At 43.4% G+C, this 72,089-nt stretch overlaps 1 protein-coding gene across 2 annotated transcripts; it reads left to right on the forward strand.

Moving 5' to 3' along the window:
- The first annotated feature begins 8,413 nt into the window (after positions 1-8,413).
- On the forward strand, positions 8,414-40,550 carry LOC149317887 (neuromedin-U receptor 1-like). 2 transcript variants are annotated; one of them, XM_089507472.1, is made up of 3 exons: positions 8,414-9,430; positions 32,890-33,789; positions 39,863-40,104. In XM_089507472.1, exons 1-3 carry the CDS (start codon positions 9,317-9,319, stop codon positions 40,004-40,006), a joined length of 1,158 nt encoding a protein of 385 aa, XP_089363598.1. In that variant the 5' UTR covers positions 8,414-9,316; the 3' UTR covers positions 40,007-40,104. The 2 variants fall into 2 exon arrangements, with proteins under 2 accessions (XP_089363598.1, XP_089363591.1); XM_089507465.1 differs by having other exon boundaries at positions 8,424-9,430; positions 32,890-33,805; positions 39,863-40,550.
- Positions 40,551-72,089: the final 31,539 nt, after the last annotated feature.

Consider the following 72,089-nt stretch of genomic DNA (forward strand, 5'->3'; position numbering starts at 1 on the left):
AATCCGTGTATAAGAAGGGCCGACTGTACTGTCAAGCTAACTTCGACTTAAAGTGAGCCTGTACATACACACAGATGAGAGACCTTCAAGATCCCTGTTCTGCTCAGGTTTTGCAAATTCAGGCTGTGGCTTTTTTGACTGAATCAACCGACCTACAACAGTCTTCCTCTTTTCCTACTGCCTTCCACTTTGCTGAGCATCTTTTCCAATGACTCACATTGTCCCTAGTGAAAGATTAGGATTGATCTGCACTAAAATTAGGGCTGCAATATTCAGATCTTCCCAAACCCTGAGATTTCTGGGCCAGAGCTTGAGGCATAGGAACAGCCCCTGGCAAAGTCATGGAGGCAGGGCCTTGTGATGTCAGTAAGCCTTATGCATTAAACATAATTATTTAGCTTGGGTCAAATAGAGATTGTAGTCAAGAATTCAAAAGATGTATGCCGACCATGAAAGCCTTCGACTTCACAATGTACAAACTACATTTGCATAATGCAAATGCAGCATCTGTGGCTGGCATCTTCAGTTTGTACATTGTTCCTTGCAGGAAAGTACAGCTATAGCACTTCAGAAAGATATCCATCTATCCTCTCTTTAAGCATTTCCAAGAATTCAAAAGATGACTAGGGCGGGTTACAGACCGCCCGTTTGGGGCGGGCTGTACCCGCCCCTTTTCCCGGGGTATCGGGGCCTCAGCTGCCAGACCGGCAGCCACTGAGGCCCCGATCCGCCCCTTTTCAGGCTTCCTCGCAGCTTCCCCGCAGCTTGGAAAGGGGTGTCCTTGGGGCTTCAAGCCCCAAGGACACCCCGCGGCGGTGGGGAGGAGGGGCCACTTGGCCCCTTTCTCCTTTGGTCCGCTGGGCGCAGCCGTCTGAAGGCTGCGCCCAGTGGACCAAACCAGGAAGGAGCTCCGAAACGGAGCTCCTTCCTGCTCCGTGCAAAGGACGCACTAAGCGCCCTGGTGCGGAGTGAGGACATCATGTCCGCGCCGCCCCGTATAGAGGCGGCACGGTTGTGACGTTGTCATGGTAGCGGCCGTGTGGAACGGCCACCGCCATTTTGTGCGCGCAGAGCGCGCACTAGGGTTAGGGGGGTGCAGAAGCACCGCCCCTTTCTAACCCTAGTACGCGCTCCGTGCATACTTTCTGGCCCATTTGTAACGAGCCCATGAGCAATATCATGCTACACTCTTATAGCACTATTATTCCACGTTAACTACTTGGCTGCCTCCAGTGGAATCCTGGACTTTGTATTTTAGGGAGGCACTAGATCTCTCTGGCTGATCATTCCAGTTGACTCTCCCTGAACTGCAAATCCCAGAATTTCACTGGAGGCAGCCACAGCAGTAAAAGTTGAATAACAGTGTTATAAAAGTGTTGTGTGATACTGAAATAAGACTTGGAAAGTTAGCCATTAAGAAGTAACAGCAAGGGCTCTTGTAGCACCTTTGAGTCTAGCTGTGCAAAAGAAGTTGTAGCATAAGCTTTCATAGACTTGCATCTGAGGAAGGAGATCATATTTACAAAAGATCATGCTGCAACCTCTTTCATAGTTTCAATGGTGCTACAGGACCCCTCTGCATACTGATATTTCAGACTAACATGGCTATGTCCCTGAATAAAGCAACTAGATTTAGAACCTGTAGTGTTTAAACCTATTGCTGAATACCAAAAGCATCCAGGCCATAGTATTTCCGATTTCTATATAAGGGTGTGAAAGCTAAATGGTGAAGGAAGATGACTGGAAGACAATCAAATCATTTGAAATGTGGTGCTGGAGAAGACTCCTACAGATACCATGGATGGTTAAAAAGACAAATGAATGGGTCTCCAGACAACACAAGGCAGTTTCTGGTGTTCCTGCTTTGACTACTTTGCCATTCTGAGCACAACTGATCTTGTCTGTTGTTTGATGCTAAGCAGGGTCATATCTGGTTAATCTTTGGATGACTGAAAACTTAGCGACCCACAGCTAGATATGAGGCTAGGGCCATAAGTAGTTGGACTCGGCACAAGCCAGCTTCCAAGGTTGCTACACTCATGCTAGAAGTTAAGGAAGTTTTTATAAAATTAATTATTTACTCCATTGGTTAATTAATTAATTAAGTCATTACATTAAAACAAAAACTTCAAATGACAAAAGTGCCCAGTATCAACTTGCATCAGGAGAATGGTTAATCAATATACAAAAAATAACACCAGCAACAGTTAACACTTATTAGCAATGACTTTTTAAACTTGTTGAAAATCTGAACAAGTTGAATTTATTTTTAATGAATAATTTCTAAGCTTCACTGGCAGTGATAGAATTGCCTCCGTGTTGCGACTGCTCACTAAGCCCAATCGTGGCTCTTCATTTCTCCCAAGGAATATGCATCAGTCAAGGCTGGGAATGGTGTGACCCTCAAGAAGATGTTGTTAAACTGCAGCTCCTAGCATTTCTCACTATTACATGTGCTGGCTAAGGCTCATGGGAGCTGCAGTTCCAGAACATTTAGACCTCCAAGTTATCCTATCTTCAACAAACTGGATCAGGTCTTGCAGATGCAGAGCCGCAGCTTCTTTGCTTAGAATCATGGAATAATAGAGTTGGAAGAGACCGCAAGGGCCATCCAGTCCAAGCCCCTGCCATGCAGGAAATCCAAATCAAAGCATCCCCGACAGATGGCCATCCAGCCTCTGTTTAAAGACCTCCAAGGAAGGAGACTCCACTACACTCTGAGGAAGGAGTGTCTTCCAGTGTTGAACAGCCCTTACTGTCAGGACGTTCCTCCTAATGTTGAGGTGGAATCTCTTTTCCTGGAACTTGCATCCATTGCTCCATGTTCTAATCTCTGGAGCAAGCTTGCTCCCTCCTGAATATGACATCCCTTCAAATATTTAAACAGGGCTATCATATCACATCTTAACCTTTTCTTCTCCCGGCTAAACATCCCCAGATCCCTAAGTCATTCCTCATAGGGCATGGTTTCCAGACCCTTCACCATTTTAGTCGTCCTCCTTTGGACACGGTCCAGTTTCTCAATGTCCTTTTAGAATTGTGGCGCCCAGAACTGGACACAATATTCCAGGTGGGGCCTGACCAAAGCAGTATATAGTGGGACTATTGCTTCCCTTGATCTAGACACTATACTTCTATTGATGCAGCCTAGAATCATATTGGCCTTGTTAGCTGCCGCATTGCACTGTTGACTCATGTTCAGCTTGTGGTCTACTTGGACTCCAAGATCCCTTTAACATGTAGTTTCATTCAGCCAGGGGTCCTCCATCCTATATCTGTGCATTTTATTTTTCCGCCCTAAGTGCAGTACCTTACATTTCTCCCTGTTGAAGTTTATTTTGTTAGCTGTGGCCCAGCTTTCTAGTCTATTCAGGTCATTTAGAATTTTGATCCTATCCTCAGGTGTATTAGCTACTCCTCCTAATTTGGTGTCATCTGCAAATTTGATAAGTATGCCCCCAATTCTGTCATCCAGGTCATTGATAAAGATGTTGAATAGCACTGGGCCCAGGACCAGGATGAAGAGGAGCCATTGTTGAGCACCCTTTGGGTTCGGCTGGTCAACCAGTTACAAATCCATGTAACAGTTACTTTGTCTGGCCCACATTTTGCAAGCTTGTTTGCAAGAATGTCATGGGAAACCTTGTCAAAGGCCTTACTGAAATCAAGATATACTATATCCACAGCATTCCCTTCATCTATCAAGCTGGTCACTTTATCAAAGAAAGAGATCAGGTTTGTCTGGCATAACTTCTTTCTCTGAAACCCATGTTGACTCTTTGTGATTATGGAATTGCCTTCTAAATGTTCACAGACTCTGTTTAATGATCTGCTCCAGAATCTTTCCTGGTATAGATGTCAGACTAACTGGACGATAATTGTTGGGATCCTCTTTTCCCCCTTTTTGAAGATGGGGACAATGTTTGCCCTCCTCCAATCTGCTGGGACTTCTCCTGTTCTCCAGGAGTTTTCAAAGATTATTGCCAATGGCTCCGCTATTACATTTGCCAATTCTGGAATGTGTTCTTCTGCTTTTCCAATTGCCTTCTACTTTCCCAGGCTTTAATGTCTTTTCTAGTGAATCCAGTCTTCTCATGGTATGGTCCAAATACAACAGACTCAGTTTAGTCATCTTGGCTTCTAGAGAGTTTGGGCTTGACTTGCTCTAGGGCCCATTTATTTGTGTTTTCAGCAGTCCACAGTATCTGCATAACTCTTCTCCATGCTACATCTTAAGTGAGTTGATTCTCCTCCTATCAACTTTCTTCACTGTCCAGCTTTCAATATATGATAACAACAGCAAGGATATTGTTTGCTCAAACTTGGAAATGGACCAACGCACCAAGGATGGAAGAATGGATTGTTGAGGTTGCTGAGTTAGCCCAAATGACTAAGTTAATATGGGTTCTAAAGGATAAGCCAATTAAAGACTTTTTGAAAGACTGGAAATGGCTTACGGACTCTTTGAGCAATAAGAAATCTAAGATGTGATATGGTGTAGTGGTTTGAACAGTGGTTTCCATATCCAGTTCATGGTGTTTCTGATGTTTGGATGAAAAATCTGCTTCATCTCTCCTGGGCAGTAGTTGGGCTAGAAATCTCAGCTTTACCCTTCTGGGTAAAGTCAGAGGCCAAAACCGATTATCACATAAACCTTTGTATGTGGAATTAAACAATGTTGGTGTCATGCAACCCTTGGGCTGAATGGCTTGTTGTTGTTAGCTGCCCTTGAGTCAACCTCGACTCATGGCAACTGTGGATGAGACATCTCCAAGCCCCCCTGTCCTCCACTCCTCTGCTCAGGTCCTGAAAATTCAGGCCTGTGACCTCTCTGATTCAGGGCATCCATCTGGTGTGTGGTCTTCTCCTCTTTCTACCGCCTTCCACCTTTCTCAGCATCATTGTCTTTTCTAATGAGTTGCGCCTTCTCATGATGTGGCCAAAGTACGTCAGATGCAATTTAATCATCTTGGCTTGCAGAGAGAGTGCAAGCTTGATCTGCTATAGGACTCATTTGTTTTTTTGGCCATCCATGGTACTGTATCCTCAGCACTGTTCTTCAGCACCACATCTCAAATGAGTTAATTGTCTTTTTATCCATTTTCTTCATTGACCAGCTCTCACATCCATATGTAGTGATGGAGAATACAATGGCTTGGCTGATTTTAACTTTAGTGCTCTGTTGTATATCTTTACTCTTTAGGATCCTGTCTAGTTCTTTCATCACTGCCCTTCCCATTCCTAGCCTTCTCATTATTTCTTGACTGCAGTCTCCATTCTGATCAATGTTTGATCCAAAGTGCGGGAACTCTTTACCAATATCGATTTCCTCATTGTCTAGGCTGAATTTATGCAGGTCCTCTGTGGTCATTATTTTTGTTTGTTTCATGTTCAACAGTAATGCTGCCTTTGAACTTTCTTCCTTGACTTTCTTTAATAATTGTTCCAAGTCTCTAGTGTTTTCCACTAGTAATATGGGGCCATCTGCATACTTAGATCGTTAATGTTTCTTCCTCCTATCCTCTCCTTTTCCCCCCCAAGTCTAAAACTGCTCTTTGTACATTTTCTGCATACAAGTTGAATAAGTAAGGTGATAAATGCAGCCTCACCTGACTCACTTGCCATTTGGGAACTCTGCTGAATGGCAGCATTGTGCAAATGAACCAAGGCACCAAATGAGGAACAACCAAAATGTATGCCTTCATATATATCTATGTTCAGTGCATATCTGTGTGAAATGTACACATGTATTCTTGCTTTCACAACCTTGAATTGAATGCTGACATTCTGTACTGGAGAAAAATGTCCAGCCACTTCTATAGGGGAACTTGCACACAGGTAAGACACCAACAGGACTCTCTCCAAAGCATCCTCTTCTCTGTCATTTGGCAATGGCCTCCAGTCCAGCTGCCTGGGTCAAGCTGACTCACAGGCAGAGTGTGGAAATGGAGACCTAATTGCTCCGAATTGCTCCAAACCATTGTTGTTGAATTGCTCTTGCATAGCTCCTGCCAACCCAGCCATTGCTGCAAAGGCAGGTTCAGGGAGAACGGCCACATTTGAGTCCAGTTGTTTATCAGTTTGTTGATGTGTTTGTCCAGTTGGGATTTTACAGCCCAATTCATCTCAGGCATTTAGGACAGGCAACAATTGTTTAAATGTACCCAACCCTCTAATAACCAAAAAAAGAATCTAACCAGACGTGGATTATTTGGCAACTGCCGGTTGGTACACGCAGCCCCTGCCATTTGGAGAGGATTTAAAAGCCATTTTTGGCCTTGGTGCGGCCCATGGTAGTTGCTGGAATGAAAACTGGAGCCTCGCTCCTGCCAAAATTGCTCGCCCATGGCTTCACTCACACAAACACACATATTTACTCAAACATGAAGACCACTGTCCTCACTCCTTCCTCCAACCCAATCCCCAGATTCTTCCCTCCCCATCTTCCAGGCCAGAGTAGTGGCTGTTAGTGTTAGTGAGATGGTGATTCCACTCCGGGTTTGAGTATATCCATGGTATCAGGTTCAGCTCCCTGGACAGTTCCTTTACAATGTGAAGTTGAAGACTTTCATGGCAGGCATCCATAGTTTTTTGTGGGTTTTTCGGGCTATGTGGCCATGTTCTAAAGGAGGTTTTTCCTGACATTTCGCCAGCATCTGTGGCTGGCATCTAGATGCCAGCCACAGATGCTGGCGAAACATCAGGAAGACACTCTTCTAGAACATGGCCACATAAAACTATAGTTCATCTACAGTTTGAATCCCAGGGTTGGGTCACTGTGCCATTGACATGCAATCCAATAGTTGCCACCAGAGGAGAGTGGTTTTCTGTGTCTGTGACCACTGGCCTTTCTCCCCACCTCCTTCTCCTTTTACTATATAACCAGAGCAATAACATTCCCTCTCCAACTGTCTTGATCCAGGAAGGATAGTCCTGATTAATTCTCTGTTGTCTCTGAGGGGTTGCATGGTATTTTTAGCTTGAGAAGGAGAAGGTTAAGAGGTAACATGATAGCCATGCTTAAATATTTGAAAGGATGTCATATTGAAGATGACGGTTGCTCCAGAGAATAGGACCAGAATCAACGGATTAAAACTACAGGAAAAGTGGTTTCACCTCCACATTAGGAATGATAGTAGGAGCTGTTTGACAGTGGAAGACGCTGCCTTGGATTGTGGTAGACTCTCCTCCTTTGGAGATTTTTAAACAGAGGCTGGATGTGTTGTCCTGCATGGCAGAAGTGGGTTGAATTGGATAGCCCTTGGGGTCTCTTCCAAATCTATAATTCGATGATTCCCACTTTTTCTCTACTGCTATAAGTGGAGTTCAGAGTGCCAGAGTAGTTTGCACTGAATTAACTCAGCAGCACAGAGAAGAGAGGAGTGGATGGAACCCTGCCCTTCCCAGTAGCCTCAAGCAAAAGCATACTGCTGCAGCCTCTCCTAGCTTGTGTGTTCTTCCCTGTTAATAACCTTTGCCATCTTGAGTATACTCTGATGTTGATGGCTGCACATGTCCTGGTTTTCATCTGCTAAATGTTGGAGGGTATGCAATAGTCAGATCTTGAGAGTCAGCACCAGCACTTTGAGTTCATTGGGGCTTACTCTCAGGTAAGCAGTTCTAGGACTGCATCCTTGGCAGAACTTGGGAAAGTAAGCTTTGGGGGCTACTGTTGCTGTCTTGGCTAGGTAATTCTGGGGGCTGTAATTCAAAAATTAAACTTCTTTACCAAGCTGTGATCCTGAGTCACGATTCCCTCCTTTCGTTGATTTCAGCTGGGCTTCAGCACAAGTAAAAGCAGCTGGATCAGGATCACCAAGGGGTCCTTCCAGAGAGGATTCATTTGCTGGTCAGAATTGTTTGACTATGGGAAGCCACTGAGTGACCTTGGGCAAGTCACACACTCTCAGCCTCAGAAAAGCCATGATCTTTAGGGTTGCCATAAGCTGGAAACAACTTGAAGGCACACAACAACAACACACCAGCAACTGGCATTGCTTTAAAATGAGAGCTGAGTTGCCCAGGAGTGAGAGATACACATGGTGAAATGGTGGCAGGACCTCAGCTAATTATTATTATTATTATTATTAAACTTTATTTCTAAAGTGCTGTAATTATACACAGTGCTGTACAAAGTCAGTAAACTTAAAGAGTATATAAAAGCCTGCCCAAGGTGTACACTCTAAGATGGTAACAATTAAAAAGAGGAACAGATAAAATTACCATATAGAAAAGAAAAAAAAGCTAACCACCAAATTGATTGTGGGCATGATATAATTGTCAGGACCACGGTAAACAGGTCTGATAAAATAACATGGATGTGGCCACTAGGTGGAGCTGTTGTGCAAATTATTTACAGCTCTAGTGGCAGTGATATGTGTCAGCATTTAAACAATGCATCATTGGAATGTTGATGCAACTGTCAACTGTCAGTTCTCAACTGTCACTGAGAGTGAGACAGTTGGTGCCTCAGAGTGGGTTGTTACTGGTGTCAGCTATGACAGTTGTTGTTATGTAACTGCCTATCTGTTTAGTTGTTATGGTTGTTTGGTTGACAAAGTAACTTATTTATTAAAGCCCTCGTGAAGAGTGAAGGCTTGTTAGTGTCATTATCAGTTGCAGGCATCTCTTCAAAATCCTTCTCCCTGGCATCCTGTCGACGTGGTTCAACTCTGAAGGTGGTAGTGGTGGACACAGCCCGTCATTCCACACGCCCCGACAATAATTAATCACTATCGGAATGATTTGTAGACAGAATAATTCCTATTGGCTTTTGGCCCGTATGGCTTTTGAAGATTGTCGGGTGAACTGAGATGCTGGGAGATTTTTAAATGCCTTACAGAAGTCTGGCTATTGGAGCAACAAAGACGGGGCTGAAGGAACACCTGTGAAGGCTTTGGAGCCCTGCAGATTTCCTGGAAAGGGAAGGTGGCAGCTGACTGAGTCGAGTGCAGAAGGATAATGCGGCCCGTATTGCCAGCGCTACAGAACTCCTTCTCTTGGTATGGCTGCCGGGCATTTAAGGTGGTTTTTAAAGGTTTGGACCATAGCTATGTCATCGTAGCTACATCTCCCATGCAACATTTCCCAGGCATGAGTTTCTTTCTCCCCTACATTAGCACTATCTACTCATGTAACAGCTGCTGCCAGCTACAAAGGCTGGGCAGTTCAAGATCTTTCATCATATCAGGCTCCAAGTAGCACAGCAAATATTGAATTCTTCCACACAAGGAGAGTCATTTCTTTTTTTAAATTATTATTATTCCTTTGCTGCAATGTACTTCTCGCTACCTGTACAGAGGCCAAAGAACCTGAGATGGGCTGCAAACTGTTCATGGTTACGGCAAGGTATGAAAAGATCCCCCAACATCCTGTCACCACTGAGTTGCTGGCAAATTCACAAGAGAAACCAGACATCTCTTCCAATGAGGTATGGAAACCTACTGAGAGATAATATTCCTCCCCGGCGTCCATTAATCTGCTCTCTGTCCAGAATTGGAGGATTAAAAGTTGGTAGGGCTGCCAGGTGTCTATTATTATAAGTAGGGTTGCCATAATTGTCCACTATTACCAGGGACAAAATGTAGGACAAATTCGAGACCAAGCTGTAGGACAACTGCAGGACAAAATTCAGCCCAAAATGTAGGACATTTAAGGTCCTCCATTTTTCTTAAATGTCCTACAGTTTGGTCTAGAATTTGTTCCACATTTTGTCCCTGGTAATAGTGGACAGTTATGGCAACCCTAATAAGGGATATCTTTTATTGGAGGGTTGGAAAGCTTGTTCCTTTCAGGGCTGGCATGCCCCCTTGATCATAAGGGATGACCTTATTTGAAGGCCATATGAGACCGGCAAGTGTCCCTTATTTGAGGACCAGAAAGCTTATCCCTTATGAGATTGGCAGGTGTCCCTTATTACAAAGGATGACTTTTATTTGAAGGCCATAAAGCTTGTCCTATATGAAGCTGGCAGATGTCTCTTATCATATACGATGTCCCTTATTTGAAGTCCAAAAAGCTTGTCCCTTATCAGACTGGCAGGTATCCCTTATTATAAAGGATGTCCTTCTTTGAGGGCCAGAAAACTTGTCCCATATGTGACTGGCAGGTGTCCCTCATTGTAAGGTATGTCACCAACTTGAGAGTTGCAAGGTTTTTCCTTTTATATGGACTGAACAAAATTTCCCTATTTTGGGGGAGGGGGCTTCATAAAGATAGAATTGTGTGCAGCGTGTAAATTATGAATGTGGACAGCATGTTAATTTGACAGAAGAACGAACATGCCCAAGTTAACTGAAATCAATGCTTTCATTGGTATTAGAATTCAAAGACAGAGCTGTGTAGTCTGGAAAATCAGTATGCAAAGGGATCGGAAAGAGAGACGTTGGTAGCATGAACTTTCATAGACTTGAATACATCTGAGGAAGGAGGATCAAGTCGAGGGAGTTTATCAGACAAGGGAAATTGGAAGTATAATCCAATGGCAATCTGAACACACTCATGGGGTTTAACGTTATTGCGGGATAGATATCCTGCCTGTCCCAAAAGCCTCGAGGCGGCTTACAACACAAAAATACACCTTAAAATATAAAATAGATAGATACTTAAGATTTACATAATCCCCTTATTCCCCTATTTCAAACTAAAAGAAAGAAAGAAAAGAAAACCCAATTATCAAATGCAGATTAAAATCAGTTAAGAGTCAGAACTGATTCTCCAGCCAATGGCTTTCCTTCCCATCCATCCATCCATCCATCCATCCATCCATCCATCCTTGGTGAGAGGGATGCAGTGCCTTGTAGGAGGCTGGCTTTTCTGCTGAGTGGTGTAGTTCTTGCCCAGGGCTTTCCTAGCTGCTCTCCCCATTCCTTCTTCATAGCCTTCTTCTGCTTTCCTGGCTGCAGTCCCCATTGCAGCCAAGGCTTGGTCCCAGGTAGGGCAGTTCTTCTAGCCTTCCTGCCGCCTCCTCGCCTCGCCTGTCCCGCCCACGAGTGGCGCTTTAAAACCGCTGCAAGAAGCGCCGGCAGATGTCTGGCTCCCAGGCAGCTTTGGAAGGCAGTGGCCAGAGCGGTCCGCCTTTGCATAGAGGGCTTTGCAAAGAAGGCAGGCAGGGCTGCAGAGGAGGCCAGGCAGCGCAAAGCTGGATGCTGCTCCTGCTCCTGCTGCTGCTGCTGCTGCCGCCTTCCTCCGCCTTTTCCCGGACCTGGAGGACCTAAGAGGCTGGAGGATCGGGGCATCTCCTGCCTGGATGGACGGGGCGGACCCAGCCTTGGCTGCCAAGCGCCACAGGTGAGCCTAGATTTAGGGTTTTGGGTCTCAGGCTGCATCCACACTGCAGGGGGAATCTGGGTTGATCTCGCTTTCGCTGCCAGGGGGTCCCGGACGCCCTGCAGAAACAGCCCCAGCGTGACACCGCTATGGAATTCTGGGAACTGTGGGTTGTTGTGGCGCCAGAAGCTGAGTTGGACTCTGGAGAGCAGGGTTCCAATCCTGGCTCGGCCATAGAAACCTGCTTGTTCAGGTCACACTCTCTCAGCCTCAGAGGAGGGCATGAGCATAAGCCCCTTTGAGGAAACGTACCCAGAAAATCCCAGGATAGAGTGACCATAAGTCAGAAACGACTTGAAGGCACAGAATGACAGGAGTGGCACCAGAGCAAAGCTCCTTGCCACTCTGGGGAGCTGGGTTCAAATCCCAGCCCTAGTACAAAAACCCACAGACCTTGGGCAAGTCACTCTCTCTCAGCCTCAGAGGCTGGCAATGGCAAACGCCCTCTGGAGACACTTGCCAAGAAAACCCTATGATAGGGTTGCTGTAAGTAAAAAAATGACTTGGAGACATACAACAACAAACGAATGCAATTTAGGACACACATTCCAGCACTCAGAGTTGGAGAAGTTACTTTTCTCAAAATCCCCCTTCCTTGTTGCATTGCTTGGAGAGGGTGGGTTGTGTGATTTCATTGCAGTGTTGCACAGTTGCTCATCTCTTGTGGCATCGCTGCCTTTTCTGTTTGTTGGAATTCAAAGATATAGCCGTGTTAGTCTGCGGAATCAGTACATAGAGAGATCTTGTCGCACTTTTGAGACTGAAAGAAAAAAGTGGGCAGCATGAGCTTTCGTAGACTTCAGTCTACATCCTAAAAGCATCTGAGGAAGTAGACTTTAGTCTACAGAAGCTCATGTTTTCTGTTTGTTGTTGTGAACCTATCATGGAGTTTTCTTGGCAAGTTTCTTCAGAGAGGGTTTGCCTTTGCTCTCCTCTGAAGCTGAGAGAGTGTGACTCACCCAAGGTCACCCAGTGGGTTTCCATGGCTGAACCAGGATTCAAACCCAGAGTACAGTGCTCAAACCACTATGCCATGCTGGCTGTCCATTTTTTGAGAGAGAGAAGAAAAATAAATCTTAGGTTTGATGAGGGAATGGCAGAAAATGTGAGAATAAATTGTGTCGAAATGCCCCTACAAATGCCCACAAGAATTGTGGCTCCACTGTCAGCATGGAGATGAATTCACTGTTTTTTAGTCCGAAATTTGAAGGAGACATGGAAAATGCAGAGCCTATTTGCACTAAATCCCCAAGCGGATTTGGCATCAAGAGACACCAGCCACAGGTGTTTAAAAAGTAACTTTCAAAAGTAACTAGAAACCTAGTTACTCTTTCTACTGATAACGTAACCTCCTTCTTTCTTGCCAAGTTGCATTTGACATGTACCTTCATGGCAGCGTCCCCCTTAAAAAGTAATTCATTACAGGTAACTGTGTTGCCTGTAACTGTTTTCGTTTCAGTCTTGCTATTATTCTGCTGGTCTTGCCATAGCTATTGAAAAAAGAAATTTGCAGATTGCAATTCCAGAACAAATGAAACAGTTTGTGTGGATGATGGGAAACAGGTTGGCCTGATACAGAAGGTTGGGGAGGAAGGGAGAGAAAGAATAAGTAGTTAAGGACCCAACCAACTGTTGCAAAACAAATGAATGGCCAAGAAGGGACAAATCCATATTAGATGCCCAGAAGACAGAGTGCCAGGCTGGTTATAGATATTGTGAAAATTGGATGAATGTCACAGAGGAAGAGCTCAGGAAAAAGGTCTCCGCTGGCTTTCAGATCCATGTTGGAAGGAGACCCTGAAAGGCTATCTGCTTCAAGCCCTTCATCACCACTAAAGCAGACCGAGAGAAAGGTGGCCATCCGGCTTCTGTTTAAAATACTCAAAGGAAAGAGAGTCTTCCACCCACAAAGGAACTCTGTTCCACGGTTAAACAGCTCCTGTCTTTAGGAATTTTTTCCTAACATTTCATCAGAATCTTATAGAATCATAGAATCATCTTGCTTCTTGTAATTTGAATCCATAGGTTCAGGTCCTGCCAAAAGCCTTGCTCCGTCTTCCATCTGACAGCCCCTTCCGATGGCCAACATATATCGCCTGGTGACGGTCCCAGCTTCCAGAGCATTCAAAAGCTACTTTTGAATTACAACTCAATCATCCACTGGAGTGATTTTTCTGAGCTCAGGGTCAGGGGTCTGGGCAATGGAAGCGATGCAGGTCATCTTGGAAACCCAGTGTTGGATCCAGACTATTTCTACTTAGAAAAGCCCTATTGAAATGAATGGAGCTTAAATTAGATGTAGGAGTAATTTGTTTCACCGATTTCCTAGAACCATAGAATTATGGAGCTGAAAGGGAACTCGAACAGTTGTTTAACCCTCTGTCAATGTAGGAGATTGATAGCTAAAGCATCCCTATTCGATGGCCATCCAATATCTGCTTTAAAAACCTCCCACAGAAGAAAGGAATCCAAAGTAGTCTGGTCTGCCGTCAAAACAGCTCTTACCAAGGGCTTTGCTCTGAATGCAAATCTGTATCCATCCAAACTACTACTAATATTACTTTGTGATGCTAAATTTGGGGTGGAAATTGCAAGCTGAAACCACTCTCCCTTTAGGTCAGTAAGACAGCAGTAGCAATGTAACTGCATAAACAATCCCAAGTGCCTCCTGTGGTTGTGTGTGTGTGTGTGTATGAGAGAGAGAGAGAGAGAGAGAGAGAGAGAGAGAGAGAGAGAGAGAGGATGAGGAGGTGCACCTTAGCCATCTATGGGCTGCTATATCAATGGGGTGTTGAATCTCTTCTGAGTTCTAGTCTGAATGTTAAAAGTCCCCTAACTGGTATCTTTCTCCCCCAAGGTGCTGAACCTTTACTGAGTTCTGACTTGAACCCAGAGCAGATTCAAGCCCACCCACCCACCCCCAAGTGCCACCAGCAGCCCTGTTTGCCACAGAAGAGACATTGCAATGCCACAAAATGCTGGGTGTGGGCAGTTCTTGGGTCGTAGACTGGCAGAGTGATTTAGGGTGGCCATGTATCCATCACCATAGACATACAGACGTGTGAGTCAGTGTCCATGAAATTGTGCCTGCTGATGAAAGTCATGCATAGCTGGGGAGAACAGATGTGGGTTATGGCCCCAGAACATCTGTACACCCTTCTTAGTGTGAGGAGTATCCTGGATTGGCAGAGGAAGACCCTTTTCTTTGGAAGGAATCTCCTGCTACCCTTGTATCTGTCTGTCTGTCTGATATTCTACCTGTCACTTCAATGGGAACCCAAGGCTGCTCATGAATGTAAAGAAACAGGTACAACAACAGCAAAAGCAAAAGGGGGAGTTGAATCTGCTCTGGATTTAAGTCAGAACTTTAAAAGGGTTACCCTCAGTAAAGGTTCAGCACCTGAGGGGGGGGGGGGGCAAAGATCCCAGCTAGGGGACCTTTAACATTCAGAATAGAACTCAGAACAAATTCATGTAAAGAAACAGGTGCAAAAGCAAAATAAATAAATAAATACAAAATTTAGAAAGTTATTAGTGGTAATATTGCCCTGAATCCTGTATCTTCTACAGTCGGCCTTCTGCATCCATGGATTCTTTATCCATGGATTCAACTATCCATGGCATATATATATATGAGAGCCAGTATGCCACAATGGTTTGAATGTTGGACTGTGACTCTGGACCAGGGTATGATTCTCAGCTCAGCCATGAAACCCACTGGACGACCTTGGGCAAAGGTAGATTTTTGACTTAACTTTGCAGCAGTGGTGCTGAGATTCACTTTGGAAATTTGCCTGCTGTTCCTGAACCCATAAAAGGGAAGTCTTTGGCACTCAGATCTCTTTTGTTGAGACAGGAGGGGAATATATCATTTTGAAGGTGTTGCAAGACGTCGGAAAAACAATAGACACATTGCAAGCTGAAGACAGGGAACAAAGCTGTTTACTGTATTACACCAATGCTCCATTAAACAACTAGGACTTTGAAGGGCAGCTATGAAGGAGCTAGACACAATGTTGTTGTTGTGTGCCTTCAAGTCATTTCCTGCTTTTGACTACCCTAAGGTGAAGCCAACATGGGGCTTTCTTGGCAAGATTTGTTCAGAGGAGGTTTGCCGTTGTGTTCTGAGGCTGAGAGCATCTGACTTGCCTAAATTCACTGGGTTTCCATGGCCAAGCTGGGAATCGAACCCTGGTCTCCAGAGCTGGAGTCCAACACCCAAACCACTACGCCATGCTGGCTCTCTAGACAAGATCCTGGAGTTAAAGAAATATCATTAAATACTAAAGCGGCAATTGCCCATGCCATTGTATGTCAAATTTCTAGGTATGGTTGTGAAAGCCTGACAGGGAAGAAAATGGATAGGACTTATTTGAAGTGTGGTGCCGGAAAGGAGTTCTGCAGATACCATGGACTGCCAGAAAGACAAATAGTTAATAGAACATATCAGGCCTGAACTCTCCCTAGAAACCAAAATGACTGAACGGAGACTTATGACGAGAAGCCATAACTCAATAGAAAGATAATAATGCTTGGTAAGGTAGAAGATAGTAAAAAAAGAGGAAGACTGCATTCCAGATGGATAGTCAGTCAAGGAAGCCAGAGCTCTGCGTTTGCAAGACCTGAGCAGGGTTCTTGATGGAGGTGACTTGGAGGTCTCTCATTCACAGGCTTGTCATAAATCAAAGTCACCTTCACAGCAGTTAGCAACAGGACTGCCATCACTAAAGCTTGTGGGAGTTTTTCTTTGGGACCACAGTACCCAGAAAAGCCTAACCAGTGTTCCTAGTGGCCATGCTGGCTGTGGGATGCTGTATACTACTGTCCAAAAGTAGCACATGTCCAAGCTCTGGATATACCATTTGTCTCTTTGAAGCCAGTGTGGTGTAGTGGTTTGAGTGTTGGATTATGACTCTGGAGACCAGGGTTGCATCCTTGCTTGGCCATGAAGCCCACCCACTGAGTGATCTTGGGTAAGTCGCATTCTCTCAGCCTCAGGTGAAGGCCCCTAAAAACCCCAAGAAAAACCCAAGGTAGGTTTGTCTTAGGGTTGACTGGAAGGCATATAAAACAACAACAAGAACTCTTTAAATGTGGAGGATTCTCAGAAATGTATTCAAAAAGCTGTGTGTCCTAGCTTTGGATGCCACCGTAGGTATCTGTGAGCATCCCTAGATGGTCAAAGAATAGTCCTTTGTAGGTTATGGTTGCTGAAGGCAAGAGGTATGTCTGCTCTTATTACGTGAGGAACTTGACACTCATGGGTTTGGCTCTGACTGGTGGAGACAAATTAGGAAATATGAAGGATTTCAGTACTGGCACTGATGGCATACCCTCCTCGCTCATTTCCCTGATGAAAACTGGGCCATGTGTGGTCAAGCAACCACAGAGTACGGGGAAGATAGGAAACGTTAATGAGGAAGAAGGCTGCAGCAGTCTGCTTTTGCTTGAGCCTCCTGGGAAGGGCAGGATTCTTCCCCCTCTTCTTCTCTCCCCCCTGAAGCAATGGGAATAAGATGAGGACAAAGAGGGAAGGTTTGAGGAACTGGGACATTTTGGAATCAGCCCCAAAAGTGGGAAGATAGGGGATTAACTGGGACTGTCCCTGTCAGATTGGGACAGTTTGGAACCAGTTTATTTCCATGATGTTCACACTCGCCTTGACTGCAATTGGTGCAGTATGTGTGTGGGAGAGCGAAAATCCCACTTAATTCAGTGCATTTGGCATCAGATCCCCAGCAGTTCTTTTTTTCAGAACTACAATGATCCGAATCTCTGATAGTGTGAATAAGCTATTGGATCGATTTGGATCACTCTGCCACTGTTCCGGAAATGGAGTCACCTTCATTTTGATCCAGAACGGTTGCAAGTGGACACGGCGACCCGGGTTTAAATGCCACAAAGAGATTCGCTGGCTTAAAACGTAGTGGGAACACCGAATCGATTTTGAATCAGTGCACAGATGCAAATTTCTCCATAGCATTTAAACCTGGTCAAGTAAGTGTGAATGGGCATGTTGTTATTTTCCACTATGGTGGCCTTTGGGCTTGTAAAGAATATTTGCAAAACACCATATTCATTTTTCTTCTTTGGAACCAAAACACGTGCCTTGCTTGGGAATGCTCAAGTAACCCTCAAATTTGAAAAAGCCCTGGAAAGGATTTGTATAGCTATCTCTCTCCCGCCCATCTGCCTCCCACCCCAAGGAAAGACCCTTCTCTTCCTTGTTTTTCTTTCTTTCTAATAAATCTTTTAGCACCAAAAATTTTCACTTAAAAAAAAATCTCTGTAATTTATTTCTAGTGTATTTGTACTTAGGCGTAACCAGTGGGCTTAGCTTTCATCAAAATGATCTCTCCAGACACACTCTCTAGAAATGGAGAGAGATGGATTGCAAGAGCAAAAGAGAGCAATCGGAAATTATTGCTCTCCACTTGCACTCATTCCCCCCCTTTGTTGCCCACGAAACAGAGCAGAATTGTAAATTATGGCTATTTTAACACGACAGTTAATATAGCTAATTAATAGTGTTCATAAATCTTATTAAATAATATTTACAAGAGCCAGCATGGCGTAGTGCTTTGAGTGGTGATCTACGATTAGCAGAGGACACCAGATTAGGAGGGGTATCCTCCAGAGAACAGGATCCAAATTCAAAATTCAAAATGACCTTAATAGATTTGAAAACTGGACCAAAACTAACAAAAATGAATTTCAGCAGAGAGAAACAGGGAGGGTGCCTGGAGAGCTCAGGTGCAAACCTTACAGTGCTTTATAAATAAATGCTAATAAAAATGTATGATACTACACCTAGGCAGAAAAAATAAAAATAAAACACACAGCTATAGGATGGGGGATACTTGGTTTGACAACAGTCCATGCGAAAGGGATTGAGGGACTTTATAAAGCGGGGAAAAGCAGGGATTTAAACAGTGGAAATTGGGTGAAAATCGCACAATCACAATTAACATTTTCAAACACATGGCCTTAAAGAGCCATTATCCTGGGAATAAACAGGCAATAAAGAGCAACAAATCATTCACAGGATTTCCCCCTGAATAATTTGTTGCTCTTTATTGCCTGTTTATTCCCGGGATAATGGTACTTTAATTGTGACATCGTATGAAAATGTTAATTGTGATTGATCAATTTTCATGTAATTTTCGCTGTTTAACCCCAGTCGTCTCCGTGTGATAAAGTCCCTTGAGTCCTAGCAGACTACAAGTTGAGCATGAGTAAACAGTGTGATACAGCAGCTAAAAAGGCCAATGTGATTCTAGACTGTATCAATGGAAGTATAGTGTCTAGATCGAGAGAAGTAATAGTGCCACTCCTTTCTGCTTTGTCCAGTTCTGGGCACCACAATTCAAAAAGGATGTGGACAAGGTGGAGAGTGTACAAAGGAGGGCCACCAAAATGGTGAAGACTCTGGAAACCATGTCTTAAGAGGAGCGACTTGGGGGCTGGGGATGTTTAGCCTGGAGAAGCGAAGGTTAAGAGGTGACATGATAGCCCTGTTCAAATATTGCAAGAGATGTCATACTGCAGATGGAGCAAATTTGTTTTCTGCAGCTTCAAAGAATAAGACCTAGAGCAACGGATTCAAACTATGTTTTGGTATTTATATCTTTTTGAATATTTTCAAGCCATGAATGGTTGAATTCTTGGATTAAAAAAATCTGTGGATATGGAGGGCCGACTGTATTTAAAACCAGTTAACACAGTTTAAGACCATTTAAAACCATGGACCGTATGCTGATCCAAATGCCATCCATAAAAGCCTGAATGCTTTAGTATGAAAAACGTGTTTTTACTTGGTGCTAGAAACAACACTGGTGTTGAGATTTTGGATCTGAAAACTGTAGTCACTAAAATTTATTGCCTACATTACCGCCTTGCTCCAGGGTACAAGAGAAAACTGTAGCTCAGTGTCAAAATGCTTGAATTGTACACACACACACACATCTCCCAGGTTCTGTCCCAGGCATTTACTTCAGGTAGAAAGCAATAGAATACTCATCTTCCAAAGACCCAGAGAGCTGCTGCTGGTTATCAGTAGTTTTAGTGACAAGATAGAGTGCCATTGTGGTGTAGCGGTTTGAATAATGATTATGATTATAGTATGGTTTGATTCCCAGTTTGGCCATTTTGTTTTGTTTTCTTATATCTCACCTTTCTCCCAATATAAGGACCTTCAGCAAGTCACTTTCTCTCAGCCTTAGAGGAAAACAGTGGCAAAACAAATCTTGCCAAGAAAACCGCTTAGGGTCGCCATAAATCAGAAATGAATTAAAGGCACACAGTAGCAACAACAACAACCAGACACCCCCCTCCAGGACAGGAGTACTGAATATACTCATGTATTAGGCCCTCGACAGACGAGCCCTTTAGCATGTCCTGGTGATGTGCTAGGGTTGCCTCGGGGCGCCGTTTCCAGATGGCCCACAACCCTAGGACATCACCAGGACGTCATCACTGTGCGGTGAAGTATACACGGCACGCACAGCTGTGACATCACTGCTGTGCGCCGTCCAGATAGGCATGTGTGGCAGCGACATGCTCGCGCCGCCACAGGCAGTTTGCGGTGGTGCTAAAAGGAGCCACTATTCAGCGCTCCTTTTCTTTCCACGTATCTGTGCCGCACAATTGGGTTGATGCAGCGTAGCTACACGGAAAAGACAGGCGGCTTCCAGCCACCTCTTTCTGGTGGTTTGTATTCCGTCTATGTCTAGAAATTTTAGTCAAAAAAATTGACCCAAGAAATCTGAGTCGACCTATCCATGGGTCAATGTCAATACTGTACTTTATGGAACCATCCCCTGGTAAAAGGAAAGAGTGTAATCTGTCCTGGATGCATTGACCCCCTTCTACTCTCTCATCCATCCAGCCTTTAGTGTGAGTAACACTAAAGTTATTCCTGCTGGAATTTTGTAAATTCTTTGGCATTGTTTTCCTTTGCTTCATAGATACTTTGTTACATGCCTCTAAATTTTACCCTTGACTTATCAAAATCCATAATTTTGTCCCCAAAACCTGCCCTCGACACATACATGAGGTCGACTTATAGTCGAATATATATGGTATTCAATAGCTCTCTACCTTGAAGGGCATGGTCCAGGAAGCAAGAGGAAAATAGCGGATGTGAACAACTGGCTCTACAGATGGTGCCGCCGAGAACAATTTGGATTTTTGGATCATGGGCTGCGGTTCCAGGAGGGGAGACTTCTGGTAAGGCTTGAGTTGCACCTCCTCAAGCCAGTTGGAAGAAACGGTTCTGCCAACAATCTCAAGAATTTGATCAGGAGGGCTTTAAACTGAGTTATGCCGGAGAGAGAGACAGTATTTTGGAAGGCAGGAGTTCATCACATGCTGGAAATAACAGTCAAACTGTTATGGAGGGAACAAAGCAAATAGGGCAAGGAGCCAGCAGTGGGAGGGAAAAAACCTTACACGGGCAGCAAGTGGGGAGGACCCATGGTCTGCCATGTCTCTACACTAATGAGCATGAGAAATAAACAAGATGATCTTGAACTCCTAGCACAACAAAGGAAATATGATATGCTGTATGTACTTGGCTATAAGTTGACCTCGTGTATATGTCGAAGTCAACTTTTGGGGCCAAAAATGTGAGTTTTTATATGACCCGTGGATACGTCGAGGATCAGACTTAAGGGGGCAGCCCAGTTAATGTAATAATAATAAAGCTTTTATTTATATACCGCTTTTCCTTTCAGATCAAAGCGGTGTACATACAACTGTACATACAGCTGGGGAGAGGCTGCTGGCGATTGCGCGCCCTTGGAAGCCTATCCCCAGCTAGGCTTTCCTTTGTAGAGGCAGCCCAGCCAGGGAGAGACTCCAGGGTGAACACGTGCCCTTGCAAGCCTTTCCCTGCCTGGGCTTTCTCCTCAGAGGAAGCCCACCCAGAGAGAGCCTGCAGGGCAATCGGTCGCCCTTCCCAGGCTCTCCCCAACTGGGCTGCCACCTGCAGAAGCAGCCCAACCGGGGAGAGGCTTGGTCGAAGGACCTATTGCTCCATGCATAAGTCTACCCAGGATTCTGGAGGCTATCCAAGATACTTGGATAGTTTATAGTTTCAACTATTTTAATTTGTTGTTTTTAGATAATTTTATTGAATTGTTGTAATTGCAATTGAATGTTATAACTGTTTTTATATTGTATTATGGCATATGTCATCTTTTATCAGATGTGAACTGCTTTGATCTTGAGGAAAAGCGGTATAGAAATAAACAGTTTATTATTATTATTTATTATTATTTTGGGGCAAAAAATTCTTGACTTATAGTCAAGTATATACGGTAATAGGCATCACTGAGACCTGGTTGGATGAGTCTCCTGATTGAAATGTAAGAATAGAGGGGTATAACCATTTAAAGAGAAATAGCCCAAACAGGAAAGGAGGAGGAATAGCATTATATGTCAGGGATGTGAAGAGATCCAGGACTACAATCCTGGAAGCCAGGTGAAGAGCATCTGGATAAAAATTAAAGGGGAGGGAAAGATTTGGTTCCAGGGCACCCTGCAGATACCAAAATCCATGGATGTTTTCCTATTAAATAAAATGGTAAAATCAGGTTTTGCTTTTGGGAATTTATATATATTTAAAATGTTTTCAAGCTGTGGATGCTTGAATCCATAGATTAAAAATCTGTGGATATGGAGAGCTGACTGTATGTATGCACATTAAAGAAACAAAATATTTTTATTCATATACTATGTCAAATGAGTAAAACCAGGATGTCTTGTCCATATTTGTTGCTTTTTAAAAAACGGATATGATTTAGATTGCTTTTAATTGTAGTGGCAGTTTAATGACATGTTAGCTTCTGCATGCTTTTAGTGATGTGTGTTTTTAAGCTGCTTTAGTCTTGGTAAGCTTCCGTGAGTTTCATAGGAAAAGATGGAGAGGAGGCTATAAAGAGAATGCCGTGAGAGACACCCCCAAATAGTTGTGACTGTACAAGGTTTCAAACAGACAGATCAAAGCCATGTTCTACCAAAAGGAGACCACATCAGCTGGGAGAAAAGGGTATTTTTGCTGGTGGATGAAAAAGCACAAATCTTTTTCCCGCATTGGGAAATCTCGATCCCCGATTTCTTTTCATGCTAAATTGTCAATAGGAAGACATTCTGCGGAGAAGCCTGATGAGAAACAGGTACATATTCACTAGACCCTGATGGATGAGGCTGTCATTCCACTTAAATTGGGTGTTTTAAACAAGGATGTTTGGAGAAAAAAGAAAAGAACTGAGAGAATGTGTAGGCAGCTGTCAGAGCTGATTCCAGGAATTTGGGTGGAGAGGGGGACCAGAACTTAGAAAAGTTACTTGTACAGCACTGTCAGCATGGTGACTGGACAGGATTTTGGACGGTGACGGCTGACAGTTTGCATGTCAGTGGAGCAGTGCATCTACTCTGGGTTCTAGCCTAAACTTTAAAGAGGTTATACAAAGTGCTGAACCCTATCCTCAGAATAGGTTCAACTCTCCGAGGAGCTTATTTAAAGTTCAGACTAGGACCCAGAATAGATTTGCCACACTCTTGGCATGAAGGCCACCAGCTGCTCTTGGTTCTGGGAGCTGTCATCCCAAAATCTCATTTTTCCAAGCTTTTGGAGCGTGTGGATGGAATTTCTTCTCATTAGGAATGGGCCAGTTGGGAATTTCATTTCAATTTGAAGTCAAATGCTTTCATGGCCAGCATCCATAGTTTTTTGTGGGTTATTTGGTTCTGTGGCCATGTTCTAGAAGAGTTTCTTCCTGACGTTTCGCCAGCATCTGTGGCTGGCACCTTCAGAGAATGCTTACCTGGAAAGGAGTTGGGTATATTCCAGGTTACACAATATATATTTATACCCAACTCCTTTCCAGCCAAACATTTACTGAAGATGCCAGCCACAGATACTGGCAAAACATCAGGGAAGAAACTCCTGGCCACATAGCCCGAAAAACCCACAAAAAACTAATTTCATTTCAGTTTGTTTTTGAATTTAAAAAATTATCCAAATCTGCAAGTTACCTCCTATAGAGATTAGAAAGAATTTGAGACTAAACAAAGCTCAGTTTGAGAGATACTGAAATTGATTATTTTATCCACGCAGGTCCTGAACTTTAGTGGTTTGTCCCTACATTTGGCTTTGAATCCCTTTGTATGCATCCCTGAGTGTGGCGTAGCGGTTTAGTGTTAGTCTACAACTCTGAGACCAAGGTTTGATTCCCCATTTGGCCATGAATTCCATTGGTGATCATGGGACAGTCACATACTCACAGCCTCAGGAGAAGGCAATGGCAAGCCTCCTCTGAGCCCCCCCCCCCCTTTGCCACATCCGATGTGGAAACAGGGCATCTGGACACATCGGGGCAGTTGGGGTCCCATTTCTGCATCAGATGCACATTCTCAGTACCAGCGAAGGTAAGGGTAAGGAGTGTGTGCTGATAGCAGGTCCCAGGAAGGTGCAATGACGGGTGTGTAAATATCTGCCCATCCCTGTGAACCTGGGTGCTGACCTGGGTGAGCACCAGGGGGCATCTTGGCCCATCTGCTCAGTGCCACTGTCTCAAAGGTGCTACAAGATCCCTATGCGCACCAATTTATGACTGAGTAGCAAGCAGCAAGGGGTGTGTGTGTGTGTGTATGTGAGTGTGTGTGTGTGTGAGAGATTGAGAGAGAGAGAGAGAGAGAGAGAGAGAGAGAGGTGAGGTACGCTTTGGACTAGATAATGCAGAATGAAAGACAATCACCCAGGATTGGCAGAGGGAGAGATTTCAGTCAGCTATTTGTGATTAATTATAGCTCTTTTCAATTTTCTATTAACCCAATAAATGGCTAATCGCACACTCATTAATCAATTAATTAAGTTGGTCTCTATCTCCAGTATGTGATGCCTGCTTAGTTTTCATGATTAATGTAATGGTCCTCCTTCAATCCAGGCTAGTTTACTGCCAGAAGCTTGACTCCTTTGTCATCCCCTGCAGTCTCAGTTCGTGGGACCCAACTGGGATTACTTGGAAGTAAACTTTTTTCAGGGAGGTTCTTCCCAACTGAGTGCACTGTGTGTAGGATCGCAACCTATGGATGCTGCCACACTTTTGATTTCATCCAGTTTGACACCGGTTTAACTGTCATGGTTCCATCCTAACGAATCATGGGATTTGTAGTTTGTTGTGGCCCCAGAGCTCTCTGACAGAGAAGGCTAAATACCTCACAAAACTACAGATCCCAGAATTCCATAATATTGAGCCATGACGGTTAAGGTGGTTCAAACTGCATTGATTCTGCAGTGTAGATGCAGTCATTAATTACCCCAAATGTGTCTCTGAACCACAGCAGCCTTTCCCAAACTGGTGCCCTCCAAATGGGTTGGACTATAACTCCTAACATCCCCAGTGAGCATAGCCAACAGATCTGTGGAGCATTGTGTTCGGAGTAGCTCAGGACTTGAGAGCAATATATTACAAATAGTTAGCTATTAGTAATAGTTACCCATTGCAATTAATTCCTTTTTGCATCCACTAAAACATACTGTATTTTCCGGCGTATAAGACGACCCCCAACTTTTATTATAAAAAAATAGAGTTTAGGATATACTCACCGTGTAAGGCTACCCCTATTCCTCGGAAGTCGACAGCCGGCCGTGCATGTGCGCGCCGGCTTCTAAGGGGCCTCCAAAAGCCCCTTAGAAGCCGGCATGGGGCAGCCACCTTCCCAGGCCTCCGGAGACCTGAGAAGCCTGCGGCCCCAGAGCGTGCGCCCCCGGTGTATAAGACGGCCCCCAACTTTTGACCCAATTTTAGAGGGTCAAAAAGTTGCCTTGTACGCCGGAAAATACGGTAACTACATCACACAAATATTATTAAGAAGAATTTTTTAAAATTTAATCATTTATTTAACTGCTTGCAACTACCCCCTGTCATGTATTAACCAAAATGCAATTTAAAAGGATTTGGAGGAATCTAAAATAGTGTAACACAGATGGAAGTCAAAATCTGGAGATTATCAGACGGGGGGAAATCGGGGAAGAAAAAGGCATACTCCCGCCAAAGTCGTGCAATCACACTGAACATTTTCAGATGACGTGGTGCTTATCCAGGACTTAACCCATGAAAATCCAGGAATGTTCCAGCAGCAAACAAACCAGCAAACAAACCAGCAAACAAACCAGCAGACTTCCCCATGAATGGTTGTTTGCTAGAGCATTACTGGATAACCGTGATGTGTTTGAAAATCTTCAGTCCAATTGCACAACTTTGCCAGGTGTATGCCTTTTACTCCCGGCTTTTTGCCCCATCTGATAATCTCCTTAGAGACCACAAAGGCTTTAATAAGAAGCCTTAGCTCAGTGCCAAAATGAAGTCATGGATGGAGGATGGAGCCATGGCATTTAAAGTGGTGTCAAACTGCACTATTTCTACAGTATAGATGCACCCACCATCACCATAAATAATTGCTTTTAATGCATAATGGTCTTGGTTCTGAGGATCACTCAGCCCCATTTGTTTTTCCTACCATCAGATCTCTAAACGTCTTTTGGTGACACTCTGAAATGCAAAAATAGGGAAATACTGAAAAATGGTAAGGGTCAGAGGTGTTTTTTCTCCATTTTTCCAAGGACTGAATTGGAAATATGTAGTACACTAGAGGCAATGGAAGGAAAAACATTTTCCGTTATGCCATATTCCCCTTCTTTCTTTCTGTTATGACCACTGACACACTGTGTTTTAAAATAGCATTATGGCAGCCAAGACTCAAGTCAGATCCAAGATTCTTTCATGCTTATGGAGCAGTCAGACGACTGCATTGTTACATAGCCTTAAAATGAGACTCCTTATTTTACAAGAAATCTGTAACTGGATTCTCAGTCTGGGAGGTCACTGAATTTAGATCAGCTGTACTAATGAAGCGTTTAATATTGTCCCTTTATACTGTTTTTATTAGTGTCCTTTTGCCCTAGTGAATGAAGGAGAAGGCCTTCTTGGTGGCTGATCTCAGATTCTGGAACTCCTTTCCTAGGATGCATCAACACTGTAGAAACAATGCAGTTTGGCACCACTTTAACTGCTGTGGTTCTACTCTACAGAATACAGGGATTTGTAGTTCTGTTAGGCCTCTAAAGAACTACAGAACAGAACTTTGGCAGGGAAGGATAAAGACCTTCTAAAAATTAAACTAAAGATGACTAAACTGAGCTTGCTGTACTTTGGTTTATCCTGCCTTCTTCTTTTCCTACTGCCTTCTACCTTACCAAGTATTATTGCTTTTGCTAGTGAGTCACATCATGCCAAGATATGTACAGTTGAGTCATCTTGGCTTCTAGGGAGAGTTCAGACTTGATTTGTTCTGGGATCCATTTATTTCTTCTTTTTAGTGGTCAATGCTATCCGTAGAAATTCTCTCCAGCACCAGATCCCAAATGAATAATTTTTCTTCTCATCAGCTCTCTTCAGTGTCCAGATTTCATCCATACATAGTGATGGAGAATACAATGTCATGAACCATCCTAACTTTGGTTTCTTCTTGTTGTGTGCTTTCAATGCATTTTCTACTTATGGTGACCCTAATACAGATCTATTATAAGGTTTTCTTGACAAGTTTCTTCAGAGAGGGTTTGCCATTGCCATCCTCTGAGGTTGAGAGAGTGTGTGACTGGCCCAAGGTCACCCAGTGGGTTTCCATGGCTGATCTGGGATTTGAACCCAGGTCTCCCAGTGTCTTAGTCCAAAGCTCAAGCCATTGCACCACACGTCTATGATTTATCTCTACACATCAGGATCTTGTGTAATTCCTTCATGGCTGCCCTTCCAAATCTACTCTTCTTTTGATTTCTTGACTGCTTAGTGACTGAGCCAAGGTATGGAAAATCCTCAACTATTTCGATGTTTTCATCATCTACTTTAAAGTTATGTAGGTCATCTGCGAATATGAATCCGTAACTGCAGTACCGATTGCCAGTCAATAATAGTAATGATGATGATTGCTCGCTCATGCTGTTTTCAGCAGCGGGAAACTTGTTGATCTGGAGCCACATTATCCTACAGCCTTTGATCTCTCTGGACTCCTAAGATCACAATTTTCCACCAAAGAGAAAGAGAGAGAGTGAAAGAGACAGACAGACAGACAGACAGTGATACTACATTACACTTGCCTAGTGCAAACATACACTCTCAAAATTAAATGATAGTTGTGCTACAATGTTCATCTGTCATGCAGCAGCTAGAAAAGCCAATATTATCCTCGGCTGCATCAATAGGAGTGTAATGTCTAGATCGAGGGAAGTAATAGGACCGCTCTATTCTACTTTAGTCAGGCCTCACCTGTAATATTGTGTTGGGTACTGGGCACCACAGTTCAAGAGGGCTGCGGACAACTGGAGTGCATCCAGAGGAGGGCAACCAAAATGGTGAAAGGTCTCGAAACCTCCAAGCCCTCTGAAGGGTATGTTTAGCCTGGAGAAAAGAAGGTTAGGAGGTAATGTAATAGCCTTGCTTAAATATTTGAAGGGATGTCATGTGGAGCATGGAGCAAGCTTGTTTTCTGCTCTGGAGACTAGGACCCAGAGCGATGGATTTAAGATGCAGATAAAGAGATTCCACTTCAACATTAGGAAAAACTTCCTGACGGTAAGAGCTGTTTGGCAGTGGAAGATGCTGCTGCCTTGGAGGCTGGTGGAATCTCCTTCTTGGAGGTTTTTAAACAGAGGCTGGATGGCCATCTGTTGGGAATGTTTGGATTGTGTCTTTCTGCATGGCAGAATGGGGTTGAATTAGATGGCCCTTGGTGCCTCTTCCAACTCTGGGATTCTCTGTGCTGAATATCAAGATTGTTCAACTAACTGCATATTCGTCCTGTGTGCCTGCTGCTTGTCCCATGGTGCAGTGGGGAATGTGCAGTGGCTGTTTCCAAAGTCCTGCAATCACTGGGTGTCTTGGAGGTTTTCTTTTCCTAAGGTCACCATAAGTCAAAGTCAACTTGGCAGCATATAACCACCACAACAAGGGCTAGAACCTGGACCTCCAAAATTCCAAAATAACTTTCTAACTTGGGGTAGCCAATCTTCAGCTAACCAGATGTTGTTGGATTGTAACTCTCAGCATCTGACCACTTGCTAGGGGTTATGGGAGTTGCCATCCAAGAATAACTGGAAGGCCATGCTGCCCACCCAGTGGGCAGTGGGCAGTAAACAGTGGACAATGGGCCGTTCTAGTATGGCTACAAGTTGTGGAAGAAATGTCAAAAACCCAAACATATTGCAAGCCCTAAAAAGCAAGCTTCCCATTTCCTGAAGTCTGTGAAATGGAAATGAATAAAAGTTCAGCATCAAAAGCTTTGGGTTTTCCTCTATAAGAGGGGTAGGAATCAAGCAGATCTTGCCAGACTTCCGCTCCATAGCCAGATCTGGCATCTCAAGAAGCAGGCGCTGTTAGCTCATTTGTTTTAACTGTTCAAATGCACTCCTGGCCACAGCTGAAACCTGGGCATCCAGGCTCAGAGCGGAGTTCAGAAGGACACCCAAACCTGCGAACAGCTCTTACTGTCAGGAAATCTTTTTGTGATGCAAGGTATGGGAAAAGAGATTCCACCTTAACATTAGAAGGTTCTTTCTGACAGTAAGGGCTGTTCAACATTGGAACATATGCCCTCGGAGATTTTGGTGGCGTCTCCTTCTTTGGAGGTCTTTAAGCAGAAGTTGGATGGCCATCTGTCAGGGATGCTTTCATTGTGAGTTCCTGCATGGCAGAATTGAGTTGGACTGGATGGACCTTGCGGTCTCTTCCAATTCTATGATTCTACGAGATTTCAAGGAGAGTGTAATCCCATCCAGCACAGGCAAAGTCCCTATTCCCTGATCTGCCTTCCGACTGACCAGGAGCACCTCTGTCTTGTCTGGATTAATTTGTTTGCCCTCATCCAGTCCATCACTGTCAGCAGACATTGGTTCAGTACAAAGACAGCTTCCTTGGAGTCAGATGAAAAGGAGAGTGAGAGTTGGGTATCATCTGCATACTGGTGACACTGCACCCCAAAACTCCAGATGACTTCTCCCAGCAATTTCATGTAAATGTTAAACAACATGGAGAACAGAATAGAGCCCTGAGCCCTGAGGTCAAAGGGTTGAACAGAAGTCCCCGGCTACTTGGTGACTGCTCCATGGGCTCCTAGTCACCCTGGAGCAGCAGCAGAGCAGCCAACCAGTTGGTCTTCCTTTTGCTGTAAGGCTGGTGCAGGCAGCTGCTGCCGTATTCACACATGAGAGGCTGAGACAGAAGAGGAGGCAGTGGCTGATAGAAGAGGTGGCGGTGGCAAGCTGGGTTTGGCTCAGATAGATGCTGCTGCCCAGGTGGCTTCTGCACAAATGGTAGATCTAATATCAAGAAATATGTGTTGGGCAATGCTAGGCTTGTCGCTCTGGAGGAAAGGGGGAAATAGGCTGAAAAAGTTTGGGGACCACTGGTTTTGTCCAACCCTCTGCCAAAGCTAAAGTTTTCCTAAGAAGTGGCCATTCGGACTCTCTAACATTTAAAAAAGACCTTCTGGAATCTATCTTAAAACCTCCAATAAGTATTTTTTAATGTGAACCTCTATTGCATTACAGATATTTATTTTCTGCGCTTTTCCTCTTAAGAAAAAAAAAAGAAGCGGTGGATTTTTTTTATTATTTCATTATTTCTCTTGTGACTTAATGATAATGCTGAGGTTTCTGTTCTGTGGCTAAAACAAGATAATAAAAACTACCGTTAACGGTTTCTGTTTTCAACTTGTATTTCCCCCAACCAGTTTCCCAGCTGGCAAAAGAGGGAGCTATGCATTGTGTGTGTGCCTTAAGGTGCAGCTGTTCACAGCTCCATCCCCATCAATAGGTACATTTTGCAATTATTGTTAGAATATAACAAAGTCATTTACACTTTCTAGTCTCGTAAAGACAGCAAAAGAGTACCATTTTAGACACTAAGAAGTCTATTATACAAAACATGTTTCTTGTTTTTAGAAATATTAATGTTTGATCAGAAAGAAAGTATTGCATAGATTTTTCCATTTCCCCAAATGTCTTTTTTTTCCCTCCAGAAAAAAACCAAAAACCAAAAACTTGTACAGGGATATTTTTTTTGTCTACATATCCCCAACATTTCTGGAAAGTTTGTAACACTAGAAATAAAATGTCCAGTTAAGTGAGAATTTGGTGCTTTTGCAGAGGATATAATATTGTTGGTTGGAATTCAGCATGGAACTTATATCTTCCCAAGTGGGCTTATATGTGCAGGAAGTAGAGTTGAGTAATTTCACAATATCTGTATTCAGCTAGAGACTGCCATTAACATGTGTAATGTTACACAATCCATTGTGTAATGACAGCCGGAGGAATAACTGATGTGTCACAGTTCCAATGAGCACCAATTCACATTGGAACATTCCCAACCATAGGATCATAGAATTGGAAGAGACCCCAAGGGCCATACATTCCAACCACATTTCGCAAGGTACTCCTGATAGATGGTCATCCAGTCCCTGTTTGAAAACCTCCAAAGAAGGAGACACCACTACTCTCAGAAGCAGCATCTTCCACTGTTGAACAGCTCTTACTAGACATTCTTCCTAATGTTGCGGTGGAATCTCTTTTCCTGTAGTTTACATCCATTGCTCCTGATCCTATTCTCTGGAGCTGCAGAAAACAAGCTTGTTCCATCCTCAATATAAATCCTTTCACATATTTAAACATGGCTATTGTCCCACTTAACCTTCTCTTCTCCAGGCTAAACATATCCATCTCCCTAAGTCCCTCCTCTTAGGCCATGGTTTCCAGACCAATTTGGTTGCCCTCCTCTGGACACACTAGCCTCCAGTTTGTCCACATCCTTTTTGAATTGTGTGATGCCCAGAACTGGGCACAGTATTCCAGGTGAGGCCTGGCCAAAGCAGAATAGAGTAGTACAGTGTGCCTGCACCATACGTGGGTGCACCATACCCAGCTTTCAGTTTACGCTGAAGCCATGTGATGGAGGTGCATGTGGTGCATTGCACCATGTGCACGAGCCCCATTCTTTCCAATGGGGCCCGAGCATACTCTATATTTCCCTTAAGTGCATGGGCGGAGTGGGTTTCCAGAACAGATCAACACATAAGAGAAGGGATGACTGGACTATTACTTTCCTTGATCTAGACACTATATTTTCATTGATGCAGCCTAAAATGAGCATCTGGCCACCAGCTAAGAAGTACTGGAGTACAACAGGTGTGTCCAGTGTGGATCAGAAGTGACCAATGCACATCTCAAGTGCCCAATGAGTGCAAAAAGTGTCAAATGCACATCAGAATTGCCAGATGTTTACTGAGGGTGCCCACTGTGCACTGGAAGTGTCTGGTCCACATTAGAAGCATCTGGTGTGCGTCAGAACACTTTTTTTTGGATTTTATTAAATTTTATTTCACAAAACTTCAAATACCATTTGGTTCCATCAATTCTCTAGCTTATAAGGTAGAATCTGTAATATTGCAGAAAAAACATCAGTCTTTAAATAAATTTCTTAATAGTATTAAATTGTATCAATGCTAATTTATGGTCCTATGTTTTCCCACAGTTTCGCTGTTTATTTCCATTTTTCATCATACTGTTGAGATGTTCTATTACTACCATACATTGACAACATGTCTAATACAGCAAAATCATTTAGTTTTAGAATCCATTCATCTACTGTAGGTATTATGTTGGATTTCCAATATTTCGCATATACAGGATCAGTCTGGCGGCAGTAATCATGTAAAGTAATACACTCAATTCATCTTGAACCAAATTGTCAGGGATTATATCCGTTATATTCAACAAAAAAAGTTCAGGACTTAATGGTATATTCTTATTAAGAGTACTTATAATATATCCTATGTATTTGTTTCCAAAAAAAAATTGCTTTACGACACTGCCACCACGAGTGGGATAAAGAACCCACTTTTCCATTACATTTCCAACAATTCAGATTCCCGTGTTTGCCTATTTTAGCCAGTCTGGTTGGGATCATATACCATCTAAACAAAAGTATACAGATCCAATAGCATCACTAGAGTTGGTGTCACGCCAGTTCAGTTTATAGTATCTGTCATTCCCATGGCTGCACCTCTCTCCAGCTGGGGATGCATCTGCACTGAAGAAGTAACGCAATTTGACACTGCTTTAACTGCCATGACTCAAGCCTATGGAATCCTGGGATTTGTAGTTTGTTGTGGCACCAGTGCATTCTGACAGTGAAGGCTGAGTAGTATCTCACAAAACTACAAATCCCAGAATTTCATAGCATTGACCCATGGCAGTTAAAGCAGTTTCAGACTGCGTTAATTCTTCAGTGCAGATGCAGTCCCAGTGAGAATAATATCCCTGAAAATAAACAAAGAAATGCAGCAATCCTGATTTGCCTGTACATTGGCAGGCATCCTGTAAGACACAAGAAGATGCCCATGACAACAGTGAGTACCACTCCTTCCCAAAACATGTCCCTTAGCCTCCCTGGCCCCATGCTTTGGTTTCCCAATTTTCTAATCGTTCTTCTCTCGTTCCAGCCCGAGGCCATGTATTCCTTTGCCAATTGTTCCAACTGGGAACTGATGTTCTCCAGCCTTGAGGTGCCCATGAAGTCAGCTTATGAAAACCTCTGCAATGGTAGCAACTTGGAGGGGAACCAGAGTTACTGTGACCCTGAAGTCTTGAACATGACTGCTGAGCAGCTCCGGATTAAGTATTTGGGACCCCGCCAGTCAGATTTCTTTGTCCCCATCTGCACGACGTACCTCTTGATTTTTGTGGTCGGCGCCATGGGAAATGCATTGACTTGCCTGGTCATCATCCGGCACCGTTTCATGAGAACGCCTACCAACTACTACCTGTTTAGCCTGGCTGTCTCTGACCTCCTGGTGCTCCTCCTGGGAATGCCCCTTGAGATCTATGAGATGTGGAGCAACTACCCTTTCCTCTTGGGGTCCAGCGGCTGCTGCTTCAAGACCTTGCTCTTTGAGGCCGTCTGCTTTGCCTCCATCCTCAATGTCACTGCCCTCAGCGTTGAGCGCTACATTGCTGTGGTTCACCCACTCAAGGCCAAGTATGTGGTGACCAAGAATCATGCCAAGAGGGTCATCATCACAGTCTGGGTGTTGTCTGTGATCTGCTCCATCCCAAACACCAGCCTGCATGGGATCCAAACCCTTTACGTCCCGTGCTGGGGGGTGGTCCCAGACTCAGCCACTTGCACTCTGGTGAAGTCCCGTCTGATGTACAACCTCATCATCCAGGTCACAACCATTGTCTTCTTTTTCATGCCCATGGGCGTCATCAGCATCTTGTACCTCCTCATTGGGCTGCAGCTGAGGAAGGAGAAGATGCTGGAAGCCCTGGAAGCCAAGTCGGGAGGCAACTGTGACTACCACAATGTACGCCTCCAGCAGAAGAAGGCCCGGAGGAGGCAGGTGACTAACATGCTGTGTAAGTTGGGGACGAGGGAGTTGTGGAGTTGGGCACTCAAGGCCCTTCTAGAGCAGGAGGTAGGGAATGTGTGGCTTTCCAGACCTCATTGACACTGAAGAATTAATGCAGTTTGACACCACTTTAACTGTCATAGCTTCATTCTATGGAATCTTGGAATTTGTAGTTTGTGGCTTCAGAGTTCTCTGACAGCGAAGGCTAAATAACTCATGAAACTACAATTCCCAGAATTCCATAACATGAAGCCCTGGCAGTTAAACTGATATCAAACAGCATTACTTCTGCAGTGATGATGCAATCTCAGAATCCTCTTTCACACTATGCAACTGCAGCACTTTGATACCACTTTAACTGCCATAGCACCATCCTGCAGAATCCTAGGATTTGGATTTTGTTGGGAGACATAGAATTCTCTGCTAGAGAGCTCTAATGCTGTGATTCAAGGGTGGGCAGTAAATAGTTCACAGTACCTTCCCAAACCACATATCCTAGGCTTTCATAGGATGGGGTTGCATAGAATAGAAATTCCTCTCCAAAAACCATAAAGGGCCTGATGATGATGATGATGATGATGATGATGATGATGATGATGATGATTTACTTTGTTATTTTTGTGCCTTCAATTAATTTCTGACTTATGGAGACCTTAAGGCAAACTTATCATAGGGGTTTTGTGGTAAGACGTGTTCAGAAAAGGTTTGCCATTGCCTTACCCTGAGGCTGAGAGAGTGTGACTTGCCCAAGATCCCCCAGTAGGTTTCATGCTAAGATGGGAATTGAACCCTAGTCTCCAGACTCACAGTTCAGCACTCAAACCACTATACCATGCTGTCTCTATTGTTGTTGTTGCTATTGTATCATCGTCGTCGTCGTCATCTACTTATGTCCCACCTTTCTCCCAATATAGGTACTCAAGCCTTTGCCCCTCCCTGGTTTACAGATTTCTTGTTTTGCAGGTGACTTAGCATATTCTGTCAGAGAGCAATAGTTCCGTCCCAAACTTGAGTTGTGAGCCTATGGCTCTTTAGGTTTGTCGACACAAAAATTGTGCAGTGTTCTTTCCCTCAATTGTTGTGTTGTCCTCCCTTGTCTACCATGAAAGTATTCCTTGCATTTCCAATCTTTCCTTCTTTGCATAATCACATTTCCTTTTTGTGTATGACATTTGAAATTTTATGTGGATTTGACATTTCATTTTACCTTTTTGACAAGAACAGGAACATGATGGACAGATAAACCAGACAGATAAATGAGGCCCCAGAGGAAGTTATGGAGAAGTAAACATACCTGTAGATATTCAGTATCATGGCCTGTATCCAGTTAGGTAAATCCACCACTGAAAGGGCTGGCATCATATTTTCAGAATTCACTCCACATAGATGGACAATATGATTACAATCTAATCAAGAGTGTTCGCTATGACCCATAAGGCCCTATCTGGCTCAGGTCCAGATTATCTGAGTGAACCAAGGTGCTGCATGCCAAATGCATCTGAGGAAGCAGACTTTAATTTATGAAAGCTCATGCTGCCAACTTCTTTTTTTCCAGTTAGTCCCAAAGGTGCTACAAGATCTCTCTGCATACAGGCTAACATAGCTATGTCTTTGGCTTCCGACCTGGTGTAGTGCTTTGAGTTTTGGACTATGACTCTAGAGACTAGGGTTCAAATCCTTGCTCAGCCATGAAAACTCACTGGGTGACCTTGAACAAGTGGCCCTCTCTCAGCCTCAGAGGACAGCAAAGACAAACCCCCCTCCGAACAAATCTTGCCAAGAAAACCTCACAACAGGTTTGCGTAGGGTCGCAATAAGTTGGAGACTACTGGAAGGCACACAACAACAATAAGCCAGTTTATCTGAGGGACAGGGTTGTCCCTATATGAGCTTGTCGATGTTTTGAGATCTTATAGGCTTTTCTCTGGATCCCACCATGCTCAGGTACATCTGGACATGGCTTGGATCCAAGGTATCTGAAAGACCTGATCTCCCTCTACAAGCCGAGGTGACTGTGAAGATTGGCAGGGAGAGCATTCTCTCAGGAGTTTATGACACGGGAGGAATTTCTCTTAATTTCGAATGAAAAGCAAGTGGGGCCAGAATGCATTCATGTGAATTTGCTATTTCAGCCAATTTACATGAATTCGAATTGCGTTCAAACTGACTTCCCATTGCCCGAAAATAGCTTGCCATTGCCTGAAATTGCATGTGATCACCTCTCACACAATAACGTGAAACCCCATGATTGCTTTCGGGTTGCCATTGGATTATAATTTAATAATAATTTGTTTTATTTATATACCGCTATTCCAAAGATCACAGCGGTGAACAGCAAGTAAGCTAATTAGCAAGTAAGCTAATTTGCCCCCAACAGTCTGGGTACTCATTTTAGCGACCTCCTCGGTAGGATGCAAGCCTGAGTCGAGCTTGGGCCCTTTTGCTGGTCTTGAACTCGCAACCTTGTGGTTTTGAGTGAATGGCTGCAGTACAGGCATTTAACCACTGCGCCACCAGGGCTCCTTATTATACTTCCAATTTCCCTTGTTTGATACCGTCCTCAGTCCTACCACCTTCAGGAGCATGGTTGGTGAGGGAAAGGGGCCTTCTCCATGGTTGTTCCAAGGCTGTGGAACTCCCTTCCACTGGAGGTTTGGTTGTCCCCCTCCCTGCTCTCTTTCTGCTGGCAGGTGAAGACATTTTTATTCAACAGGTTTTTGAATTTTAACTATGGAACAGCAGGGTCAGTTCCAGTCAGTACTGGGATGGGAAACTGTGAATGAGTACCAGGTGCCATAGGCTATATTCCAAAGGAAGGAATTGGCAAAACCACCACTCAATATGGAAACTACAGTGCGTCTGTGCCATACACGGCACACTATACACAGCTTTCAGCTTACGCTGAAGCCGTGCGGCAATAGCATTCATGATGCACATGCACATGGCGCATGAGTGCCGCTGTGCCGCCATACCCGAGCCCCATTATATTCAATGGGACTCGAGCATAGGCGGTTTTCACCTTATGTGGGGGGGGTCTGGAACGGAACAGATATCCCACATAAGGCAAGGGTCCACTATATAAAGCTCTATGATGAGAGATTGAGGGGCTGTACGGACTGCCCCAAAGGGGCAGCCTGCAGCCGTCTCTATGCCAAATCAGGCTGCAACAACCGCACACCATGGCCCTGATCTCACCTTCCCACAGCACAAAAAGAAGCCGCAAAAAGCGGCTCCTTTTTGCGCCGCAGAATGGACGCCATAGCTGCTGCCACCATGGCTTTTCAGCACTCCTTTGGCGCTGTGTCATCTAGATGCAGTGCCAGAGGAGCACTGTGACACCGCCTGCCATGTGGTGCAGTGCATGGCATCATGCAACCCTGGGGGCAGAGTCAGGGCATGCATCGTCTGGACGCCTTACCCCAACTCCGTCCCCAGGCCAACTTTTATTGCCGGTCTGCACAGCCCCTTAGAGAGCTGGGTATGTTTAGCCTAGAGAAGACACGATTAAGAGGTGATATGATAGCCTAGTTTAATATTTGAAGTGGTGTCATACTGAGGATGGAGCAAGCTTGTTTTCTGCTGTTCCAGACATTAGGACATGAGAATGGATTCAAACTACAGGAAAAGAGAGTCCACCTCAACATTAGAAGGAACTACCTGAGAGTAACAGCTGTGCGACAGTGGAACACACTCACTTGGAACGTGGCGGAGTCTCCTTATTTGGAGGTTTTCAAATAAAGGCTGGATGGCCATCTGTCAGGAGTGCTTTGATTCTGTGTTCCTGCATGGAGGGGGGTGGACTTGATGACCCTAGAGGTCTCTTCCAACTCTAAGATTCTGTTATTCTGTTCCTTGACTAAGAAAACCTTAAGTTGGAAATTCATGGGGTCGCCACAACTGGACAGGAAACTTGAAAGCACAAATGCAGACAGATGGGTACTATTACTCAGCCCTTTCAGAATTAGGTGGATTAAAAATGCAGATACATCGACAAGGCAGACTGGTTTCAGCTGCCAATGTTTGTGCCAAGAGAGGTGAACTAACAAGCTTTGGGCATCATTAATTGATCCAGAGAGGTGGCAAGGGGTGAACAAGAACAGTAGGAAAGGGCTAAGATGCTCCCCCTAGATAATCAAAAAGCAATTTTTTGCCTGCAGGCAAAGATTGGTTAATCTCCTGCAGGTGCAAAAGTACACAGTTTTGATAGCTTCCATTAATGGAAGAGCATTTACTAATTTTATTAATAACAAATGGCCAGATGCCAAAAAGAACCATGGCTGCCAGGTGTGGCTGTGTTGCCAGCAGATATAAACCATCACAAAGGAAAATTCATGGAGAAAAGTTCCATCAGGAGTTTGAGCTAATGCTTCTGGCGAGCTTCCCCACCTGACCTTGTGTAAGAAAAACCTTCAGACCATTGTATGAATCTACTGCATTACTACTTGGTGATGAGTTAGTTTTAAGATTAATTGTATTATTTTTATTGATGTATTTTATATGTATTTTATTATTGATGTATGGGTTTTAACAGACTGTAATCCCGCCTCGATCCATCTGGGAGAGGCGGGAAAATATAAATAAAAATTGTTGTTGTTGTTGTTGTTGTTGTTTTTATTATTATACACCAGGGATCTGCATTTGGAAAACGTGGATGTTGGCAATTGCGATTGAATCTTAGAGTTGGAAGAGACTCGTATGGCCATCCAGTCCAACCTTCTGCCATGCAGAAATACATAATCAAAGCACCCCTGACAGATGGCCGGTGTAAAAACCTCCAAAGAAGGAGATTCCTCCACCCTCCCAGGGAATGTGTTCCACTGTCAAACAGCTCTCACTCTCAGGAAGTGGAATCTCTTTTGCTGGAGCTTGCATCCATTGCTCTGTGTCTTATTCTCTGGAGCAGCAGAAAACAAGCTTGCTCCCTCCTCAATATGACATCCCTTCAAATATTTAAACAGGGCTGCCATATTACCTCTTAATTTTCCAGGCTAAATATACCCAGCTCCCTAAGTCACTCCTCATAAGGCATGGTTTCCAGACCCTCTACCATTTTGGTCGCCCGCCTCTGGATACACTCCAGCTTGACAATGTCCCATGTGGCTGATTCAAGATATCACTGTTTTGTGGATTTTAGTTGTTATTGTACTGTTATATGGCCAAGCTTCTACCCCTGAATATGTAGTAGATGTGATAAGGTAAAGATCTGTCGAGAGGGCTGAGAGTAATGATTGGTGAAATTTCTGAGTGGATTTTTGAAAAAGCTCAGATATGACAATTGCTTGAGGAGTGAAAGCCAGATCTGTCGAGATTAGGAATTAGTTGGGTTTAGGAATCTGAGGCTGCTGCCACTCTGCAGAATGAATGCAGTTTGACACCATTTTAACTGTGATGAGTTATTTAGCTTCCTCTTTCAGGAAGCTCTGGTGCTACAACAAACTACAAATCCCAGGATTGCATAGCATTGAGCCATGCCAGTTAGAGTGGTGTCAAACCGCATTATTTCCGCAGTGCGGATGCAGCCATGGTTGCATAGTGAGATACCAGGCAGGCATGTTGGGACATATACAATCAGTCCTACAATGGAGTTTATCACACTGCGGCTAATTTTGGCATTAAAGAGAGATTAAAGCACATTTAAAGCATCCTGCAAATAAAGTGGAAATGGCAAGTAATTGCGTGAATGATTATCACATGCAATTGTGCAAATAAAGTTATATCGAAAATGTATCGTCACTGAAATCCCAAAAGTAAAAAAGATGCACATTAATGCTTCTTTGTGACCACTTTAATGGCAGGTTTTGTGTGATGTCATGTGAAATCATTTTGTGTAATTACATATTTTTTTTCCGGGATATTCATGGGATAAACTCTCAATCTCCTTTGTGTGATAAACTCTCTAGTCAGTATTCAGTAGAAAGATGGTGTGGCACAGTCACTGCATTACTCCATGTTATGTGGGTGTATAGTTTCACTACAGAAGCACAGTGTAGGATCTTCTGTTCCAAATTTCGCTGCGTCCGTCCAACTCTTCTTGCTTTGTAACCGCCATGTTCTTGCTTCCCAGTTGTACTGGTGGTCGTGTTTGGCATCTGCTGGGCCCCCTTTCACACCGACAGGCTGGTCTGGAGTTTCATCACCCACTGGACCGACGCGATGCAGAACATGTTCCAGTACATCCACATCATCTCGGGGGTCTTCTTCTACCTGAGCTCCGCAGCGAACCCAATTCTCTACAATCTGATGTCCACCCGCTTCCGGGAGATGTTCAAAGAAGTGATGTGCCATGGCCATTCCAAAGCAAAAGGATCCCGCAAGCGTTCGCCCAGCAGCACCCGCGCCACCATGCGCAGCACAGTCTCTGAGCACATCACTGGGGCTGATGGGCACCCTCTTTCGGACATGAAGGAGTACGAGATGGACCCCGAGGGGGAGAATGCTGAGGAACGTGAAGCTCCATTCCTCTGAGAGTTATTCCCAACTGGTCAAACTCCGAGGGGGAATGTGAGCGTTTTGGGGCAGGGACCCAACATTTCTGCTTATGCTGCAAAAGTGCCATGAACATGGATGTTGTTGTGTGTTTAAAAATAAATAAACTCTCAGTTGTGTTCACTCCCAATTGCTTTTGATCCTGAAGCAGGCCTTATTCTCAGGAACTCACCCAGAGGCTCCACGATCTTGTAAACCAAGTGCTACAAATGGACAGCCTCTCAAATGCATGAAAACGTGTTAAAATAGCCTATTCTGCCCGCGCAAGCACCCCAGAACCCAATAGTGCCTCAGATACCACCATTTTTCTCTGCAGTCCATCTCAAAATGGCAACAGGAAGTGGTGATATCAGATCACTTCTGGTCGCCATTTTGGGAGGGAAATAGAGGTACTTGTTTTCGGGAATGCTGCCAGGAAAAGAGTGGGGTGTCTGAGGAGAAATTGTCCTGTGGACTCCATGGCCTTGCCCACCCCTGAATTAAGGTGTCCAAGAAAAAGGGTTGTCTTTGTCTCCACCATTTGTTCTCAGACTTCCTAATTCAGGGGTGGGCAATGGCATGGAGTCCAGGGTACAATTTCCCCCCTGACTTATCCACCCTTTTAGCCAGCAGCCCAGAGAACAAAAATACCTCTCCTTTCCCTCTGCAGTCCTTCCCAAAATGGCAGAAGATTAGAAAGAGACTGACAGCCTCGACAGACCCGCCTTCTAATCTTCTTTTGTAAATATGTGCTTTCCAGTTTTTAGTTCTGCTCCTTCCCAAAATGGCAACAGGAAGGGTCCTGATGTCACTTCTTGTTGCCATTTTGAAAGGGACTGCAGAGGAAAACTGAGGGGTTGGAGTTAATATTGTACTCTGGGGTACTAGTGGGGGTATTTTAGCATGTTTTTCATGCATTTGTGGGGCTTCTGTGTGGTTTTGAGTCAGAAAATTCCCAAAACCACCCTGAGTACAGGTATATTTTTTAAAACAATTGGGGGACTCTGGGGCCTGGTGAGCAGCTTCAGAGGCCACACTCTCCCCACTTCTGCCCCGACCACAGGCCCATGTTTTCAGTGTGCACTTTCCAAAGAGTTTAGTTCTGGTACAATTTCCAGAATGGAAGCTCTGAGAAGGATGACAATTGTCGTCATCTTCAAACTCATAAAACTAGATAGGATGGCAAGGTACGTGGTGGGAGTAGGAAGGAAAAAACCTGTGCAGTTTTTCTTGTTCACGATGGGTATGTCCACACTGCAGAATTAAAGCAGTTTGACATCACTTTAACTTCCGTGGCTCAGTGCTATGGAATTCTGGGATTTGAAATTTTGTAAGAGATTTTGCCTCCCCTGTCAGAGATTAATACTGCTAATAATAATAATAATAATAATAATAATAATAATTTCTTACCCATCTCTCCCCACAGATCAAGGTGGGGAACAACAATAACTAGCAAACAAACAACACCATTTAGAAAACTCTGGAGCCCCACAAAGCTACAAATCCCACGATTCCATAGGATGGAGCCATGAGTGACAATTAAAGTGGTATCAAATTGCATTATTTTTGCAGTGTGGCAGCAACCAATGAGAAAGAGTAGCTTAACACCTCAAGGTAGCCTGTCAAGGAAGAGGTGCCAGATTATTCCAATGTGAAAGATGTGTTTGTAGAAAAAAAGAAACAGACAAAAACACTTTGGGGTTTTCTGCAAAATGTGGTCGCCTGAATCCTGTTGATCGCTTACACACCTGTAAAGAGTTGGATATTTTTTTCTGTTGCCTGCATTCAGTTCCAGAGTGCAGAGGCAGTGTTGTGCAATGATGCCATCATGGATTTGCGCGCACTGGCTGCACATTTGGCTTTAGTTGTGCAACATTCAGCACAAAGGCTTCATAGCCCAATTAATGTGTAACTCTGCATCCGGACCGTTACAGTACACAACCCTAATGTAGATTCTCAGCTAATGTTTCCTGTGCAAAATAATAATAATAATTTTTGGCATGATCCCCCCCACCAACTATTTCTTTGCAAAAAAAAAAGGAAGTCCCAAGATGCAAAAATGGAGAAGGAGAAGGAAGCAAGCATAAAAATGTTCACAATTGTAGCCAAGGGTCCGTAGGGGAATTTTATTATGTTGTTATTAGCCCAAATATTGCAAGAGGGGCTGGCTACAAGAGCCCACCGAAATCGCCCTCCCGATATTTATACGGAGTAGACCAGGGGATCCCAATAAATAAAGCTGAGACGGATATTAATAACTAGATGTCTAATTTATTGAAATAGGGGAAAACACATATGATTCACTGGCATACACACACACATACAAGGCTCAGGAAAATTAAGGTTGGAAAATGGGAACAGATTTCAGGCGTTACTAATGGAGATGCTTACCAGAATGTAGATTCCCTCCGGGAAGTGAATGAGGTGATGGACAGTGAGACAAGCCTGCTCCGCAACCTGGGTTTGAGCAGAAATGCCGGCTACCAAAACAGAGGTCCGACTGACGTGGAGTAAGTAGACCTTGTAAATGGCGCGCTGAGCAGCCAAAGTGGGGACTTTTTATAGGCCAAATCTGGCCTGGGGCAAAGAGGCTGGCCTGGCCGAAACAAAGGTGTCCTAAAGATTTTCTTTTCACCTGGATGTCTGCTTTAGATAGTATAAAGGGCTTATGCCTCTCGGACAATAAGTTTGAGGAGGAGGTTGATAGCTTCAGGGAAGGCAATCCTTTCACTCTTCCCAGCCTTGAGATAAGCCCTTCATGCGACTTCCCCGGACCCTCTGAGATGTTAATATGGGTGCTCCCTCAGGGGAGGTGTACATGTCTTCTCGCTTTGCCAGTAATGGAGGACAGGCTGCTAGAGTTCATCCAGGGGTCATTAAGGGTTATCATTGATTCCAAAATTTATATTGCAGCATGGGTAACAGCAATCATGCTTAGTAGGGAGCAAACATGAAATTTTTCATTCTTGCATGTGAGAACAAAATAAGGGCGAATTGACATCTGTAAGGTGGAATCTCTGCACAGTCTTGTGATGCCAGGGAGAGGAAGCACTACAGGAGCTTTCTCTTCCAAACATCAGCTCTCATCAGGGACCAAATTTATCATGAGATCAATTTACACTTGGAAAACTGTTGTGTGTATCTGTGTCTGTGTGTGTGTCTTTAGGTCACCTGTTGACTTGTGGCATACCAATTAATTTCATAGGGTTTTCTTAGGCAAGGAATCCTCAGAGATAGTTTTGCCAGTTCCTTCCTCTGAAACTTTACATACAGCACTTGAGATTCGTTGGCAGCAGGGTGACCAGCTGTCCTCCTTTTCCAGGGCATGTCCTACATTTCAGCCTTCTGTGCAGGAAAAATGTCAAAATATCCTCCGTTTTGGGCATGACTCAGAAGCATGGATTTATATTTAGAGTATATGAGTGTTTTTAGCTTTTATTTTGCAGTGCCCTACATTTTTCTTCAATGTCCTACATTTTGCAGGCCTTCTCCTCCTCTGCGGTTAGGATATCTGGTCACCCTGGTAGGTTGTCTCCCATCCAACTACTATGCAGGACTAACCCTGCTTAACTTCCAAGATCAGACATGTCCAGATACCGGCAGCTTTAATGCTACCCTTACAGCAAATCTGAAGAAGTGGAATGAAATACATAAAAGCTCACGTTGAAATAAATCGGTCTCAAAGGGGCTGCTGGAGTCTCCCCATCCCTTTTTTTGCTTTTTATTCTTTGATTAATCTGAGAGGCTGGGTTATTTCTATGAGTTCTGTACATGGCTGCAGGGGAAAGAATAACTGTGAAAGAGTAAGAATTTGGATGACACAGGACACAATATTGTCATAATGTATTTGCCGTGTTTTATGTATGAATATATTTCTATATTATATATGTCATGGATTGTTTATCTTGAAGACTGAAGTTTTCTTTGGTGGTCTCCCAGCTCCTTGTAGTTGAAGTTCCATACCTGTGCCTGCACTCTAGTTGTACCAAATTTTTATTGTGTTGTGGCCACTACTGTTGCTGCTCTATACATTATTTGCACACACCCTTGAGAGGGTCTGGTTTGTGTCCCTATACCAGGAGGAAGGCAGGATATTATTATTATTATTATTATTATTATTATTATTATTATTATTATATCATAGAATCATAGAGCTGGAAGGGCCCCATGAAGTCCAACCCTCTGATTAATGTAGGATCTCCAGCAAAAGCATCCCCAGTAGAGAACTATCCAGCCTCTGAAGACACCCAGAGAAGGAGACCCCAGTCTCATTCCCACTTACAAATAAATCGGTTTGTGATCCGAATCGATGGATCGATTCGACAGTGGGGCATGGTTCACACTACATTTGCCCCAATAGCATTTTTCCCTGTAAAATAATTCACTTGTGGTTCACATTCACGACTGAATTGATTCAAAATGGACCCACTCCAGCCAGTCAAAGGGCAAATTTAAATCAATTTCGATCTGCATCTGGTTCACACTTGCATGGAATCGTTTTATCCCAAAAGATGCAGGGGGAAATCAGCATCAAAACAACATGGTTTAAATCGGTCTAGTGCATGCCCCTCCCTCTCTGAATCACTTCAGCGATTTGGTTCAAGTGGGAACCACGGTCATTTGAACTGGTTCAAACCAATTTGCGATCCAGTTTAAAAGGTAGTGGGAATTAGGCCCCCACCATCTCGCTAGGCCAGTGATTCCCAAATTTTGGTCCTCCAGATGATTTGGACTTCAGCTCCCAGAATTCCTGACAGATGGCCAAGCTGGCAATGGCTTCTGGGAGCTGAAGTCCAAAATATTTGGAAAGACCAAAGTTTGGGAACTACTGCTCTAGGAAATTAGTTCTGTTGCTGAATGGCTCCCATTGTCAAGAAGTTCCTTCTGACGTTCATTTGAAACCTACTCTCTTGTCACTTCAAACTCTTAGACCTGGTCCTAACTCCTCTGCTCTATTCCAGTCCTTGAGATATATAAAGAGTGGGATCATGCCACATGTCATTATGTCAGGGGAAGCCTAGTGGCAAACCTCCTCTGAATAAATCTTGCCAAGAAAACCTTAGTACAGTATAGGATCACCACAAGCTGTACCTTCAGAAACCTGAAGAACAGCAATTTAAGAACGGCAATTTAGGAGATCTGAGTCATCTTTCCCAAAACTAATATAATATGGACCAAATAGCTAGAGATTTAGATCCTTGATTCAAAGTCGAGCTGGAGGTTCAGCGAAATCAGATTGCAGGATCCTTCCCCAGCTGTACCACTACTGACTATAGCTTGGGGTCATTTTAATCCTCCTTCATGTAAAAGAAAATGCTGCCTGCCTATGTCATTTTTTTTTCTTGTCGATGGCTAGTTTTTCTGAATGCAAAGACTGATGGATGGACGGATTTCTTTTCCCCCAAGAACGTGCAAGGCTATTTGTGCAGCAATCCTGGCCCACCCATGTTCTGAAATGGTGCAGTCCAGAAAGAGCTACACCGTTTCATTTTTGTGGCTGTGTGGGTCATTTCCCAATAATAGAAGGTTTTGGAAGCCTTTCCAACTGGCTGAAACAATTGCTTGCGTATAACACAGTGAGACCATCTGCAGTCAAATAAATAATGGAGAAGACATTTTGCAGTTCTTCCCTATTTGGGCAGATGGTTTGGAAATGCAATTTACTTGGGCTTGCTTGCAAAAGTATATAGATAGGCACCCTATTCCCCAACTCTGCTTTTGCGGGCAGAACCTGGCATGCAGACGGAGGCAGATTTCCTAAATTTTCTTTAATGCAGAATGGGGATTTTTTTCAACTTTTATTTATTGTTCACCTTTTTCATTCAAGGCAAAGCTGTGTTTTGTTATTGTTTGTTTTTTAAGAAGAAGGAACATTTTATCAGATGTAATTATGAAAGAACTATATTAAAAAGTAGAACAGTCAATATGACCGCTGTGAAGACACACCCAACTAAAGATGGTGGCAGATTTGGGTGTGCAACGCCGGTACCCTGGTGAGATCAAACTCTTCTACCCAAAAAGGTTCTGAAGCTGAATGTAAAGTTCAAAAAGGGGGAAGTTTAATTTAAAGAACAAAAATAAAAAGTTTTCTCCTCCCCAGCTCTAGATAACTTGAAATAAAAGATACTTTACAATTTGAGTTTCAGCAACCTTCAGGATGTCATCTCTCTGGGTTTGATCTCCTCACTCAATGGAGCTGGTGCAGGGTCTTTCAGCTCCTGAATTCTTTGACTTGATGTAGGTAACTAAAATGGCTAACTTGCTCTTGGTAACTGATTTGGCTAACTAGTTCCTGGTAATTGATTCGGCTAACGTGTAAGAAATGCCCTTTCCGGCTGCCTGGGCCTGTTTGCCACCAAAAGACAGCTCTCTGCCTGCTCACAGCAAAGACTGCTCCAAACTAAAAAGCCTCTAGCTAAAGCAGAGCATGTTGGGAAGGGGCAAACCAAACCGTCAGACAAAAATCATGTCCGTCAGGACTGGATGCGAATGGGTGCACACCGGGGGATGGAATAGGGCCTCTTGGAGGACGTATTCGTGTGCAATAAACTCCATTTTCTGCAGCACGCGCGCGCACACGTGCGTCCTCCTTCCATCCCCAGAATGTGTGCGATAAGGTCCTAACTGTGCAAAAGATCAGGTAGTACTAGGCTGCATCTACATTGTAGAAATAATCCAGTTTGACACCGCTTTAACGGCTGCATCTCCATCCTACAGAATTTGGGGATTTGTGGTTTGTTGTGGCTAACAGAGAAGGCTAAATGTCTCACAAAACTACAATTCCCAAAATTCCATAGTATTGAGCCACGGCAGTTAAAGCAGTGTAAAACTGGATTATTTCTGCAGTGAGGATGCAGTTGTACTAGTCTACAAAACCTTATGTTACAACTTCTTTCATACAGTTAGCCTCAAAGGTGCTACAAGATCGTTTTGAATTCTGATTTTCCAGATTAACACAGCGATCTCTGGATTCCGCTCCAATGGAAAGAACAGGGAGAGGTTCCTATGCCACACCAAAAAAGAAAACACATTTCCACAAACCTTTTATTTAAAAGGAACCAAGTGTGTATGCAAAGTGAAACAACCAGGTCAGGCAAGAGAACAAAAACATGTTGCCCTTTTTCAGAGACCATTTGAAAGATGCTTCCAAAATGAAATTGAGGGATGATTTTTTCCCCCCACCAGTCTCCGGTTTTCTCATGATTTCTTCCATTTTAGTATCCAAACTAATAGATGCATGTTTTTGCAACATGCTGGCTTATATATTTTTCCCTTTTTGTCTCTGGTTTGCTATTCAACCAAGTTTCCAGAAAAAACAAAAAGAAATTGGGATAAATACAATGTCTGTGTCACCAGCAAGATTAACTTGTTATATAGAACTGTTTCATTCGTAACTTCTTACTTCCACACTGAACTTTAGACAAAATGTTATCTCCCTAAATGAAATCTAATTTACTTTCAAATGGTGGATAAGACTTTGCAATTATTTAATTTTGCTGGGAAATGAAGGGATCTAATTGTGTGCAAACGGATTTGAAGGTTAAGTTGCTTCATCAAATTAAAAGACTTTCTCCCAAGACAACCCTGGCCATCCACAGCCGTAGTTTTTCTCCCCTCCATCCCAGACTAATTTTCATTTCAAGAATTACAGTTGTCATTCAAGCTCTGAAACTAAATTGAGAAGACGGACGGCTCTGTGCGCTGCAGGCTCTTCCCTGTTGCCTTCGTCTTTTAAAAAGTGGATTTTCTGCAATATTTATTATCCTGCCAAGAGGGAATTTTCCAGCTTTATCTAAATACAGATTTTAAAAACACCAGCCGCTTGGCCCACTCTTCGAGTTCTAAGTGAAATCCCTCTCCTGGGATATTTTTTATTTGCTGCTTCTTTATTACCTTGGAGAGTATATATATTAACAGCTTCTTTTCTCCTTAAAAACTCTAAATCAAAGAGCCTGTCTAATTGCAAGGAGAGTTTTAAAAATGTATGCCAGGGGGGTGGGGGGCAAACACACTGAACTCAACCAAATATTTCTTGTTGTTCTGCGCCTTCAAGTTGTTTCGGACTTATGGTGTCCCTACAGTGAATTTATCATGGGTTTTGAGGGGTAAGATTTGTGGCCACTGCCTTCCTCTGCACCCAAGGTCACCCAGTGCTTTCCATGGCTGAGCAGGGATTCGAACCCTGGTCTCCCAGCATCGCAATCCAACACTGTAAATGCTATGCTCCTCTGGTTCTCAACTAGATATTTGTTGCTTTTGCTATTTGCTGCCAAGTTGACTTTGACCAATGGCAACCTGGACTGAGTGACTTCCAAGAGCTGCGGTCATCCAAAGTCCTGCTAAAGTCTTTCAAATCCAGGGTAGGGTTTCCTTTATAGAATCATTCAACCTGTAGTACACTCTCCCTCCTTTCCTAATGCCTTCCCATTTACCAAGCATGATCATCTTTTACCAAGCATGTCATCTCATGATATATCCAAAGTATGAGAGCTTTGGTTTAAGTCATCAGGGCTCCTAGGGAGAGTTCAAGCTTTTATCTTTGAAGTAGTCCATGATATCCAAGTATTGTTGTTAAATGTTGTCAAGTCAACTTCATCTTGCCTTCCACTTTACCAGACATGATGATCATCTTATGGCAACCATATGAATGAGAGTCCTCCAAGCCACCCCTGTCATGAAGAGCCCTGCTCAGCCAACCATGGCTTCCATGACTGAGTCCAGTCCATCCATCTAGAATGAGGTCTTCCTCTTTTCTTACTGCCTTCAACCTCCCTGAGCATTATGGTCTTTTTTTCTAGTAAGTCATGGCCAAAGCACAACAGTCATCTTGGCTTCTAGGGAGAGTTTGGACTTGATTTGCTCTCAGACCCATTTATTTGTCCATAGATCTCTTCTCCTTCACCACATTTCAAATGAGCTGATTTTCTTCCCATAAGCTTTCTTCACTTCCAGCCTTCACAACCATACACAGAAACTGGAAAGACAATGGCACAGACAATCCTGACTTCAGTATTCAGGATCTGTTCTAATTCTTTCACAGCTGCCCTTCCAGGCCCTTGTCTTCTTCTGGTTTCTTGACTGCACTCTCTATTCTGATTAAGTACTGAGCCAAAGAATGGAAAATCATGAACTATTCCAATGTCTTCATTATCTGCTTTAAAGTTATGCAAATCAACTGCGAGCCAGCATGGCATATTGTTCTGAGCACTGGACTATGACTCTGCAGATCAGGGTTCGATTCCCAATTCGGCCATGGAAGCCCACTAGGTGAACTTGGGAAAGTCATATGCTCTCACCTTCAGGGGAAGGCATTGGCAAACCTCCTCTGAACAAACCTTGCCAAGAAAACTTGCCAACAAACCTTGCCAAGAAAAATGATTAGGATCACCACAAGTCAGAAACAATGTGAAAGTACACAACAACAACAACAACAACCTGTGGTCATTATTTTTCTGTTATTAATGTTCAACTGCAAACCTGCCTTTGCACTTTATGCCTTGACTTTCTTCTGTAATTATTCCAAGTCTTTGCTATTTTTTGCTAGTAGTACAGTGTCATCTGCATATCTCAAACGGTTGATTTTCCTTCCTCCAATTTTCATGCCTCCTTCCTCCATGTCTAAGTGTAACACTGAGTTTTTCTGGACACTGCACATGAATTAGCAGAGGCATTAATCCTGTTGGTAATCCCAACTAGGATAGACTCACTATATCAATTATTTAATTGTGAGTCACTATATATGTACTGTAAATCTCATTGAATCAGTGGAGATACTGTTTGGAGATACTATTCATATATAGACCAGTGTTCTCAGGTATGGAATGGGCTAAACCATATAAGAAATTTGATGGGTTTTTTTCTGAATAAAAACCTCCAAGTAGAAATCTGGGTTGAGGGCAATAGGCATGCTTCTTTTAATGCGCACAGGCTGAGTCTGCATTATCCAAAAGGCTTAGGGCCAGAAGTGTTTTGGATTTTAATTCTTTTTTTAATTTTGGAATATTTACATCTACATAATGAGACATTTTGGAGATGGGGCCCATGTCTAAACATGAAATTAATTTATGCTTTGTATACAACTTATACATATAGCCTGAAGGTAATTTTGTGCATAATATTTTTAAGAATTTTGTGCATGAAACAAAGTTTGTGTACACTGAACCATCAGAAAGCAAAGGCGTCTCTATCTCAGCCACTCATGTGGACAATTTTGGGTTTTGGAATATTTTGGAATTCCTAATAAGAGGTACTCAACTTGGAAAAACTTCTTCCAGAACTGTTCAACTGTGAAACAGACTGACCCAGAAGATGGTGGACTCCTCTTTGGAAATGCTTAAAGAGAGGATAGATGGATATCTTTCTGAAGTGCTATAGCTGTACTTTCCTGCAAGAAACAATGTACAAACTGAAGATGCCAGCCACAGATGCTGGTGAAACGTCAGGACTCTTCTAGAACATGGCCACAGAGCCCAAAAAACTCACAAAAAACTATGGATGCCGGCCATGAAAGCCTTTGACTTCACAATGTACAAACTACATTTGCACAATGCAAATGCAGCACCAGAGGACGTTGCTTCAGTCGTAACTGATGGCTTCCATGTCAGTGGGATGGAGATGCCATTCTGGAGTTTAGTGCAAATTTTAGAAAAGCTACTCAAGATGCTGAAACCTTGTTCCCAAAATAGGTTTGGGAACAGTAAAACCACCAGTAGCCATTGGAGTGGACACACTCTCAGCCCCAGAAAACCCTGTGATAGAGCCACCTTAGGGTCATCACAAGTTGGAAACGACTTCAAGGCAAACAACAGTTCTGCCACAGAGTCTGAAAGAATCAGCAGATGGTTGCAATGTATGACTAAGCTGATATTGGAATTGAACTTTGTTTCCAAGTCCCTCTAGCTGAAAGGCTCCCTGCATTTTTCTCTCCCTCCTGGCTCACTTCCAGCCCCTGGGCTGAACCGAGAGGCCAACACACCTGCAGGGACGGAGGCACTGGCAGTAAACTCATACATCATATGCTCAGAGAGTTTCCACAGATGAAAGCCTAGACGTGAGTGGCCAAGCATAATCTGAGGGCAGTCAGCACGATAAAAGGTATTAAATGAGTTATAGCACATAAACTAGGAAAGTTGCAGCAGTTTGCTTTTGCCTGAGCTTATTGGAAAGGCAAGAGTCGCCCCTCATCTCTTCCCTGTCTCCACTGCTGAGTTAGAATCCTAGAATCCTAGAGCTGGAAGTGACCCAAGGGCCATCCAATCCAAACCCCTTTGGCCATGCAGGAATTCACAATCAAAGCACTCCCGACAGATGGCCATCCAGTTTCTGTTTACAAACCTCCGAAGAAGGAGACTCCACCACTCTCCGAGGCAGTCTATGCCATTCACATTGGTTATTCGATAATGTGAATCTTTCAGAAACACACACAACACCCTGCCCTGAAATCAAATACCCTGGGCTTTGTGGGTTTGGGGGCAGCTCCTGAAAAGGCCTACTCTGGTGCACTTAAAATTAATGTGAACAACATAGATTGTACTCACATTCTACTGGGATTAATTTCACCGTCTAGACAAGCCCTGAGTTAATTCAGTGCAAACTGGTACTTTCACACTTTGAATTCAGTTTGCAAGGAATTCATAGAATCATACAGTTGGAAGAGACCACAAGGGCCATCCAATCCAACCCCCTTCTGCCATGCAGGAAATCTCAGTCAAAGCATCCCTGACAGATGGCCATGTAGCCTCTGCTTAAATACCTCCAAAGAAGGAGACTCCACTACACTCTGAGGAAGGAGTGTGTTCCACTGTCGGACAGCCCTTACTGTCAGGAAGTTCCTCCTAATGTCGAGGTGGAATCTCTTTTCCTGTAGCTTGCATCCATTGTTCTGGGTCCTGTTCTCTGGAGCAGCAGAATTGAAGCAAGCTGAGGACAAAAGGGGAAAGTGGAAGCAGCTGGAAATGTGGGATTAATGACAGATGATTAATTAGGACTGTTCCTTCCAAATTGGGACAAATGAGGGTCATGAAGAGTAGCATGGTGTCTACAAAGACAGAGCTGCAGTTTGGGAGGTCCCTGGTTCAAATCTCACCTCATCCAAGCAGACTCTAGGTCCCCTATGCTAAGGCACATGTATTCAGTCGCACTCTGAGCACAAGAATGTCAACAAGTAAACAAAAACCCAGAATTGGCTGGCTTTATTCATTTATTCATTCCAATTAACTGGGGCAATGCCTGCCAAATCAGGAGAGTTGGAGGGTATGTAAATACATGCCTTGAATACATTCAAATGAGTGGCAGTAAACCTGTGAAGAATCAACTGGCATTGCTGCCCCTTTGCCATCGCTTTTCATCCAGAGACAAGAAGTGAAGCTGGGCAAGTGAAAGGGCTGTGAGAAGGAAGCACAGCACAAAAGAAGATGCTTTTAGAAATGGGAAAATGTGACATTCACATATTGCACAGAAATGTCACCCACTCAGTCTTGGCTGTCAGTCCTCTAGTCGTAAGGCTATTAAAAGAACAACAATGGAAGTAGATTGCTAAATGGCCACAGTTCTTCTTTGCTGGAATTTCACAACTCAGAGGGTGCATCCACACTGCAGAAATAAAGCAGTGCAAGACCACTTTAATTGCTATCAAATCCTGGGATTTGTAGTTTGGTGAGGCACCAGAGCTCTCTGATAGATCGGGTTGGATAGACCAGGTTGAATGCAGCCATGACAGGTAAAGTGCTGTCAAACTGCTTTATTCATGCCACAGAGCAGCAAAGAAGGCAAAATGTTGCACATAGTTTCATGCGGAAAATCTAATAAGGCCACAGTTTGCATTTTCACAAGACAAATTGCCCTTACTAGTTCCCTTTTTTTCCTAAGAAAAGGGAAAAACTGATAAGAGCAATTTGTTTAACGTGGCTATAGTTGTTTACAATATTCAAGAAGACTTTCCTTAACACTTTTTCTTCTCTATCCGTCTGTGTGCCCTCCACTCCACCTCCAGTTTTTGAAACGCAAGACAGGACCAGTGGAAAGGTTGAGTCAAACTTGGCTATAAGGTAGCACCCAATTCATTTGTGGGGTTCTCTGTCCCATACATATGTGCCTGTCTACTTATTGTGTCCCCACGAACAACATCATCATCATCATCATCATCATCATCATCATCATCATCATCATCTATAAAGCACTGTAGAATTTACACAGCGCTGTATATAAAATAAAATGGACCTGTCAGTGGTGTACATTTTAGAGTTTTCTTAGACAAGGAATATTCAGAGTTGGTTTACAATTGCCTTCCTCTGAAATATAGCTTAAGGCGCCTCGTATTTCTAGGTGCTCCTCCATCCATATTCTAACCAGGACTGATTCTGCTTAGCATCCAAGATCAGACATAATCAGATGCTTCAAACTGTAGTACAGTACTGTACTCTGAGTGTACTAAGAGACTAGGGTTCAAGTTCTGGCTCAGCCATGGAAGACCACATGTTGACCTTGGACAAGTTGCACTCTCTCAGCCTTAGAGGAAAGCAAAGGCAAATCTCATTTGAACTAATCTCACCAAGGATGTCTTCTGGATTACTTTAGATAAATTGGAAACGACACAACATCCATCCCACATGGGAGCCCAGGGGTACAAGGCTTTGAGTGTTGCATTTGATGAGTATGTATAATATAAAGCCAATCTCACGCAATGCAGTGGATCTTGCTCTTTGCTATGCTGATCCACGTGTGTGTTTTCATATACCGGTATGTTTCAGCCTGGTTTTTAATTCCCCCCCCCCAACTATTTGTGTTGGTTTTTTTACTTTTGTATTTTGTGGATTTTTAACAATGTTTTTTTTTTAATTGTTGTAAACCTCTTTGAGATGTAATCTGGGAAAGAGGCCAATAATAGCTAGACAGACAGACAGACAGGACCCTGGGAGACCAGGGTACAAATTCCTGCATGACCATGGGAACTCTCTTGATGGCCTGGGCAAGTCACGCTCTCTCAGCCTCAGATGAAGGCAATGGCAAACTTCCTCTGAACAAAATCTTGCAAGGAAAAGCTCAGGAGAGGGTTGCTAAAAGTTGGGGTTGACTTGAAGGAACTGGGAGGCAGAATGTAATGACTGGGGCGACCAGATGCAGGGTCAGGGAGCAATGGCCACAGGATCCTTTTAGGCTTCTGGTTTTTAAAAATATATTCTGTTCCAGTGGGAGAGCCACATCAGCTGGATCTTGGCATCTTCACATCATTCCAAAGACTCATGTTATGAAGTCATCTCTTCCTTAGCTACAAAACTCTGACTGTTGCACCCGGGTGACTCACCCTTTGGTGCAGGTTCAAGCTTTGAGCATTGCTATCATTCACCACTTTGGGTATAAACACTCTGCCAGAAGTCGCAGCTGGTGTCTCTTTATGGTGTGGCTGGAGCAGGGTTAAGTCCTGAAGGCAGCCAAGAAAATGAGTGGTCTCTCTAGCCTCCTGTCCTGCCTCCCTTGTTTCTTTCTTAGAGAATCGCAATGCTTGGGAAAGTTTCTTTCATGGACTACGACTTCCAGAATCCTCCATCAGCATGCTGATATTGGCTGGGAGAATCTGGGCATTGTAATCTAAAGCCTAAATTGAGGGAAGTAATTCTGGCTGTTCAAATGAATCATAGAATCATAGAGTTGGAAAAGACGTTAAGGGCCATCTAGTCCAACCTCATCCTGCCATGCAGGAACTCTCAATCAAAGCATCCCCCGCAGATGGCCATCCAGCCTCTGTTTAAAGACCTCCAAAGAAGGAGACTCCACCACTTTTGAAGGGAGTGTGTTCTACTGTCAAACAGTTCTTTTACTATCAGGAAGTTCCTCCTAATGTTGAGCTGGAACCTCTTTTCCTGGAGCTTGCATCCATTGTTCTGGGTCCTGTTCTCTGGAGCAGCAGAAAACAAGCTTGCTCCCTCCTCAATATGACATCCCTTCAAGTATTTAAACAGGGCTATCTTATCACCTCTTATCCTTATCTCCAGGCTCTTATCTCCAGGCTCCCTAAGTTGTTCCTCATAGGACATGGTTTCCAGGCCCTTCACCATTTTGGTTGCCCTCCTTTGGACACATGGCTCCAATTTCTCAATGTCCTTTTTGAATTGTGGTGCCCAGAACTGGACACAATATTCCAGGTGGGGCCTGACCAAAGCAAAATACATTTGCACTATTACTTCCCTTGATCTAGACATTATACTTCTATTGAGTCAGCCTACAATCGTATTGGCCTTTTTAGCTGCCGCATCGCACTGTTGACTCATGTTCAACTTGTGGTCTACTAGGACTCCTAGATCCCTTTCACACGTATAATTCTCCTTAAGCCATGTGTCCCCCATCCTATATCTGTGTGTTTCTGATTTTTTGCCCTAAGTGTAGTACCTTACATTTCTCCGTATTGAATTTCATTTTGTTAGCTTTGGCCCAACTTTCTAATCTGTTCAGGTCATTTTGAATTTTGATCCTGTCTTCTGGGGTATTAGCTACTCCTCCTAAACTGGTGTCAACAACTGCATCATTTCTACAGTATAGATGTACCCCAAGGGGAATTGGGAAGCTGGGCTGGTAAGGTGCATGTCTTTGAAGTCACTCTCCTTACCCATTGAAATAGCTCTTCCAACCATGCACCAGTAGGTTCAGAAACTTGAATAGGTTCTTTAAAAGTCATGCTTAAACCTGGGCTAGATTTGTTTCCCCACTGACATGAAATTCACCAGCTGCCCCTCAGCAAGGTATTAACTGAGTAGCTGAGTTCTGCCCAATCAACTAGCAAATAACCAAATGTTGATTGTTGTCTCGCTGTATCTTCAAAACTTGCCTCCCATCTGCTAGGGCTCTGCCCAGTGGGTCTATGTTTTAGTAATCAGTATCATCGTGCATTTTATATTTGTAGAGTATCTTGTTATGAGAGCCCTGAGATGAAGCCAATATCCCCTGACTAAGCCACAACAGGTGCTAAGAACAAACACAAGTCTTCTTTTCCATCAGGCCTGGGCTCAACCTGTCAGTGGGAATTAAGGGAAACACAACTAATGAGAGACTCCAGAAAATCATGTGTGCTAGGATTCTGCATTTTGAGATGACTGTGGATTTAAAATGTATTATTATTATTATTATTATTATTATTATTATTTTATTCACAACAACAATAATATTTTCTTAACCACCTCTCCTCGAAGCTCACAGACGAGTACCACAAAGCTTAAAACACATAGAACCCTTAAACACATTAAAAACACATAAACATAGCACACATTAAAATAATCCAGACATAAAATTAAAAAAATATACCATTTTAAAATGCAGAGTTTAAAATTAATTGGGTCGGCCTGCAGAAATAAGTAATTAATGCTGTTTGAAAATCCAGACAGCATGTTTAGCTGTCAAATCTCTGCTGGCAGGTCATTCCACCATTTAGAGGCAGCTGATGAAAATGGCTTCTGGGTGATAATTGCCAGTCTAGCCCTGGCCGCTTGAACAGAGTGGCCAAATGTCCTAACCGCAAAATGTAGAACATTCAAGGAAAACGTAGGACATTACAAAATGAAAGCTAAAAACACTAATATAAATATAAATGTATACTTCTTAGTCAGGCTCAAAATGGAGGATGTTTTGGAATCCATCCTGGACAGAAAGATGAAATGTTGGCCATGTCCTGGAAAAGGCCATCTGGCCATCCTGGGCTTGAAGTAAAAGTCCTCCAGAGGACCTGAGTGTATGGGGCGGATTATACTGGAGGAGGTGATCCTGTAGGTAACCTGGTAATTACCCCAAATACCTCCAAGAGTCTGGCCATTAAGGCTTCCCCCAGATATTGGTCTGAAGTTACATAGTTAGTGGTTGAGAATGGAGCATGGTTGATTAGAAAGCTGACATGTCCAAAAGGATTACATTCAATAGTGAAAGCAGCTTCATTTATATACCGCTTCATACCACCTAAGCAGTCTCTAAGCGGTTTACAACAGTAAGCTAATTCCCCCAACAAGCTGGGTACTCCTTTTAGCAACCTTGGAAGGATGCAAGGCTGAGTCAACCCTGAGCCCCTGATTGGGATTGAACTCACAACCTTATGTCTGTTGTGAGTTCAATAGTGCCATTGTATTCTGCTTTGGTCAGGTCTCATCTGGAATAACACTATGTCCAGTTCTGGGCATCACAATTCAAAAAAGACATTGAGAAGTCAGAGCATGTCCAAAGGAGGGCCACCAAAATGGTGAGGGTCTGGAAACTATGCCTTATGAGGAACAACGGAGGGATCTGGGGATGTTTAGCCTGGAGAAGAGAAGGTTAAGAGGTGACATGATAGGCCTGTTTAAATATTTGAAGGGATGTCATATTGAAGAGGGAACAAGCTTGTTTTCTGCTGCTCCAGAGACTAGGACCCAGAGCAATGGATGCAAGCTGCAGGAAAAGAGATTCCACCTCAACATTAGGAGGAACTTCCTGACATTAAGGGCTGTTTGACAGTCAAAGACACTCCCTTGGAGTCTGGTGGAGCCTCCTTCTTTGCAGGTCTTTAAACAGAAGCTGGATAGACATCTGTTGGGGTTGCTTGGATTGTGTCAATGCTAGCGAATTCTGGGAACTGTAGTTTTGTGAGATATTTAGCCTTCTCTGTCAGAGAGTTCTGGTGCCAATAAATTACAATTCCCAGGATTCCCTAGCACTTTCCCTTATGGTTTGTGAGTGAGTGACTGCAGTACAGTCATTTAACCACTGCGCCACCAGGGCTCATGACATTCATAGCTGGCTCTAGGTTCCTTGGGGCAGCCACCAAGAAGACCCTATTTTCCATCCCCACCAGCCTTGTCTGAGAAGGTGGTGCGACAGAGAGAGAAGAGCCTCCTCTGAAAATCTCAGGGTCCAGACAAGCTCACAAGTAGCCACAAACAATATCTCTAAAAGACTGAATGCCAAAAAAAGAGAGATGACACTCAAAGTATGAGAAATTTCCCCCTGAACCAGTTTTAAGGGTTTTCCTTATCTACAAAGTGACAAGAATCAGCCATGGGCAAGAGTGAACAAAAATGAGGATTGTCAGAAACTCCACTGAACACTGAGAAAGAGAGGAAGAGGAGGAGGAAATTGGGTCTCTTATCTGGACAGCAATTGTGCCACTGACTTAGCCTGATATTAGTTCGTTTTTCTGAAGACTGGCAGAGCCACATGTGCAGAATTGCCAAGCAAACAGAGAAAGATGGGATATAGAACCATGTTCTTGTATTTCCTTTAAAACAAAATCAAGGGGGGGGGACTATTAGCTGTGAAGTAAACTAGACAAAAACCAAATGGGAAAAGGAGTTGGAGAGAAGCGGAATTACTTAAGGCCAGGCTCCCAGGAAAAAGACATAGAAAAATCTCCACTGAGGCTCTTCCATATTGGTCTAAAGTCACATGGGTCTTTGGGATATAGTTCCAAAACACAGTACAGAAATAATTCAGTTTGAGGCCACGTCAACTGCCCTGGCTCAGTGCTAGGGAATCCTGGGAATTGTAATTTATTGTGGCACCCAAACTCTCTGACAGAGAAGGCTAAATGTCTCACAAAACTACAGTTCCCAGGATTTGCTAGTGTTGACACAATCCAAGCACCCCCAACAGATCTCTATCCAGCTTCTGTTTAAAGACCTCCAAAGAAGGAGACTCCACACTTGTCCAAGGGAGTATCTTCAACTATCAAAAAGCTCTTACTGTCAAGAATCACTTTTCCTGTATGAATCCACTGTTCTGGGTCCTATTCTCTGGAGCAGCAGAAAACAAGCTTGTTCCCTCCTCAATATGACATCCCCTCAAATATTTAAACAGGGCTATCATATCACCTCTTAACCTTCTCTTCTTCAGGCTAAACATCCCCAGCTTCCTAAGTCCTTCCTCATAGGGCATGGTTTCCAGACCCTTCACCATTTTAGTCACCATCCTTTGGACACGCTCCAGTTTCTCAATGTCCTTTTTGAATTGTTTTGCCCAGAACTGGACACAAGATTATCCAAGGTGAGGCCTGACCAAAGCAGTATACATTGGCACTATTACTTTCTTTGATCTAGACACTAAAATCACATTGGCTTTTTAGCTGTTGCATCACACTGTTGGGGCTGCATTGTTTAAAAGGTAGTTAGGGGAGATTTTCGGTCATTGCATGGCTATAAGAGACCCCTGACCTAAGCAACAACTATAAAAGTGAATTATGATGGTGTGAGTCAGACGTATGCCATCATAATTCATGAACAAAATGCTAGCCAATGTTTAGTGCGTTGTGCATTGTAACCCCAAGGCACAACTCCAAATATGCTCTTTTGCAAAGATACTGTTATGATGTCTTATAACTCATGTGTCCAAAGAAAAGGGGCAGATAACAGGACCAAGGGAAAGCAAACACAGCAAATAGAACAGACAACTAGGAGTATAAGCATTTCAATGTCTTACTCTCTGCAATGCTAGAAATTATGGAGGGCAGAATTCTTATTTAGAGTGCAATGCCCTCATTCTTCCTCCGTCACCTATGTCCACACTTTATTCTGAGGTCTCTTTGCCAGCTGTCAAACAGAGGAACACATCTGTCTTCTTTTCCTACTTGGCCTTGAGGTGATCAGCCTGACAACGCAGAAGAAACATTGGTTCTCAAAAAGGAGCAATTCTGTCCAGTGCCTCCCAGTCAAGAACCAAGTGAGAAAGGCCCTTGCAAATTGCTGTAGAAAAGATGATGAAAGACCAGAGCTGGAAAATAACTCACCGCTGATAGCAAAACATCTTCCAGGCAACCTGCCAGAGAACCAAAATTATTTATGGGCCTTTCAGTGGACTTACTTTGCAACAGATAGGAAATCAATTAGGGACAGTGGTTTATGACCTTTCCACCTAGTCTGGGGACACACACTGAAATAGGAATCCTGTTGTGAACCCCTCTGTGGCCACACTGCAGTGGCTGTCTGTGTGGGCATCCTGCTGCACCACTTGGCTTGTCCATTGCCACCATGGGTCACTCACTTCTGAAGTCAGAACGAGGTACCCAGCAATGAGCACAAGGCTGGGCACCTTGTTCTGATCTTAGAATGAGAGACCCATGGTGGTAGCAGACACGTTGGGCAGCCCAGTGGGACATCTGTGCAAACAGTTGTCGAGGCATAGGAACTGAGAGCTTCGGATCTTCCCACAAGATCTGGAGCAACAAGCATGTTATTTTAAACTATTTTAAACTGGTTCTGGTGCAGAATATACCAGACATTCTCTGGCCTGCTCACCTAAACATTAGGAAGAACGGCCAGAATTATGTCTTTGTAATTGGACTTGTACAGTTGCCCTTCTTATACACAGATTTTTTTATACACGGATTTAAGGATCCACGGTTTGAAAATGTTCAAAAAAAGTATAAATTTCAAATATCAAACCTTGATTTTCCATTTTTTATAAGGAGACACCATTTTGCTATGTCATTATATTTAATGGGACTTGAGCATCCACAGATTTTGTTATCCATGAGGAATCTTGGAACTAAACCCCAGCGTATAACAAGGGTCCACTGTATCTGCAGAAATTAAAATTGGGTGGTTTTGTAGCATCCATATCCAGTAAAGGGCTGCTATTACATTACTATGTAGAGGAGCCAGCAAAGTGACTGATGAGCTCTGGGACCAATGTAGCAGAGGAGCAATGCATGACGGGACACTGCCTAGTGAGTGCTGATGTTGCCAGTGTCCCGTTAAGCATCTTTGCAATTCACTACGGACTTTATCACATGCAGGTTTTAAACCTCCATACAGTTTGGATAATAGAACCTTTGATGATACATATTGCATGATGCCATCTCTGTCTCATCACTGCCTCATCCTGGAAGCATAGGTAGACCACATCTTGTCATTACAGGGGAAAACCCATCAACAGGTTCCTAATTGTGCTGGTTTAGTGTTAGTCTTCAGGTACAATAAGTTACTAGTGTAGCAGTTCAGGGATTCTGGGGTCATGTGGTGTCCGTGTCTCCCCTGTCCCCCATCCTTTTTGCTATTCCAGAACAGCCTGGTTTTTTTAATTTGATTAATCTATTTATTATTTGCTTATTAAATCTCATTAGCTTCACTCTGAAACTGCATTAAAACACACATACACACACAAACACTAAAAGCACACTGAGCGTGCCATAGGGCAGGGAGGTGGGGTTAAGAACAAGGGTGGAAGAGAGCATGAGGGACCAGCAATAGTTCACATAATTGAAGGAACATGTGGTGGAGAGTGTTCTCAATCTGGTATATATGTACTTCCTTTCATTAACATGATCGTGGCAAGAAGTGGGTTCATGTGATAAAGTTCAGAGTTTCTTAGGCCTCATTCCCACTACCTTTTAAACTGGATCATGAATCAGTTTGAACCAGTTCAAATGACCCAGGTTCCCACTTAATCCGAATTGCTGAAGTGATTCCGAGAGGGGGGCCATGCGCTAGACCCATTTAACCCATGTCTTTTTGACGCTGATTTTTTCCGCTTCTTTTTCAATAAATCAAATCTGTGCAAGTGTGAACCACATGAAAATCAGAATCAATTCAAATTTCCCCTTCAGCCGGCTGGAACTAAATCATTTTGAATCGATGCATTTGTGGATGGGAACCACAATTGGATTATTTTGGAGGGAAAAAATGTGATCAAGGCAAATGTAGTGGGATCCACGCTCCGCTGTCAAATTGATCCATCAATTTGGATTGCACACTGATTTATCTATAAGTGGGAATGAGGCCTTAGAGCTTATGCTATGTAGCTAAGTATACATAAAGTTACGGAATGGAGGCTTTGATAGAGGATTCCAGCCTTTGTCTTTACTGCAAGAACTATTTTAACAGACTGCATTGAAAGGTAGTGGACCCTCCTCCTTGGCTGGCCATTTCTTGGGAATGCTTTAGTTATGGATTCCTGCATAGGGTTGGACTAGGTGGCCCTTGCAGTACATCACCAGTGTAATATTGTATGACTCTCTGAATTGTTCTTAGTTTGCTGCTCTGTCTCATAGCTGACCCAATATGCCTTAAAATTTCTCTATTCCTGTTCCCTTTTAATTTTCTTTTTGCGCTACTTTTTTCCTGGTGGCAGACCAACAAACCCTAGAGATCTAACAAAACAAAACAAATGCAAAGTATCCCATTAAAATTCCAATTAAACAGGAAGGAAAACATGGCAAATGCTGAAGGAAATAGCTTGCACCAATGTAATCTCAGACCTCATAAGCTAAACCGAACAAGTACAAACTGCATCATTTTGCTGTGAAATTCTCAGAGAGAAGCGTGTCCCAGATGAAGAGGGTGACAAATGCAGCGGAGTGGCAAATGCATCCCATTTGCCAGCGTCACAATTTTTGAAGGAAACATTTCAAACCTAAATGCAGATTTGGAGTTGTTTTTTTTTTTTTTTAATGAAAGGTTAAACTCAAATGCTGTAGACAATTTCCAGACTAACAGTAGCATTTCCCCGTTTTGCCCAGATCTGAAATGTCATCTTTGCTTTATCACAGCCCATGATGCTTCAAGTTGCTTGTGATAACCATATGGAAGAACATTTCGGCACTGATCCTGCATCAAGGTTGTGTAGAATAAGGGGTCATCTACACTATTTTAAAAACCCTCACTCACTTTGAATTGGTGACAATCTGGCCACATGAAGTTCTGTCCAATTCATAGCAAGTATGGTGTTTTGTTTTTTTTAATGCCTGAGGGCAGTAATCTGCAGGAAAAAAGGATTTCGGTTTTTTACGCTTTTGCCAGGAAAATTCAGGTGAGTGGATATATAACCAATAGATTAATATTAGCAGTGGAGGAATGAACTTGTGGTGGGTGGGATCAGGCAGAAAGAGACCGTCAGTGTCATAGTAATTCCCACGAGGAAATGACGATTCCCAGGAGACCCTGGGAGGTTTCAGCAGCTAGGTCACAATTTTTGAAATGCATTTGTGTGCATAACATGATACCAGTGTATCTGCCTGACTGTATCTGGGGAAAATGTGCATGTTTGCATGCTTGACAGACAGAGAGAGAAAATTAAAATGGAGCAGCTATGAAAATGTGGCCGAAAATTATTTGCAAAAACTGGCTTATGCACCACCATTTTACTACAAAGTGACCTTGGAAAGGAGGACTGTGTGGCCACTTAGGCCAAATTTACCATGATTTGCCTTGATGTCCGTAGCAATAGTGTAGACAAGCCCAGGACTGCTGTGAATCTGGAAAAACTGGGACCCACCCAGATTGTACTATGCAAACCTTGTGCAACCCAAATGCACAATAGGATCCTTAACCTAATGCACAAACAGATGCACAAACAGAGCTGAGGGGAAGGGGGAGAGTATTGTTCCCCAAAATAAATATAAGATTAAGAATGCCCAGATTTCTAGTATGACAGGGAGGCAACATGGTATAGTGGTTTGAATGCTGGATTACAACTCTGGAGAGCAGGGTTCAATTCCCAGCTTGGCCTTAAAACCCCAATGGGTGACCTGGGGCAAGTCACGCTCTCTCAGCCTCAGGGGAAGGCAATGGCAAACCCCCTCTGAACAAATCTCACCAAGAAAACCCCATGATGGGGTTGCCTTAGGATCACTGTAAGTCCAAAACAACTTGAAGGCACACAACAACCAACAAGTGAGATATTGAAAGTCATTCATACCCACAACCCTTCTATCTGCTATGTTCACATTCCCATGATCAAAGTGTTATTAGAATGTACCTTGTTGTTGATGGGGAAAACCTGTCAATAAGCTCCCAATCGTGCTGTTGTAGCATTAGTCCACAGTTGCAATAAATTCCTAGTAGGTCCTTGGTATGATTTAATATAAGGTTTAGTGCCAAGAACCCCATAGATATCAAACTCTGTGGATATTCAAGTCCCTTTAAGTACAATGGATAGTAAAAGGGTGACTTATATAAAATGGCAGAATCAAGGTTTGCTATTGGGAATTTGTAAATGTATTTAATATGGGAAGTTGACATTATTAGCATACTTCTGAAATTGTATTATAAAATAATAAAGATATATCAAAAGGGATGCTGGATACAATGTAGGGCAGGAAGGCAGGGTTATGGAGTAGTGTGGAACAGAGTGCGAGGGCCCCGTCACGCTATTGCTGAGATGTGCAAGAAGGAATGTTCCCAAACTGGTATGTACCTGGTTCCCTTTACTATCACAATTGCAGCAAGAATGGGGCTTGTGTGATAAATTCATAATACTGCATCTACACTGTAATCTTAATGCATTTTGACACGGCAGTTAAAGAAGTGTCAAACTGCATTAATTCTTCAGTGTGGCAGTAGCCTAAGAAGAACAGAGTCTAAATTGGTCTGGGAAGCAAAGTGCTGTGGCAAAATGATAAAATAGTGGCTCCCACAATGGAAATCAAACTATGAAAGCACTTGGCCAGTGGGCATATAGCTCTTATGCAGTTAAGTACTGCATTGTTCATGTTGTTTGATATCTTTGACTTATGGAGATCCTTGGAATTAGAGACCTTTAAGAGCCCCCAGTCTTGCAAATTCAAGAGCCAGTGTGGTGTAGTTGTCTGAGCATTGGACTGTGACTCTGGAGACCAGGGTTCAAATCTTGGCTCAGTTGTGTGAACCCACTGCATGACTCTCAGCCTTAGAGGATGGCAATGGCTTCCTTGACTGAATCAATCTGCCTACACTGCCATCTCCCTCCTTTCCTACTGCCTTCTCCTTTGCCAAGCATGATCACCTTTTCCAATCAGTCATTTCATCTCATGATACATCCAAAGCACGACAGCCTTGGTTTAGTCATCTTCACTTCGTGGCACTATTATTTATTATTTAAATTATTTAATGCCGTTTAAAATCAGTACCTTGAATTCCGCCTGGGGAAGACAAAACGAAGGCTGGCAGAAGCACTGGGGCAATATTTTCTCAGCATTCCAGAGTCTGGGGGGATATTGAGAGAGATTGAAATAAATCCCTGCAGTGACATTTTAAGGAAGCATTTATCAAAATCTATTGGGTTGCCTTGCTTCTTTCAAGGAGCTTATTTGCTATTCTGCAAGGTTCCCTCCAGGCACATATTATAATTACCAGTCCATTTGACTCTCAGATTTGAGAAGTAATTTACAAACAGGAGTGAGAAAGCACGCCGCGATATTGGCAGCCATAGAAATAAGGTGGGTTTGTTGTTTTTCTTATTACAGTTATTACAATTTCTCTTTTGGACTAGATGGAAATCACTGGGACCACCACAATTTTCACGTCTGCCAGCGCACAAGTAAATGCTTGCAGCTGATGCCTGCCTCCCTCATAAGAGTCCCACTTTACATAAGAAGGGGCAGCATGGAAAATGTAGGCACAAAGACAGAGACCCAAGGGCTGCTGACAGCTGCATGTTAATGCAGGAACGTGTTAGCAAGGAGAACCTAACAGCTTGAAGAGGAACATCTCAGGTTGAGAAAAACATCTTGGGTTGGCTGTTTCCCCCCTACGGAGGGGGAATGAATGACTGATCATATTCAGACCTTGGAAACCTGACTTTTTTGGATTTCAGCTTCCAATATAGCCCAGCCAGTAAGGCCATTCTGGGAGAAACTTTCCCAAACTCTATAGTGTCTCATGGCTCGGATGTCAGTGGGACAGTAGGGTTTAATGGAACTCTCCAAGGGATGTGGGCCATGTTTGCATGGGCCAAAATACATGGGAACAGGCTGGAGTATCCTGGCCCCCAAACTGCCCTGATGTCCCCCTGTGACCTGGGCAACGCTGAGAAGCTGTTTGCATTTGTATCCCACTGTGCTGCCCACTGCTGCCACCAGCACAAGTCATTCCCTCTGAGGTTGAAAATGAGGCATCCAGTGTTGATCATATGGCTGGGTGTCTTGTACTGACTTCAGAGGGAGCGGCTTGCACCAGCAGCAGAGGTGGCACAGCAGAACATGCATGTGAACAGCCATCCACCATTGCTCCAGAGGGTTCCAAATTTTCTGGAAAGATCTGGACCCAAGTTTTTAAAATTCAGTTTAAGGGTGGTATACTGCAGGTTCGTTGCTGAACTGGCCATCTGCCATCAAAACAGTTTGCACCTGAATTGAGGATTGCATTGTCATAGAAGCATACAATCATACAATCATAGAATCATAGAGTTGGAAGAGACCACAAGGACCATTCAGTCCAACCCATTCTGCCATGCAGGAACTCAAAATCAAAGCATCCCTGACAAATGGCCACCCAGCCTCTAAAGACCTCCAAAGAAGGAGACTCCACCAAAATCTCAAGGAAGGAGTGTGTTCTACTGTCAAACAGCCCTTACTTTCAGGAAGTTCCTCCTAATGTTGAGGTGGAATCTCTTTTCCTGTACCTTCGATCCATTGCTCCATGTCCTATTCTCTAGAGCAGCAGAAAACAAGCTTGCTCTACCATCAATATGACAACTTTTCAAATACTGAAACAGGGCTATCATATCACCTCTTAACCTTCTCTTCTCCAGGCTAAACATCCCCAGCTCCCTAAGTTTTTCCTCATAAGGCATGGTTTCCAGACTCTTCACCATTTTAGTCGCCTGGACTGATCACTGTGACTATGGGAGGAGAACATGTTATTTGGTTTGTATCTACAAAATAGGTCCATGCCATGCCATACTTGGGGAGGAGACCTTCTCAGATGAAGAAGAGGAGTGCCAGGAGGATTCGCCCCTGCAAGTGTCAGTGGAGGCTGATGTCCTCTTGTGATAGAAGCAAAGCATGGTCCACCCCATGCAGCTGACAGATTTGGAGGAAGAAATGGAGCCTCTGCATCCTGTTGTACACCGACAGCTGAAATGCTGAGAAGAGAGAGACACTGGTCATAAATCATCCCCTGGATGATTTAGAAGGTAGTAGATTATCAAGAAGCTATGGCTTCTAATAGTAAGTTATCATACCAGCTTATCTGCTTGGTTGTATCTGCAGAAGTATGTAAGTCCACATGCTTGGCAGACCGGGGGGGGGGGGGGAATTAAGGTCCAAAACACACTGCAGAAATAATCCAGTTTGAGACCACTTTAATAGCCCTGACTCAGTGCTAGGGAATTCTGAGGATTGTAGTTTATTTTTGGTCCAGAGCTCTCTGACAGAGAAGTCTAATGTCTCACAAAACTACAGTTCCCAGGATTGCCTAGCATTGAGCCCGGGCAGTTAAATCCATCTCAAACGGGATTATTTCTGCAGTGTGTTTTGGACCTAAGTGAAGTGGCAATGGTCACTTGGCCAAACATGGTTCAAGGAAACTGGTCTGTGCGCCGTTGTTTTATTACAAAGTAATCTCAGAACTGGTGCCTCTATGGCCAATGAAGTCAAACTGTGTCTTCCTGCATGGCAGAAGGGATTGGAAGGAATGGTCCTTGTGGTCTTTTTCAACTCTATGTTTCTACAAAGTTGATGTTATTTGCTGCAATGACTTTGGTGCTACAAAATCTCTCAACACACTTAGTAACAGTTTAAACAAGCCCAGGGTTGCTGCAAAAAACTAGGAAACCAGGGGCCAATACAGATTTTACAGTAAGTGTCAACTTGCCCTTTGGCAAGCTGGAACATGCCCAGAGGAGGGTGACTTCTGCCCAAATGGCAAAGTACCTCGTCAAAAACTCATCTGAAGCTGCATTTGCATTGCAGAAACCATACAGTGACACTGCTTTAACCACTATGGCTCCATCATATGGGATCCTGGGATTTGTAGTTTTGTGAGATATTTTGCCTTCTCTGTCAGAGGGCTCTGGTGCCAGAACAAACTACAAATCCCAGGATTCCATAGCATGGAGCCATGGCGTTTAAAGTGTTGTCAAACGGCATTATTTCTGCAGTGCAGATGCATCCTCAGTGAGAAGGGCCAATCTTGCTAATGCTGTAAGCCAAACTCAACTAATAAAACCATCTAATTATTACCCCCTCTGTTGTAAGCCGCCTGGATTCCCAGTGATTGGGCGGTGTATAAATAAATCCTATTATCATTATTATTATTATTATTATTATTATTAAGCAGAAAGAAAATATAAACAGCATAGCATCACTTCTCCTCTGACCCTGGGGGAGGTTTTCATGCATGCCCTGATGCTTATCTTTTACAACGCTGTAACAGTATACTTGTCTAATGTCCTCTTGGGCCATTGATCCAGCCACACAATACTTGCATTCAGCTGAGATGACTGTTTTTCAGGCTGGGTGCCTCCCTTCCCCTGGGCTCAATTTACGTTACCGGCCCTTCACTCTTCTTATTTTAACTCGTTTCGTTTTTGCAGCATGACTTAATTGTTCATTAAAGGATCTCTCTTATTAGTTTCTGCTCTTTCAGCATGGTTTGTTCAGCTATCTCTTGCAAAGAGAGCTAGGAATTTTAAATGCCTGTGTGGGAAAGGGAATGAAATCTTTCATCCTGCCAAAAAAAGTGGGGAGAATGTGTCGAGAAATTGGATGAAAATCTAGCAAAGTGGACTGAATATTTTAAAATGCTGGAGAGACTACTGAATGCATCAACTTTGGCTGTGTGATAGGAAGCTGCCTGAGAGGATCTCATGGTAAAACCACTTGCTGCAGTATGGAGTTGCTTGTTCCGTCTTTCCATGTTCCGCTAGGAGAATGATAAACACAAGTGGGCCTCAATTCAATAAGCCTTTAGCGTAGTGTAAAGAAATGCATGCAGAAATACACCATCATAGTGCTACCAGGGTGACCAGATGTCCTGCTTTTCCAGGACATGTCCTAGATTTCAACCTTCTGTCCAGGAAGGATTCCGAAATATCCTCCATTTTGAGCATCACTAAGAAGCCCATTGAGTAACACCATGTTTGCTTTTTAAATTGGCCCTTCATAAATGCAACAAATTGATAACATATTCAAGGGTAGCTGCGTTGGCCATACAGCATCATCCAAAATCCTCAAGACAGTGATACCTCAGTTGGACCAAGCAAAATGCACATTATACGTGCTGCAAGCTTTCAAAGCTCCATTGACTACTTCATCAGGCAAAGGCATTAAAAATGATACTGGAGGAAAAAAGGAATTGACGATGTTAGTCATATACCTGCATTTGCTCAAGATGTTGTGGTGGTTGTCCTCAGTTTGGATGGTATGGAAGTGGACCCTTCCTGCAAGTGGGCCTTTCCTCCTTCTGGCCATGTGGATACTGGGAGATTCAGTCAAGGAAATACATTTTAAATTCCATTTGCAAGACAAAAAGTTACTGCCTTTGAGATCCAATTTGTTGCTGTTCCCCTTCGATAAATGTGTCGACTCAGCAGCCTTTTGTCGTCACTACAAATAGCAGGATAGGAAGACCCTTTTCAGAATCTTCTTTCCTAGGAACAGCAGCAGACAAAACTCGCACCCAGAACACAGGGCATTGTTTGTTTCTCGGAGGGGAAAGAAGACAGCAAACCTGTTCGGCAATGGGCTGCCTGTGGACAAAATATTGAAAGTTTCCTATTAATTTCAGCACAATGGACAAATGAAAGGAATAATTTAGATGAAGATTCAGGCAAGAGTTTGTTGCTAGCAAAGTACAATTTTAAGTATTTGTCTTGCTTGGAGTTCTATAAGTATATTGAAAGCCAACAAGTTCATCAGAAAAATAAAGCTGAGGACATAATAAAATACAGCTACATGTAATATACAGTGGACCCTGTATATACATATACGATGTGGTATCTGTTGGCGTTTGGTTCCAGTACCACCACCCCACCACCCCATGAATACCAAAATATGTGAATGCTCAAGTCCCATTAAATAAACTGCCATAGTAAAATGTTGTCCCTTATATAAAATGACAATATCAAGGTTTGCATTTTCTAATTTATATATGTTCTTAATATTTTCAAACTGTGGATGGTTGACTCCATGGATAAGGAATCTGTGGAGACGGTAGGCTGACTGTAGCTGCAAATAAACCCTATAAAATGAACTTATATTATATTAGTGTTTTAGGCTTTTATTTCGTAATGTTCCACTTTTTACTTGGCTGTCCTACATTATGCGGTGCCTTGTCCTCCTTATGGTATCTGATCACCCTGAGTGCTACAAAAACCCCATGCAGAGTTGAGTAACAACTTAGGGTAATGCACACAGACATATGTTTGAGTTCCTCAATGAGCAAACCACAATGTGTTGCATTGTATGCACCTGTCTGTATGTGGCACATTAGGCTGGCCAGGGGCATTGTGCAGCATTGTTGATTGCACAATGATACTTCTGCCACTGCGCATAGATTGCACAATGTTGATTGTTGCACAACCATGGCCTCCTGGATACATCTGTTGCAGAATGGCATGTTCCACAATAGTTCTCTTCTGCTATTGCCTGCTGCATTCATCCATTGCTCTGTGGCAAAGTCATTCACCACATGAGCAGTGCTGACTCCACAAGTGTATATCGCTTCCTATATTTGCCTTGGTCTGCTGGCAAATTTTAAGACAAATTTAACTGGTGGTATTCATTCTGGAGAGCCAGCATGGCTATAGTTCATTCCAGAAAGCCAGTGTAGTGTAGGGGTTGGAGCATTGGGCAATGACTCTGGAGAACAGGATGTGATTCCTCACTTGGCCATGAAACCCACTGTGAGACTTTGGGCAAGCCATACTCTCTCAGCCTCAGGGGAAGGCAATGGCAAATCTCCTCTGAAGAAATTTTGCCAAAAAAACCCCGTGATAGGTTTGCCTTAGGATCACCATAAGTCAAAAATTACTTGCACACAACAACAACAACAACAACAACAACAACAACAACAACTTCATTCCAAATTCATGATCATTTATGCCATAGCATTTCTGATTTTTGTGCATGGATGTGAAGGCTGGAGAGTGAAGGAAGCAGGTAGGAAGAGAAGCGATTCATTTGAAATGTGGTGCTGGAGGAGAGTTCTGCAGATAAGGTGGACTGCCAAAAAGGCTAATAAATGGCTCTGAGAGCAAATCCTGCCTGAACTCTCCCTAGAAGCCAAAAAGTTGGAAGCATTAGGAAATAAGGAAAACCACATTACAGGTGGATAAATTCAGGGTGTGCCTACATCGTAGAAATAATTTAGTTGAAACCACTTTAACTGCCACGGCTCCATCATACAAAAACCCTGGGATTTGTAGTTTGGTGAGGCAAACAATCAAAGCCATCCCTGTGACAGAGGGCTATTCAACCTAAACCTCTAAAGAAGGAGATTCCACCACTCTCCAAGGCAGCGTCTTCCACTGTCATCACAGCTCTTAGCGTCAGAAAGTTCCTCCTATTGTTTAGGTGGAATCTGTAGTTTGCATCCACTGGTCTGGGTCCTGTTCTCTAGAACAGCAGAAAACAAGCTTGCTCCATCCTCAATATGGCATCCCTTCAGATATTTAAACAGGGCTATCATGTCACCTCTTATCATGTCTCCTTTTCTCCAGGCTAAACTTTGCTCTTCTGTACTTGGTGCCTGGACAGCAGATGAAGTAAGGGCTCAGTCACTTGGCCACAGTCTTCCTTGTTCAGAGGAGACGCACTGTATATCTATTTAACTTACAGGGAATGCATCTTGTTCTCTTAATGTATGTGTAAGCTTTCATTGCAGGCTGCACATTGTACATCATTGCACATTGATTGTATGGTTACACATGGTTGTGCATGGTTGTACATTGGACATCCATTTGTTTGTGCAATGCTACAATTCCCTAATAAGATGGTGTTGTGCACTGCGGCATAACTGCAACCGAAAAGGAGGTTTCTGCTAAGCCTGTTTGATACAAGATCTTGTCTTGGCTGTTTGTTTGCTTTCCCTGCTATTGCAAATTTTCTAATGAAATTTCTATCACTCTGTCAGAGTAGTAAATTATTTAACAATTAATTATTGTGCTTTGGCAGAAGGATACTG

Source organism: Sceloporus occidentalis, unplaced genomic scaffold, assembly GCF_023333645.1.
Source record: "Sceloporus occidentalis isolate IW3139 unplaced genomic scaffold, rSceOcc1.0.p SCAF_2, whole genome shotgun sequence".
Taxonomy (NCBI): Eukaryota; Metazoa; Chordata; class Lepidosauria; order Squamata; family Phrynosomatidae; genus Sceloporus; species Sceloporus occidentalis.

Bases quoted from the DNA above. Each gene is read 5' to 3' on its own strand.
- LOC149317887 (XM_089507465.1), top strand. From the start codon at position 9,317: ATGGGCTGCAAACTGTTCATGGTTACGGCAAGGTATGAAAAGATCCCC. The intron at 9,431-32,889 runs GTATGGAAACCT...CTCTCGTTCCAG, and splicing joins CAGACATCTCTTCCAATGAG to CCCGAGGCCATGTATTCCTT. The intron at 33,806-39,862 runs GTAAGTTGGGGA...CTTGCTTCCCAG, and splicing joins GCAGGTGACTAACATGCTGT to TTGTACTGGTGGTCGTGTTT.